Source organism: Hyalella azteca, unplaced genomic scaffold, assembly GCF_000764305.2.
Source record: "Hyalella azteca isolate HAZT.00-mixed unplaced genomic scaffold, Hazt_2.0.2 contig12241, whole genome shotgun sequence".
Lineage (NCBI taxonomy): Eukaryota > Metazoa > Arthropoda > Malacostraca > Amphipoda > Hyalellidae > Hyalella > Hyalella azteca.
The window spans coordinates 56,745-128,833 of NW_025942204.1; the positions used below are offsets into that span (position 1 = coordinate 56,745).

Sequence of the window (72,089 nt, forward strand, 5' to 3'; positions counted from 1 at the left end):
TAAACGCTGAAATAGTTTCAAGAGCAATTTTACGCAGATAGTCAATGCTTTCTCATAGACGATCATTCGTAAATTATGATATATGTAAAAGAATTGTTAGTGATCTTTTAGTTGAAATAATTTCAGGAGCTCGTCTCAGAAACACAATGCATGACACAAAGTCAAGGTTCCATTGCCCACCAATAGTCAAACGCGCATGCTGAACTATGCCCATTCATCACTATTACAAGGTGTGTGTTCTTGTACAAGTACAAGCACAGAATACCACGCCTGCTCTGGAGTATCATCACTATCAAATTCATCCCGGTAGTCTTCTGCAGATCTCCTGGTACGCGTGTATATGTAAGCTGAAGGTTAGGTTAGGTTGCTGAAGGGGGTAAGTTGTTGATAGTTGAGTTATTTGTTGTGTGTGTAGCTTCTGCGATGGTCGTTTGAATTGTTCGTAATGAAGTAGTGGAGGTAAGTTCTACGCACCTGGTATCCATCGCACTCCGGTTCTTGGTGCAAATGAACATTTTTAACGGAACGTAAAGACGAGAACAATGAAATTGGAGTTTCGACGGCAAGAGTAGCAGGATATACGTAATCATGTAAAATTATTCCATGCTTACATTATTGCTAAAAAAATAAGAGCGTGACAAAGCGTTTAAAATGCCATTAGTTTTAAAGTAACCAAACAGGTCGCGTGTGTTAAAAGGTCAGGCCGAGGGAAAGGAAAGGAGCGACTGGAGGATTAAACAGAGAGAAGCACGAGAGTGAGAGAGGCATATCTTTTTCTTCCCTCGCTCTCTCTACTCTCTTCCCCACACTCTCTCATCTCCGCTCTCTTTCGGTTCGATCAATGAGTTGTGCAGACATTACTTCAACCGTTGTGCAGCTGTACACCACCCTACAGCTGTACACCTCCCTACAGCTGTACACCTCCCTACAGCTGTACACATCCCTACAGCTGTACACCTCCCTACAGCTGTACACAGCTGTGCACCGTCCTGCCTGCAGCTGTGCACCGTCCTGCCTGCAGCTGTGCACCGTCCTGCCTACCTGCAGCTGTGCACCGTCCTGCTAGCCTGCAGCTCTGCTCTTCATTGTCTGAGTTCAAAGATTTAAATCCTGATCTCGATGTTTTGTTTTTTGATCATCCGCCAACGGTGATATTCTTAACGTCTCTGCATTACAGCCAAAGATCGCTATCACATTCGTGCTTGAATTACTCTTATAGTTAACATCTGTTATTTTCTGTACGAGTGTAGTTGAAAGCGATTCCATTCTCTTCATTTCTATGCGCATGCAAATTTGTGCCCGTGTCTTACTGTGGCAGGGTGGCGCAGAGAGCCGCGTGATGCGATGCAGCGGTAAGGTTCATTCAATGAATGTTACCTCTTTTTAAAGAGGCCTCGGCTTGAGAGCACAAGAGTTCTTTTTAAAGAGGCCTTGGTGTGAGAGGGCCACAGCTCTTTTTAAAGAGGCTTCGGCTTGAGAGCGCCACGGCTCAGCAGCTCCACATCGATGTGAGGAGAGTGCGTAAATCTCAGCTCTGTGAGTTCTCCCTGGGATTCGTTTTCTGATGCTGCGGGTGGAAGCAAAAAAAAAAAATTTTGAGGACAAACTCCTTCAAATTTACCCTGTATTGGGGCTGCTTATGCGACCTGATAATGTTATAAGCCACCGAATCTGTTACGATCTTAGTGTTAAAAAGTACGTAATGACGACTCGGAGGAGGATAGATTTTGGCTATAAGCACCTCTTGAAAGAAAACGAGCTCGATTCATCAACGGTTGATATGTTAAAGCTTTCTCTCAACCCTCATTAAGGTTTAAAGGCGGTGATGATCAGATTGTTACAACTTGGAACTTGCGTGCTGAATTACATTGTACATATAATCATTGAATATGTATTTTCCCCATTTCTGGGGTCGCGAGATTTAAGTTAAGCGAGTCATATCCCAATTATTTATTCTTTCCTTCAGGTTCTCCCACGCTTCCTCCTTTCGATATTTTTATAACCGCACAATATCGTCACCAATATACCATTTGTTCAAATATAATAATTTTGTAGGGATTTATGAATTTTATTTGCTTTGGCTGAGTCAGGCACAATTTCCGCACTATGAAATTGTAGTAAGAACAGTCGTTTAACAGTAATAGGGGAGCGGTGACCTAATAACTGTCTTTAAAAATATCGGCATTTTTAGGCGATATCAAGAACAGCAGGATGTTGTATACACAAATAACTGTTCAGTATTTTACGCTAACGAAAATTCCGGTGTGGGCAATGCGAGCTTGGAAATCAACCGCTATGCTTTGTTTTAGTTGCGGCGTAAAATGCAATTCTTCCAATAAGATTTCACGCGTCATCCATTGTCTAACGTCAAAAACACACAAGATACCAGTACATTTATGTCGCCAACTTTCGATAAAAACGTATTTTATTTGGTAATAATTTTCTACAAACTGCAATTTGATCAGTATGTATTATATTGTTTTTTGATCAGTATGTATTATACTGTTTTCATTGACGAGTGACCAGTTGCAGTATATGTTGTCTGGCGACACATATGTCATTGATGGTTGAAGGGTTTTTCGTATTTATATAATATAAAAGGTCACATTTTGTATTTGAAAGGGTAGTTAGTGCCTGAAGTTCAATTTATAATTTTATGGAATCTTTTTAGCGCATTTTCTCATTTATGGAAAAAATGCACTATTGTACTCGCCATGTCCGTCTGTCTGTCCGTCCGTCTGTCCTTCCGTCCGTGACCTCAAGTTTTCGTCGACGAGAAAATGCGCTCTCTGTCACTCACTGCAGTGAGTACTGAGTTATATTTTTTAAAAGTAAGCCAAATTAGGAATTTCTAAAAAATACAACGAAGGCTGAACAAAAATACGAGGTGTTGCAAAAAATACTCTATATGAATATTTCAAAAGACAGCCGTAATTTATCTAATCCGAGAAGAAAAAAACTAATTTTTAATTTCATGTATTTTCAATGAAGACCGCTGGCAACGTGACAAAAAATTCTACTCCTAATTTCCTAATTGTTTTATACTAAATAGCTTTCATCTTTTTATAACTTTTGAAATAATTTAAAACAATAATCGTTAAATTACTTACAGGATTTTGGAATATGTTTCTCCTATTGAATAAATAATTAGGTGTGGACGTAAATAATTAGGTACGGGTGATAATAATTAGGTTTGGGAGTAAATAATTAGGTTTAGGCGAAAAATATTATTTTCAGGCGTAAATAATTATGTTTAGGTGTAAATAATTATGTTTGGGCGTAATAATTATGTTTAGGTGTAAATAATTATTTATGTTTAGGTGTAAATAACTATGTTTAGGCGTAATAATTATGTTTGGGCATAAATAATTATGTTTGGGTGTAATAATTATGTTTGGGTGTAAATAATTATGTTCAGGTGTAAATAATTAGGTTAGGGCATAAATATTTAAGTTTAGACGTAAGGTTTGAGGAAGTTTAATTAGGAAGTTTCTAGGAAGTTTAATGTTGAAATTCATTAGTCAGGAAGGATGGTTTCCGACAATAATCTGGTTGGTTTTATGATAGTCATGGCTACCCTTTATCAACTGATCTTTATCATTTCATCTAAAGTTGAACTCAATTATTGGGGGCAATCACATGTTTACAGACCGCTTAAATTTCATGTAGGAATAATACGGTATTAGAATGAAGAGTTGCTAATCCTTGGCGACAAACTGAGAGTTTTTTGAACAGTAAGAGAACCGTTGAAGAATTTTTTCTGTGGTTCTGCCGAGGTACTTAAATCTCGATACCAACATCCGTAGATTTGTTTCATTCGTGAACGTGTTGCCAACACCTGAGCGCGACTATTACTTGCTTATTTTTTGACTTAGTTGTTGTCTTAGAAAGTCTTGTCACTGAATCGTTTGAATACTCGTGCATTCAATTCCTAACCTTCGTACGTTCAACGTATTACTTTCTTCCAGCATTGACCTCGTCCACGAAAAATAAGTTGATCCATGAGTAAACTTTCCCTTATTTAAGATTTATTAAGATTCTTTCTGATATACGGTGCATGAGGTTAAAGGTGTTAAGGCGCTTGATAAGGTACCTCAAAATGATTTTAATAGATAAACTGTGTTTCATGTTAGCGAAAATATGCGTACTCATTCTGTCTCTAGAGAAGTAGTGAATGGTTGAGCGATAACATTCGGTAAAGATGCTCTCAATTTGATTGCCATTCGTAGCGAGGCTCCAAATCCTGAATGCTTCAGGTTTGGCGACACTTTTATGTCTATTTTTTTATTTCATTGCTTCACTGCATCAAAGAACTTGGCAACTGAAGAGAATTATTAGTTTTCCAGCCTAGAAACTATTCCACTTTATTCCGCGCGGTACTAATAGTGCTTGAACTGGGATTTCCAATGACTGTTAATTACATTTGATGCAGCTCGGCATGCGGAGGACTGGCTGACTGGCTGTTGAGTGGTTGAGGTGGGGATATGTTGACCAAGATATAATTGTCTTATTTGATTTTTGTCAATGATCTATTACAATTTTACTGGGATACATGAAGGCTAGAATATTTCTCGCCAGCATTGATCAGTTTTCAGTGTTGGAGTTGTACTGAAATTGAATAATTATTGTGTTTCAATCAGGAATGCCCTTCCATGCCAGTGAGAAAGTGGCTGCGTGCTGCCACAGCTCGTATCAGTGGCTGGAAAGCCAGTGCTGCTCTCAGTGCGATTGTGTCAGTGGTTGCGGAAGGTGGTGTGCATGCAGTGCGCTCTTGTCCCCACAATACGCTCGCGCTATAGCCTCAAGTATGGGTGTCGCTCTGGCGTTCTGTCACACTCTCTTTATGGAGTTCTTCTTCGAACCTCTAATAGTGTTCATCGAAAAAATATTTTGGGTATATAATTATCCGTGGAAAAATTGTGTTAATATTGAGTGATTGTGTGTGATTTTGGTTATCGACTTGTAAGATTACCTAGCTTGGAGCCATCCCTGCTGGCAAAGTGGTGCGAATTTGAGGTTCCAGGTTGATGTCTCTGACACTTGCATCCTCGACTTGAGAAATTAGGAGCATTCTTACTTCCGGCACCCTCCGGAGAACAGGCGTGACAGTAAACTAGTGAGGTCTCTCTGCATTCAAAATCGGCGCTTGACGAATCTTCCATTCGATTTGTAGTGTATGAAATTCAAGGCGTGTATAAGACTTAACAGGCTACCATTCTAACAATTAACTCTGAAAACTGACAAAAACTGTAATTAATAAGAGAGAAACCGTGCGTGAAGTGCATAATTTCGTGAAATATTGTGCAGTTTAGGGACAGCCTTTAGTTGGCGACGCTAGAACTGTTACTCACCCTGCGCGTGTGTAGTTTTGTACTCAACTTTTTTATCATTATTAAGCTATTTTTATTATTTTCTATTCCCACTTCGGTTCGATAAAACTAGTTCTTAATGTTCAGTGTTTTCAAAGTTCGTGTGGTTTTAAAATTCATTTGTTAATTTCAACTCGTGCTTACTCGTTATAATTGCTGCGATTCTTGTCTTCAGGCTACTCGTAACGCTGCCCTTAATCTTTGTCAGCCGTAACGCTGCCCTTAATCTTTGTCAGCCGTAACGCTGCCCTAGGCTTAGCTTATTGCACGATACGGTAACATTCTAGCCTTAGGGTCCGCATGTGGTTGGTAGAACTATTAATATAAGGAGCTGGTCATCGAAACGTTTTCATTGATGATGTAGTAAATTTACTAGGCGTAAGTAACATATGCTATGTTGAGCGCAGCGACAGTATTAAATACCTTTCGCTCCAAACTAATCTAGGCAAACATTAGTGAAGCATTCAAACGCTAGCCTCGTGAACACATCCACTCCATCACCATCAAGACCTGCCATTGATTCCTACAATGAATATAATGTTTACAACTGAAACATACTCACGTACCGAAGAGACCTATCATCTATATCAGCTTGACACATGGAACAACTGTGGTCTCGAGTGTTTAATTGTTTAGATATTTTGATATACTGGTTAAAATTGACACTTTACCGAACTGTGATCATTCTGATCTCCTGATGACCTTTGTAAAAACGTAAAAAAAATAAATAAAAAATAATTGGCCTACCTGAACTTGACCTCAGTAGGATTGTCACAGTGATTGTGATGGAGAGGTTTATATATACACCCCTAACACTAACCTAACGGGATGGTCGTTTTTTGGAAGTAATGTAATGTCCAGTAATGATACTCATTTATATTCGCTGCCGGTTATTGAGCACAATCTCTTTACAGAAATAATAATCGGACGCAATTTTGTCCGGTTTTCTAACCCCTGTTCAGTACTGTTACCAATACTGTCCGGTTAATAGCGACGCTATCTAAGTATAAATAAAGAAATAAATATAAAATATCTATTACAAATAATAATTATCTATGTACAGTTTAACAGACCAATATTCTTGTCGTTCCTAATGCATCATCTTGAGAAACTAAATTCTCGCAGACCAGAAAAATATCGCTAAAAGACATATTGCCGCTCCTGCTATGGCTCACATTTTCTTTTCTCCTATGCCTTCAGATGACGAGCTAATTTTAGCCCACTGGTCGTGATAATCAGGAACGGTCAGCACTGATTAAACCCCGAATATCCTAACAATAAAACTTGCAATAATGTTAATGATGCTCACATTAGAAATTGAGAATGTTTCAAAGTAGAAAAGTGCGTGAAGAAAACCAATGCGCTGCTGGTGGCTACATTATACTCGTATACTGGTTACTATGCTTCTGCTCTATATACATCTACTGCTCTACTATACTACGACTATACGTACTAATATACCATAAATCACCAGCCATCACAATTTTTATACGTGTTCGTCTGAACGTTCGATGATTCCCTGCCATTTATATATCAATCAGAAAAACGAATCTGACTTCAAACAGCAATGCATATTTGTGTGGGTCATCCCAACCCAGTTGATCCGGCAACAGGGCCTTGGCGAACTACGTACAGAAAGTGTGTCACTATTTGAACAACATGACTCATTTATTATTATGAGTGTCGGTTGTCATGGCCAGGCTGCTGCCATCTAGTGCAGGACGCATGCCCCCCTCTCAGGAGGGTGGGGCAGCGCACCCCCACCCACCCCCCCCTTGTTCTGGTAAACTCAGTGTTGGACCTAACCATCGTCACTCAGGAAAATGAATAGGTATTAGTGTCCAGATATTGACGTACTTTCTTATCCACAGTGCAGGCAGAGAGCGGAGAGAGCATTGATACGCCTTGCATCGCTACGCCTTTGCGTCTGTGCAAACTGTTTAGCATGACACGTACACAAAGACAAAACGTGCGTCACTATTTAGACCGAGTATATAGAGCCATCTGGGTGGCTTAATGACGATAACTTATTCATACTATTGTCTGCGTTATAAACTATTTGCGCGGCTTGCAAACTGCTCTTCTAATTGCAAACATTTATGTGGTCTAAAACAACAATTATTTATGTGGCCTCCAGCAACCAATCATTTATGTGGCCTGCAGCAAGCAATTATTTATGTGGCTTTTTACAAGCGGCCATGAAGGTGGCCAGTCTAGACTCTATCAATGGCCACCATGGCGTATTACCGTCAACCGTTTAGGCGGTCTACTAACTGCCATTACCGTGGCTATAATAACGGTCCTTTTGTGTTCATCATTGATGTTCGCATTTTCTTGTCATTCCAATTAGTATTTTTATCGCGGTTAATTTCGTATCATAACTAGAATATTATTTTATTATAGTATATTACTGTAGCATATTTCCACTTAGAAGGGGCCGGTAGTTATTTGATGCCTTTTTTTGGTTCAGATTGCCTTTATAATTTTTTCAATATGATTTATTTACATTTGACGATAAACTTCGTCTCTGTTGCTAATAAACTTCAGAGCTCTGTTGTTTTAACTTATAACTTCATCATCTTATTTGCCTCTCGTCGATACTTTCATTTCATACACATGCAGAATTCGATGCTAAAAATTTCACTGTAATAAAAAAAAACTTTTTCTGTGGACTTAGAAAGCGTGCTGGGTTACATGGACCAAAATTTCGTAACCAAATCTAGAAGTTCGATTGTAGTTTAGTCCAGGCCACTCAATCAATTCGAACTTCTGTCAAGGAGGAAAAGGGAAATTGTTTTGACGACCACAGTGTCAGATATATTTTAGATAGGTATATAGAAAGTGTTTTACCCTGCCAATTTTTATAGAATATAACGCATTTACTGTAAGTTATACAGTTATCTGACACCGTGAGAAACTGATTAATGACTGGGTCATTGACGATGCGCGCGCACTGTTGAAGAGATACCGAGCTGTAGTGAGCGGTCACGTGCATGGACAGCTGTACGTAGCAGCTGCTACTAGCCTCCATGACCGACCTTCATTCATATATCTTCATTGATAATGCCGGTATAATTACATACGTGCGTGCATCACTTCCAACATCCGTGTATGCCTTTGATATCGTGGCGTGGCAGGAACTAGGCGTTTTTAACGCAGGAACTAGGTGTTTTTAACTAATTTATATGTCGTTGCATGCCAGATTGCTGAGTTTTTTTGTGTTATTTCAAGTTATTCGACCACTATGGCATACCTATGCCATCAGCGCTCACTTGCATCTTAATAGGCACAACATATTTAAAACTTCTTAATTTCTGCTCTCATCTGAATGTACAATACATTTTACTACTTACGGAAATGCACGAAAAACGATTATATTTGGCAAAAAAATCGTATCATTTAGCTATTCAATCATCGGACATTGAAGACACTTGAGAACTTGATTGATAACGCAGCAAAACATAATAAGTCACTGAATTACTATCATTAAACTAAGAAGGACACGTTGAGTAAGTTGCGTTGCTACCTTACGAGGCGGTGCCGAGATATCCATAAAGATAGCGGACTGCGGTGACGCCGGACTGTGACGTCAGGCGTGTGTTTGCCGCTCTCTTTCTCTCGTATTTGTGCAGCCGTTGCTCCGTTACTGGCCGCCGAAGCGCTTGGTTATTAGAACTGAATTATTTACTTTAGAGTTTGTAATTAGCAGGATAGTATAACACTGTTATGATTTCGCCTTGGTCAGGTCCAAATGAATAATTAAGCGCATCATTAGGGGCCTGTTCACTTGTACGCATCATTGATTTTCTGTGCAACAGCTGCCAGATTCAAACGTTATTTTTTACGGTGAATATGTTTGTAGAAAACTGTTGTTCATTCTGATAAAGGTAAATTGTTAAAATTGCCTCTAATGAAGTAGATGTTATTGTTTAATGACCATGCTAACCTCATTTTTTTCCTTAACAGAGTATACCATATGTTTATAAAGCCTTTTCTCGTGAGCGATTCGGAACTTGATATTTCAAATCATTGTTGCATATTACACGAGTGACAACATTCATTTATAAGTAATTGTAACTATATAGGTCTTCACGACGCCAGCAGTTACTCGCGCGAATCTCTTCAGCTGTTCTGATAATTTCTCGTAGTGTTTTAGTAGCTTAGAGATCTACTCGTGCCTTATTGCAAGAACATTTCAACCACACTTCTTAAAAAAAAAAAAACGCTATGTGAAGAAAAAATACGATACAGCTTCTCCGATGCCGAATGGGTATTGGAATCTAGTCAAGTCTATTAATTACGAATAGCATCTTCGCTAAGAATGAAATGATCATGTTGCGGTAGAAGAACAAAATTTTGTGTGTTTTTTACCTTGAAAAGTATTGAGGGTAGAAAGTGTTTGAACTACTATGGCTGAACACCCATTGCATATTTATGCATCGCTATGGGAAATTATTTATTTCTAGGTTCAAATACAGTGCTAATACTGACGAATTACGCTTGATCGCTACATATAAGAAGGCAAAGTTCGTACGTGTGATGTTTCCTGATAACAAGTAACGGAAGCGGGGGTGCGCTCAGTCAATGACCACTTACATGAGTGCGTAGGTTGCCTGGTTTTGTTTTATCAGTGATACGACGAAGTCGTGAGATCATGGACGTAAGTAGATTAGCTTTGTATGATTGTGAACTATTCTTCAAATTAATTATTAATGTTTTATCTAATTTATTGCATTTTCATCAAAATTTTCCGTAATACGTCGGTCCTGTCAAGATGGAAACCAAAAAATTTTACCGTTCTTCCGGAAAATTTGTGGTGGACACCAACTTCTTAGTTGGGGGTTAGTGAAGAGATTAGTGCAAAGATCATGAAAATGACATATAAATCTACGATTTGAGTAGCTTGAATTGACACACCTGGAAAAAATTCGGAGTGGAGGTTTGAATCTCTGGTTGTAAATGGCATGTCTCTTGTATAGCTAGTAGATTTACTCTGAAAAAGTACCGACTCTGAAAAAGTTTTGTGAGATCACGAATTGCTCTCACTATTCATAGAAGACATTATTTTGTTCTTGAAACGTATAACTAGTGTAGAACCAAGTCGGGGCTGATTCGTCGAACAAACTATATTTTATTCGATATATTTTCGATATTATTAAAAAAGCGACTTATGAAATTATGTAAACTTGAAATAAGTAAACGTTCAACTTTAGAGTATTACACAATTAGGCATGCAAAGTGCTGAGAGTGACCAATGGAGTTTGACGTTCGGCGTGGTAGAACAATTCTACCTCAGACTCACTCTGAGCAAATCCGGAAACTGACGACGCTTTATCCTGGAGCCGATAACGTGAACGTAGCGATGAGAAATCTGGTCTTCACGCAGCCGAGCGTGCTGCTGTGAACCTGTTTTTTTTTATGATTTGTAAGTATTAAAATGGACTCCATGACCTACGAAGAGCTATTTAACAGTGTCAATACTCGTTCAACCAGTGGAACAGTGAATGACTTGATTATATCGACGAGATTAATCGTGTGGTGTTCCACCAAATAACTCATTATCGATCATTCTTTCTTGCGTTTGGTGCTCCTCCGTATCTGGTGCTCGTGGTTCAGAAATTGCATCGTTATGACCTCAAGTTTGCGCAGTATGGAGCTGTCGTGCGATTAAAGCGCCTAATCCATGGCGCATTAGAAGCGTTGCCACCACACGTGTTGTTCCCGCCCCGCAATCGTGGCGTGTGCAGTCATCACCATGTCCTCCAGTGGCGCCCCTGGAAAATCTTCTTCAGGGCGGCTCTCGAGGTGGCGCAATATCGTCAACCGCTTGAGAAGAGGGTACGTCTCAAGACTCAGGGTACATGGGGCAAGATAGGGTTAGCGGTATTCAAGGTGTCTATTGTCTTTGTCAAGTCTTTTATTATTAACAGATCATGATCCCTCTTGAGAAGTTAGTACGTCTCAAGCTCCAGGGTACATAGCGCAAAATCCCACTCACGGTCTTCCAATTGTCTAGTCTTTTTCAAAGTGTCTTAATAGATGTCTAATGTTTTTCAAGTGTCTTAATGTTTTCCGATCAAAATCAGGAGCAGTGACATTGCCACTGTAATGTATGCAATCTTGGGTATTGAATGTGTACACTAAACTGACTCACAGATGTCCTTTCTAATTTACATGAAGATATTAACCGCTGGAGTCCATTATCCAGCCTACGGTTGTTTACGAACCGTCCCATGTGATGGTCTTCAGGTTTTCTATGGTTTTCACGGCCAATAAAACTTTGTAAACGGAAAACAGAAAATTTAATACCAGCCATCATGTAACAGAACAAAAGGTTCGCCAACATTTGACTAGTCTCACAGGCCACAGCAACAGTCATGGGCCTCAAGCCACAGGTTAAAATTAATTTGCAAATATGTCTGCAAAGTCAGGATAGACAAATACGTATGGTACTAACTCCTAGTACAAATTTAAATTGGCATTGTAGCCTATTACTATTAGAATATGTCCAATGTCTCCTCGCCGTACCGTAATGGACAGCGCCGAGATAATAAATGGCTCGTACTGACGGAGCGATAATGAAAACTAATCAAGTAAACCAGTGCTACACGCTATGCATAGAAGCTGCAGCTGCAAGGATGATAAGCCAACTGCTAGCATTTTGCCCTGACTTTCACTTGAATTTTCAGCAATAAATCTAGTATGATCTATAGAAACTCGACACAAATCCGAGGTATTCTTTAAATTTGTTAAAAGTTTACATGTATTAGTGCATTTGATGAGATGTGTCGAACTTTAATTTAAACTTCAACAAAGATGAGCTGATCTTTAATCTGAACTTCAACACAGATGAGATGCACTTTAAATTGAATACACTATTATTAATTTTGCAGGCGTCTGATTTGATTGGGGCGCTCTTGATATCTCATCGCTTTTTACGCAGAGCTCTTTAATGTCGATAACAATTTGTAAGATTGCTATTAGCATTTATCGGTGTTAGTGTCCGAGCGGGCTCCTTCAAGAAAGCCTGTAAAAGTTCTCTACGCTGTTCGAAATAACCGAGAAAAATGGTCTCAACGGCGTTCTAGCAACAGGCTGCTCGTGAAAATGAACCTTTTCGCCGTTTTTTAATATTTGTGACGAACTAATATTGAATAATAGCTAATTAATCGCGTCACCTCAAAGTTCGGATGGTCTAATTGTCACGTCCACCAATGACCGGAAATTAAATGCAACTTCCCTATTGGTTTTATCAGCAAGAGCTTGGACTGAGCGGATAGTTACTCGAACAAACGTTTTAAGTTTATTAGAGATGAACGGCAAATTAATATAAACAAATAACACTAATGATTTTACAGAGGTGCGGCATATGAAATGAACTAACAAATTAAATGCGGAGGAAGCTAAAGTGCGATGAGAGCAAAATGCGAGGAGAGAGCTAGAGCATTGAGATCTGAGAAAACGCACGATCCTACAACAGAAAACAGAGAGTAAATATATACGCATGACAAGTCGTATATACACAAAAATCACGATATTTCATCAAGTATTCCAAGCTATATTTCACCACCATAGCACGCAACTCACCCTGGCGTCTGAGTCAAAATCCTATAAGAGAGGAACCAGGACGCAAGTCGGGATCGGCATAGTATCTGACGGCTATACTGAACTTAACACCGACGTCAGAGTCGGTCCTACTTAAACTGCATAGTCTGACATACAGTAGTGGGAAATTTGCAGCAACACTTCATTACAATATTATACGGGTTTCTAGTGTAAAAGTGATAAATAACGGCGACATGGTGTTTTTTAGGTGCCGGCCGGTCACTGAAATGCCGGTTATAAAGTTTAACGGTGATTTTTCGAACAGCGTGTAATACAGTTACAATCCTTCATTAAATGAAAGTTTCGGAATTTAATATTGTGTTGAACTGTTTGATGCCTCAATCTTGATATTCACATATTAATTAAGAAAGGCTACAATGTCGATCGGCTTATATGAGCTGTTTTGAGAACTCGATATGTTCATTACTTCAGGCCATGTTTGTCGTCAATTGTTTCTGACAACTTTAGTTGTTTGTTGGATGTATGTCGTGCTTCAGACACAATTATTTACTAAATCTTAAACTTGCCTCTGAAACTCGTCAGAAATGCCCTGTAATCCACCTGCCATTCTTTGTAATTCTTCAGCTTTATTTTGTAATTCTCCAACCATACTCTGTAATTCTTCAGTATTGTTCCGTCATTTTTCAATATGACTCACTATTGCTTCAGAATTACTCTTTCTTACTTCGGGATTACTCTGTATGCCTTCAATATTGCTCAAGATCTCTTCAAAATGTCTTGCACTGACCGCTCACTCACCGTCCCCTCCCCTCCCCCCAGTGCGCGCCACCCCTCCTCCTCCGGCATGGGGCGGCCAGGCTTCTACATCAACGGCGACAGCGACCCACCGTGAGTAATAATATAAACAAATAACACTAATGATTTTACAGAGGTGCGGCATATGAAATGAACTAACAAATTAAATGCGGAGGAAGCTAAAGTGCGATGAGAGCAAAATGCGAGGAGAGAGCTAGAGCATTGAGATCTGAGAAAACGCACGATCCTACAACAGAAAACAGAGAGTAAATATATACGCATGACAAGTCGTATATACACAAAAATCACGATATTTCATCAAGTATTCCAAGCTATATTTCACCACCATAGCACGCAACTCACCTTGGCGTCTGAGTCAAAATCCTATAAGAGAGGAACCAGGACGCAAGTCGGGATCGGCATAGTATCTGACGGCTATACTGAACTTAACACCGACGTCAGAGTCGGTCCTACTTAAACTGCATAGTCTGACATACAGTAGTGGGAAATTTGCAGCAACACTTCATTACAATATTATACGGGTTTCTAGTGTAAAAGTGATAAATAACGGCGACATGGTGTTTTTTAGGTGCCGGCCGGTCACTGAAATGCCGGTTATAAAGTTTAACGGTGATTTTTCGAACAGCGTGTAATACAGTTACAATCCTTCATTAAATGAAAGTTTCGGAATTTAATATTGTGTTGAACTGTTTGATGCCTCAATCTTGATATTCACATATTAATTAAGAAAGGCTACAATGTTGATCGGCTTATATGAGCTGTTTTGAGAACTCGATATGTTCATTACTTCAGGCCATGTTTGTCGTCAATTGTTTCGGACAACTTTAGTTGTTTGTTGGATGTATGTCGTGCTTCAGACACAATTATTTACTAAATCTTAAACTTGCCTCTGAAACTCGTCAGAAATGCCCTGTAATCCACCTGCCATTCTTTGTAATTCTTCAGCTTTTTTTTGTAATTCTCCAACCATACTCTGTAATTCTTCAGTATTGTTCCGTCATTTTTCAATATGACTCACTATTGCTTCAGAATTACTCTTTCTTACTTCGGGATTACTCTGTATGCCTTCAATATTGCTCAAGATCTCTTCAAAATGTCTTGCACTAACCGCTCACTCACCGTCCCCTCCCCTCCCCCCAGTGCGCGCCACCCCTCCTCCTCCGGCATGGGGCGGCCAGGCTTCTACATCAACGGCGACAGCGACCCACCGTGAGTACTGCTCATCTTACCCCTCCAGGCAAATGACGTTGAAACAACATTCATTAAGAGTTAATTTCGTTGAAACAACATTTAATCCACGTTATTTCAACGTAAAAAGCCTGATGGAATCTTGCTATCATTGGTACTGTGTGAATATTGCGCTGCTACAGAGGCTCTGTGCTGCACGCGCTACCTCAGTTGCAGGCGTATGAATATCAGTCTTTGTGTTTAGAATAAAATGGCCATGTTTTGGCTGTAGGAGTACATCACATTATACAAGCGCTGGATAATATAATTCCTGTAGCATAATAGCGCCCAATTAGTGGACGCTGAAGGATAAATAATTATATAGTCACGCATTAATTTATGGGCTAAGCCACAAAGGAATTCAGTTTTGCTCTAACATAATTTTACGTTCGTTTTTAATAGAGCGATTTTTAACAGTTTATCATCTAATGGTAATTTTCGAATAAAATACTTTTTTCGAAACGATCGGTAACTTGAGGAAACAATTCATAGAAACTTTTGCAAGAGAATAACAAATACGTGTAAATGTGTAGGCTTATACACGAAACTCAACACCGGTCAGATTATCCTTTATTTTTATTTTATTGTAAAAGCCTGATAGATTGATTTGTTATTAGAATGTCACGAGTCCTTTGAAACTGGAAAATGTGGTCTTGTAATTAATCAAACTTATAATCGTACATAAAGTTGTCCACAAAGGCGCTGGAATTGCGTATATGTTTTAATTCCAACTAGTTTTTGCATCAGATTCTCACATAACTCAACATCTTATTTTGTTATTTTGATAAATTCCACCGTTTTGTGTCACATGTCACCTTTAAGATCTTTATTAAATTTTCGTGGGGCTGACAAATTATTGCAATTTTGGTTGTACTAGCTCGATTTTATGAGCGGGATTTGGACACCTTCAAGTTATACAATATCATGGGATTAAATACTCTACTTATTTGTGGTTTGAAGAAATCCTCGCTGGACAGATGTTTGTCGAATGTCGTTCGTTAAGCTTTGTTTTGAAGACGGATGGGATATGCAGTTAAATCCCACTACTTTTTTATGGAGCATTGTTTACCGAAAAGAAATGCCGTTTCTACAACGGCGCTATGATTATTTTAACAGACGCATCGCAATACTAAATTTTTTTATACATGAGGGTTGCAGATACGGACGTGGAAATGAGTTGCCAATATCAACCTCACTGGGTTTGAAAGTCAACCTCAGAAGGCATTTTAGTTTTTGTTAGAATGTTCATTTTGTGTTTTATGAGAAATGTATTATGTCAAAATGCAGCCCAGGAAGAGGAATTCAAATGCGCAAAAATTAAAGTGGAAATTTTATGAGAAGTTTACGACTTCCGCTGAGTCAGCTTCGTTTAATGACAGAGTGCACTTGATCAGGAGCTGCTGCATTTTGAAAATAATCGTCATAAGACTTCTTATCCAAAATTTCCTTACTTATTAAACCATTTTAAACTTTCACAGATCATAAAATACGTGTCATACGCTGAAAAAAATTCGAAAGAATAAAATATGTGGAACCTAAATCTGGAAACAGCCCTTTTATTTGCTGCATTTGCGAAAGATTCTTTAGTTGTTCTCGCGGTCGAATTAATTACGGGGCGGCAGTTGCGCAGTGGAGGAAATTTCTGGAATTTCAGGCCACTTGTCAGTCCTTGGAAATGACAGCGCGGCGTTTTTTCCCTCCAGCGACGAACAACTCGTTATTTTGCCCAAGATTTTTGTCTTGCATACCCTAATTCATTCATTTTGTGCATATAGAGAACTCAGCGTATGCCAACAGCTTCATTCTTTGTACATGTCACGAATTTATATCGGGCTAAAAAGTTCTGGGTCAATACACAAATAAACGCTTAGAAAGTAATTTTTTTAATTAATATTAGCGTAAAACGAAACGAATGATGTACTTAATTAAAATACAAGTTGAGATTTGATATCCGAAAAAATAGCATAATCAAAGAACCGAATAAAAAACACCAACAGTCGATCGATCAACGTGATATGGTTGATCGCATGAGTTACTATTTTGGTCACGCATGCTTTACTGTAGACGGGATGTTTTCGTTCATCATCCGAGTTTGATTTTCTGCAATTGCTGCGTCTTACGTATTACGTACGTGAGCATCTAGTATCTTACATACGTGAGCGTCTGGTATCTTACGTACGTGAGCATCTAGTACTCTACATACGTGAGCGTCTAGTATATCTAGTACCCTACATACGTGAGCGTCTACTACTTTACGTACGTGAGCGTCTAGTATCTTACGTACGTGAGCGTCTAGTATCTTACGTACGTGAGCATCTAGTATCTTACGTACTTGAGCGTCTAGTATCTTACATACGTGAGCGTCTATATAGTATCATACGCACGTGAGCGTCTAGTATCTTACGTACGTGAGCATCTATATAGTATCATACGCACGTGAGCGTCTAGTATCTTACGTACTTGAGCATCTACCTATATAGTATCTTACGTACGTGAGCGTCTAGTATCTTACGCACGTGAGCGTCTAGTATCTTACATACGTGAGCGTCTGGTATCTTACGTACGTTAGCGTCTAGTACCTTACGTACGTGAGCGTCTAGTATCTTACGTACGTGAGCGTCTAGCATATTACGTACTACGTGAGCTTCTAGTATCTTACGTACGTGAGCGTCTAGTATCTTACGCACGTGAGCGTCTAACCTGTTTTATTGCTTTCCGATATTATTGCTTCGATACCTGGACGAATTTGGCTGCGTTAGTTGTCATACATTTGATTCGTCAGAAATTTCGTCACTAAATGGATAAGAGTGACATGGCGATGGCTCCAGAAATTTATTTGGTTTCGCTCCTAAAGCAATTAATTGACTAGGAATCTTCCACTGATCCATTCCGCTACTTATTAAGAGCAAATTCGCGTTGTTCAAAATTTGTGTTGTTCAATTCCTTTTTACAACACTTCTCTTTAATTTCACTTCTTGTTTGTCTGTCTGCTACAAATCTTGGAATCGAAATTTAATACACTTCTACTTATCCTATCGATCTGAAATTTTGCACACTTGCGTAAAGTTGGAGGCAATGCATGAATCAAATGACAAAGTAAATAATTAAAATGTTTTCAATATTAAAAAAAATTAAAAAATAATTATGTCAGCTACAAATCTCATTGATATTTGACACACTTTTACCTGTCCAATTGATATGAAATTTTTGCACACTTGTGTGAAGTTGGAGGCAATGCATGAATCAATTGACAGAATAAATAATTTTGAAAAAATTATATATTAAAAAATTGAAAAATTAATTTTTTTAATATTCGAAAATAAAATTAGAAATTCATTGTACATCTGTAACATTGGAAACACTGGATTCTTTAGAAGAGTTGTCTTTAAAAAGTAATTTTTAAACGTATATTTTATTTCATTCTTAGTCACTGTAGAAATTTTTATAGCTGAAGCCTTGACCACTCTATTGGCCATTTTTCATGCGTGAGGGATACTATGTTGATAGGTGCTCTACACTCAGACAATTCAGTGGGGCTTCGTTCAAATAGCAATGCTTTTTTTGCCCTTAATGCTGGTCATCCTGAGCAAGTTTGATTATATCGGATAGGAGTTAGCAATGCTACGTACAGCAAGTGTCATTATTGGGGCAATATCACTATTTGGGCAGAATGACCCGTACATTGTTCTGACTGTACTTGCTCTGCTAATAACAACGTAAGCCTCGAGCCTTTGTGCTAATCCGAGTAATTCTCTCTCACTTACTTGTATAATCTTTATATACTTGTTGACCGACGCGGCTGCAAAGCGAGAGCCTGCACGTTGTCCGAAATGCCCAGGCTTTTGTCACCGATGAGATCAATTGTGGTAATCGTTGAGATGTTCACCAAATAAGCTTCCCGAAAGAAGATATCTCAACACAAGCGTGATTTTCTGTTCTTTTCGTTACCACGTGTTGACCTACAGACTCTCATACGCTATAGAATATATCCTCTAAATATTGCACGACCACGCAGTGCTCGATAGCCTCGAGCTGGACTCTGCAGCCTGTGAATTATTAAGTGCTGCTGCTCGCTGGAATGGAGACGGCGCTGATGAAGATGCCTGGCGCTCCATGAACGACCGGCGGCTGTGAATTTTGATAGCTCTCTGCTCCATGTCGTACGGCTTTTGCCGCCGCGAACTCCTCACATTCATCAGGCTTTAATAACACGTCAAGAATGCTTCGATGGCGGGATGAAGGCGGGATATTTAAGGTGAGCGTCGGTAATTGCCGCTCTGGAGCTGAGCTTTATATTCTGCGTCAGAATTGATATTTTGTTCATCGAGTTACGCGAAACACAAATTAATTAATTCGAGATGCACGAAAGCGAGCGCAGCCAACCGCTTTTGTTACTTTCGATTTTACTTTACATTGTCCTTGCTTCTAAGTTCTTGAATAACTTGCGATTTAAGCAGACAAGCGAAGTAAGTATTAAACCAAGATGTAGTGTAGTATTGAATCAGCGGGATTCAGGAGACCTTGAAATTTGCTGCCTTACGATTAGGAATAGCTGCTAGTTACCTTCTTAGTTAGATAATGCATCTATTGAAAACATGTATTCTATTCATCAATGAAAATTAACATACTGGCTATGTTAATTTAATTTTCATGCGATTAAAATAAAGAGATGATTCGATATTGATGTATTAAATTTGTAATGACGCATTTCCAAAGAATACACTTCTCATTGTTTCTACACGGTTAATTTTCAACTTTCAGACATGAAAATGTACCTATCCATATTGTATCAATCCCACACTGCTTTGTTTTATGTCGGGGCCTTTATATGAACATGCTAATATGATATCCCGCCACATTATTTTAACTGACGATGTTTTTTTGCTATGCCAACAATATCTTTGCATTGTATTCAGTGACTGACACAAACTCTGAGTGACTGACACAAACTCTGAGTGACTGACACAAACTCTGAGTGACTGACACAAGGCTTATTTACATGCGGTCTCGCGCGCCGACGGTTCGACGAAATCTTGGCAGAACTGCGCTGTAAATATCCGCTGCCGACTTTCGGCCGCCGCCTCTTTCTTCGTGAATATTTCATGTTTTGGCTCTGAAATTCACCTTGGCCTTTTGAATCATGGAATCAAATGTTGTTCGTTGCTTCATGAAGTCACTGATAAGAAAGGAGTTACTTTTTTACAGGGAGAGCACGTTGCGTAGGTCATACATGCTCGAGAATGTTGAGGCTTCGGTTTTTTTGAGTGAGTATTGACTTATGGGACGCATTCCATGCGAAAGAATTTGTAATTAAATGATGATAATTAAGTGATATTTTTCTTTTCCAACAGCCCGTCGTTGGAGGAGATCAGAGCGTGGAGTGAATCATTCGATCGACTCATGCGCAACTCAAGTAAGTCCGCTGCACACCTGTTCTATAATTAAACTGATTCTCAACCAGTATGGAAATCCTGATTTCATTGCTGGTTGAATAATTTATTCAATTCTTTTAACACTAATGATTTATTGTTTTTTTAACACAAAATTCGATTCTTTCGGTTGTTAAAAATGTTCCTAATTTAAATGGCGATTTGTTTATAAAGTTCTATATTTTTTCGCAAAACCAAAACAGTAATTACATTTAAGTAAAAATCATATTCTTCCTCAATTCTGTTGAAACATTCATATCATTCAACTAATTTGAACTAATTATATTATTATTTATAGTTGCTGTAAATAATAATAATTATATTATTATTAGTTTTATGGCAACTAATTTGTCGTACAAGCGTACCCAATATTTATTGTCATTCAAACTGTCGCTTATTTCCATGCCATATTTTGCTAAGGGTTCGGATGCATTAATTGGAAGCCTATTTATTTATGTGCCCGCGTATGGAAATAACTCCTCAGATCTGATCAAATGCTTAGTGCCCTCGGATTTGCAATTAGTTGAAGTTCCGGAAGGATTATAGCGATGCTTCAATGTTTTACGGAAGATATTTGAAGCTAACTTAATCAGAATAATGTGAGTCTGCAGTGCCTTAATCGACATTAAAGTAGGCTTTCTGTTCCCACTATATTTTTTGACTTTTACAGCTCCGATATTGATCAAACTTGGCCATACTTCGAAAAGTTTTGAGTTCATGGTTGTGCAAAACTATGCTCATCTAGTAATTTAATCACCCGCGTATGGAAATAACTCCTCAGATCTGATTAAATGATTAGTGCCCTCGGATTTGCAATTAATTCAAGTTCTGAAAGGATTAGCGATGCTTCAATGTTTTACGGAAGATATTTGAAGCTAACTTAATCATAATAATGTGAGTCTGCAGTGCCTTTATCGACATTAAAGTATGCTTTCTGTTCCCACTATATTTCTTTTACTTTTACAGCTCCGATATTGATCAAACTTGGCCATACTTCGAAAAGTTTTGAGTTCATGGTTGTGCAAAACTATGCTCATCTAGTAATTTAATCGTTTGAACTGCAAAAAGCTTGGAAATTTCTGCCTAAAATTTATTATATCTCGGTTCAGCAAATATCTTAGGTAATATATTTTCTTCGCCGTTTTCTTCTTTTTTTCTCATGTGTCTTCGCCGTTTACAATAGCTGTACATGTAATTGTCTTCTCGACGTCGTTTTAATACACATTGGTAAAACCTTTCTTTTATTCAGAATTACAATGAATTGACTTCAGAGATCAATTGAGCTGAGATGACCAAGAGTCTCACTGAACCACACTCAAGGGCTCCCTTCGGCTTGGATGTGCGGTGGTGTGAGAGGCTCTTCCTTATTAATTACCGTCAAGTGGTCTCGGCCGAATTGGCATCGTCATTCTAGGATATTTCTTGCCTCAATTAATTTCATTACTGTTACTGAACAAGAGTATTGTTTCAATAACATAATTTGAGTTGACAGGATAACGCATTTATATTGGATTTATTTACCATCTATCTCCTAGATTTGTATTTATAGTTTATAGCTGTGTTCCTTTCCTATTACTCCCGCTGTTTGCAATCTTGAAGTGAATATTTTCAAAAATGTCTTCTCTAGCTTAATTTTCACGCTATTATGGAGAGGCTGATATAGGAGAGGTCCACAGAGCTCCGTTCACCCTGCCTTTCTCGACAAAAATAATAAATTTCTATAATTTATAAAACCGCGAGTTACATCATACATGTGAATCAAATAACGTGTGTCAGGCCTGTTTAAGTTTCCTGACAATGCCAGCGCTGATCAGGAAAGTTACCCCGCAAAGTCCCTCGCGCGGGATATTCAATAAATCGACCTAAAGGTTACCCGCTGACGTCGTCTGCATATTACAGTCGCGTCCTCGCCCGTGGTCGATGGTAGCTTCTTCGTGTCTTAAATGCCAGCGCCGCAGCCTCGCTGCACTTTACCTTGCTGTGTACGAGCAGCCATCCTCTGCGCATTTATTTGCATTGCGGTTCTTGCTTCTCAGTGAACTTTTCATTGGTGCAATTTGTTTTATATATATGAGGCAATCAACTTTTAGAGCCCGCGTATTCTCACTTTTTCGGTCGAAAATAAACAATGTGTACTTTTAATAGAAGTGTCAAATATTTCTATAGTTACATGACAATTAATTCGAATTGCTAATAGCCTAAAATAAATAGGTCTTTTCAGTGTACTTAGTTACTTTATCAGGTGCACTTTTTTTCTTTGTAAATTATATTTTTGGGTTTTTGAAATGCAATTAAAATCTTACGTTATAATGTGAAAATGATCTTTGACAGTACATTGCAAGTTAATTTAAAAAGTGTACTCTCAGCCTATAACCGCGAATTAGATAAGTATTCAATAGCCTAATCCGGCCGCCATCCATCATCCGTTCCAAACGAATTCTGCCTGTTTCTAAGGGGAAAATCGCTTTGATTGGCTTATTAAGGAGATTTAAAATCGTTACCCCCGATGAAGTGGTTCAGCCAGAGCCATAACGAGCGCTGCTGGTCGAGGACATAAAAATGCTACAAAAAACCGGCAGAGGCGAATCGGCGCTGGACAATTTCAATTGCGTTCTAGGGCCGGGGTTATACAAATGTAAGGAGTTGAATGCAGAGGACATTGCAGAGCTTCGAGTGAGTTTGCCGCGGATATGTAGCGACGTCTCCAATATTGTTGTGACCATTTGTGTGCACCTGAATATGCTCTCTGTGAAGCGTCGGTGGTCTGCTGGTCTTACGGCCTCGAGAATATTTTTTTGCCACTTGTAAATTGTGTGCTTTACTATGTTCGGCTTAAGTCTCAAACTGGTAGTATCTCGATGCCATGTAATTTGATGCAACTGCCACGATCAAGTGCTATATATTGAATTTGCGATTTTCTGCTAGTAAATGTGTCGTTCCCTTGAATGTTATAGATAAACACCTGAAATTAATTAACCCCACAAGTGGCACGTTTTATTCATTCAGTTCATTTTGTTCAGTTCATTTTTTACGTTCACTGATTATAATTTTTGAAGTTCGGTCGTGTGACATCAATTTTGAAGTTCGGTCGTGTGACTACGTGTGACATCAAAATAATTGTTGTCTTCAGCTCTCATAATATTGTGAGTGCCGTAACTCCACGCGTGACTGGAAATATTCTCGAGGGAAGACTTGCTGTCAAAACACCTGGCTTGTTCACAGCAGTGGAAGATTTTGTGCAGAGGCGGCCGTAGGTTTTCTCAGCTTGTTCCTTGCACACACACACGCAAGTCGATGGCAAGCAAAGCCTGACACAATATCGTATATCGGCAAACACAAGCGTTAAAGCTTAAATCCCCTGCTGCCCTTCCTGAGCTGCAGCAAGACGTCGGCGTAGCTCTCCTTGAAGGTTCCAGTTTAAATTTTAGGTGCGACTGCATCTTCGTGTTAGTGTGATACTTATGCTTCAATTTAATTACTTACTTCAAATGTGTTGCGAGCGTATATAAAATTATATAAAATTATTAAAGCCGGAAGCATTTTTAAATCGCTGACATACTTATGCCTCCATCGAAAATAGGTATTTCAGCAAATGACGATTTGTTGGCCAATCACCATCGGTTAAAGCATTCACGCAAAACATATAGTTGCTGTAGAGTCAATTGTGTCAAGTAACAATTAAGTAGCATTTCTTCAGCTGAAAGGCCGGTCTTCTGTTGAAAACAATATGGTTTGATTGGTTTCATTTCAATTGTTCTTCGTCATCGTTCCAAGGGAGTTGACCTTCAAAGTTTTAGATATCATCATCGTTTGCCACTACCCTGGAGTTGGTACGTATCAGACTGGGTATGATTTATGTGGACTATCCTGGAGCTATAGTCGCTAGTTTGCTGCAAACTTCTGGGCATCGTTAGCTCGGTGCTCTGCCTTATGGCGGGTATGGCGAAGCATTGTTCGCGACGTCTAAACTTCCTATCGCTCGCGTTGGGTGCCCACAAATGTCGCAGGCTTTAATCAACCGCTCTTTTCATGTCTAAAAGTAAAATTATTCTGTATGAATGTTATCGCGTTTATGTTCGCTATGACTTGGTCGTCGAGAAAACAATCTAGAATGAAGGCAGCTGAAGAAAGAAAACTCTTCCATGGAAGTGTGATGACCACCACAACTCCAGTAATGCGTGGTGCCACATTCCATTGGTGGTGTTTGTATCACCGGCCGAGCGATGCTGATATCAGGTACGGGGCGTCAGGACGGTGTCAGCTGAGGTAATTAAGTGCGACTCTCGTGATAGAACATCGCTGTGCTGCTACTGAATCCTCCGTCACCTGAACGCTTGACTCAGCTGAATGTCGACCAATTTTCAGCAATAATGAACTTGCTAAACAGTGGCACGAAGAAGTAGAGTATCCTGGATACTCCGAAGTTACATCACGAAGTATCTCTGAGGCTTAGTTTGCTTAGGAACAATAGCCTGGTAAACTATTTGCGTATCTTTAGTCAGTTTTCACTAAAATGAGCTCGAGTGCTTGCCTCAAATACTAATAATATTCCAGGCGATGCCATTGAGACTTGCATTTCTCATGCAATGAACCTTTATAGTCATAGAGCGTCTTGCTTAGAAGAGTTTTTATGAGCGCGACGAGTGCTCCTCGTCTACTGATGAGCTTATAGAAGCAATAAAAATGCCATCTGTCAACGATATCTGCCTTAGGGAATTCTTATATTTAACTTCGTCAATTGGCTTTCAGCGTGTGAAAGATCATTTGAACACCAAAGGAACTAGTATTTTATGTATATTTTCTATAATACTTCCATTAGGGGATAAATTCGTTTTCAAATACCTATGAGGTAAAATTTTATCTGAAATTAAATTTATTCTGTGTTGGATGCAAATATGTCGGGAAAAATCTTGCGCCAACGCGTGTGTTATCGTTGATTTCCGAGGCCAAGAGACGTAGGTTTACTTTTTGTTTCAGTGCTGATAGAAACTTGCGCTGGATCTGAACGATAATTTCATTTCGTTTTTATGCTATTTTGATTCTAGTAGGTTATTTATCGACCTAAACTGTTCATACCTCACGTCTGCTACATCACTGTCATGCAGAAAAGCTATGCAATATTAAAATTCAATTTCAAACTCAAACGAATTAAGTTCCGTAATAATGCAGCTGTCTGTTCCCTTGGGTGCACCTCGATAGCCCATAAGACTAGTTCAATATAATTTCAAATACCAAACGCTCTGAACTGACATAATTATATGAGCTATCAAGCTTACCAAGTGGTCCAACTAACGCCAAGCCACAAAGGAGATCCGATGGATAGACCTCAAAATTGCATACAGACCCGTGAAGTGATCTTCACCTCACAGGTGATCAAGGCTTTTGAGGAAGTAGTGGCCAGGAGGCTTGTCCAGTATATGGAAGCAGCTGAACTCTATGATAATGAACACCATGGTTTCCGGCGAAATCGTTCCTGTTTGTCACAGTTATTGGAACACCATCAGATACCGGCACATATAGCGGTAGGAGGATGCGGGTAGAGAAGGCTTAGAATTCAAGAATGGAGGAGGCTTAAAGAGCGGGACGATTTTATGAGCTAAGAAGAAAAGATACAGACTCAGCACTGAGACATACGCAAACTCTGGACTGAGATATCTGCAGACTCGGTACTGAGACATCTACAGACTCAGCACTGGGACATATGCAGACGCAGCACGTATGACCTTATTATGAGTTTCGGAGTCAGTTCACTTCAAGTCTTCGATGGGCAGGTCGCCCCACCCGCGGGTCGCGGATGTAACGTTGGACGTGTTCCCTCTACCTGACTCCTTTGGGACAGCTGATAAAAGATGCTATTGCTTGTCACTTGCTGAGGATAGTTTCCCATAAATGGTCGATCCAAGACTTATAACTTGTTCAGTCGTCTCTCGAATGTCGCAAAACCTAACGCCAAGCCACAAAGGAAATCCAATGGACAGACCTCAAAATTGCATACAGACCCGTGAAGTGATCTTCACCTCACAGGTGATCAAGGCTTATGAGGAAGTAGTGGCCAGGAGGCTTGTCCAGTACATGGAAGCAGCTGAACTGTGTGATAATGAACACCATGGTTTCCGGCGAAATCGTTCCTGTTTGTCTCAGTTATTGGAACACCATTATAGATACCGGCACATACAGCGGTAGGAGGATACGGGTAGAGAAGGCTTAGAATTCTAGAATGGAGGAGGCTTAAAGAGCGGGACGATTTTATGAGCTAAGAAGAAAAGATACAGACTCAGCACTGAGACATACGCAATATCTGGGCTGAGACATCTGCAGACTCGGCACTGAGACATCTACAGACTCAGCACTGAGACATCTACAGACTCAGCACTGAGACATCTACACACTCAGCACTGGGACATATGCAGACACAGCACGTATGACCTTATGATGAGTTTAGGAGTCAGTTCACGGTCACGCTGATGCGCAGCGTTCGTAGACCTCCGTCTTCAAGTCTTCGATGGGCAGGTCGCCCCGCCCGCGGGTCGCGGATGTAACGTTGGCCGTATTCCCTCTACCTGACTCCTTTGGGACAGCTGATGAAAGATGCTATTGCTTGTCACTTGCTGAGGATAGTTTCCCATAAATGGTCGATTCAAGACTTATAACTTGTTCAGTCGTCTCTCGAATGTCGCAAAGGTGAACTCCCCTCCTCTCAGCATCTTTAGCAAGGCATTTAACAGCCTCCGTCCTACCACGGACAGTGATCACCCACGAAGGGTCTGTACTCTGGCCGCAGCTCGGTTATTAAATGGAGGAATCCTGCAGTCTCCTCCTTTCGTTGTAATGTCACTATTTTGGAGGTCTTACTTACATAGTTGGGAGCCAGTCCGGTTATCATCTTTCAAGTGTATAGTGTAATATATCTCTCTCTTCTTCTCTCCAATGAGTACAGTCCCCGGTGTTTCAACCTGCTCCAGTAGTTCAGCTCCAGCTTCCTAAAACCGCTGATCCTGGACGTGAAGGTACGCTGGACTGACTCCAGTTAGGCACCGCGCCCGCCTTGAGCGGCGCCAAAGCTGGCGGCAGTACTTAAGATTGGGGAAAATGAGGCTCTGAAGAGTGTAATCATTGGCGCTGCTTCTATCGTTCGAACTTTCCGCTGGATTCACTCCATCCGTTATCTGCCTCGCGCAACTATTTCGTTGATGTGGTCAACGAATGTGGCTTCGGCATTCATCGACACTCCGAGATCTCGAAAAAGTTGCTTCTCCTTAATTTCTGTGCCATCCGATGCCAAGTAGCGTTGTAGCATCCCGGTCTCTGTGCCGACTCACATGATGGTGCTCCATGCATATAGTGTCACTCCATGTTTTGGTCTCATCTCATGTGTGCATTTTCATCATCCAAATCCAATGTCTCTTATATCCAACTGCTACTCCTCCGTCTCATTTTCACATGTTTTCTCAGAAGACGTTATCCTTACCCTCCCATTGTACTACCGCTTCATTCGTTTCTTCCCCTAATCCCTTCCTCCCTCAAGGGAAGACCGGCACAGAACCCGCGTCGGCAAAGAGGAGATTCTCTTTATATTTGCGTGAGCTCACGAATGCACCGCCTTAAACGGATCAAGTGCGCGGATCAATCCGCTGGATCGGTGTGATTGCCGCTTGCAAAAATTACTTTGCGTTTCACCCGTGCTCAAATGGCGGATCAGAGGTGAGCGTCTGCAGAGTCCGCTGAAATGCTTTTATGTGCGAATTGGATCCGACGTGAGCTCAGAATTTGCAGGAAGCAACATGAAGAGGAGAAGCGTTTTAATTCAATAAATAAGTATTTTAATGTAACTAAAATGAGTTTTTTAATTCGAAATTTTCATGGAGCGGAATATTTCAGGTTGTAAATGTTGGAATATTAATGGTTACAAGGTTTGTCAAAATTTATTGTGGTGAAGGTGGTCACAACCTAAATATATGGGTTAGCTATTCTTTCGAATGCGCTTTAAAAATTGCACCTTATTATATGTATGTAATAATTATAGAAAATGCCCCGAAAGTGTTTAAAAGAAGTGAACTATTATAATCTCAACGCGATGAAATTTAATGTTGTGATTAAAGACGTGAACGTGAGATGTTAATTAAATGTTTTAGGAACTATGTTAAAATATTTCTATTCAAGTACGGTTGCTCCCTATCCATTTTTACCTAAAGATTCGATGCAGTCAGACTTTGTAGCTTATTGCGTTATTACACTCCAGCAATGTTCCAAATCTTTCATTGATATTTATAGTGTTTGAACCAAATTTTTGTTAAAAAAAAGCAGGTTAAGCAACCAAAGAGCAGGTTGCTTTAATAATGTTAATAGCGGGGAGGTTAATAATAATATTGTGAAAAATATCTTAATAAAAATAATTTTATGAAGAGTTAGTTATAATAATATTATTAATTGAATACTATTATTATGAATAATAATAATAATAATGGTATGAAGAAAATTGTTTCAACTAAAAAATCGTGCTATTAAGTTGCAATGGAATAAATAAAAAAAATTATAAACGAATTACATGGAAAATTTCGTTATTTTCAATAATACTGTCGATATCTATATGTTCACCCCTAGAGATTTAACCCATGAAATTTAATGCTTTAGCAATAAAAGTACATTTTGTGTTCCCATGACACCTTAAAAACATCGATATTTCTCAGAACTTGGTCAAAAAACTATTGATCATGGAAGGATGGCGGTGAAACCACGAGATATTTTACATTATTGAGATTGAGTCGCAAGCTACTGTCTTGATATAATCGGTTTGGCATCGTCTTCACATCAAGAACCATTACATTAATCTACCATCAATTGTTAAATTTCAACGAAGTTTCTTCGCAATTTTTTATTTCTCGTTGTCATTAAAATAGATTTAATTAGTTTTTCATAGTTTGTGTGGATCAATTTTATCACTCTTTGCTCCTATGAGTGTTGTCTTGTCGGTTGTTTTATTCTGCACGCTGCATCACCGCAGTCAAATGAGCGGCCGTGTTGTGCTGTGGGCGGATGGCTTCCTGTTCACCACAAAGTGTCGGCGTCTGTTGTCATCAGTTTGCCCTCTGCGTTCTCTGTAATTAGCGTGCCCTCACGTTTGCTATAAGATGTGAATGAGACCTGAACGATTTTGTACATTAACGGTATTTTATTAGTTTTGACCATGTGACCTCGTAAGAAAAACTCAAGTTTCTCATTACCTTTGCTTCGTGTGCTGCAGTTAAACACTCGCTTGCCATCTTGAAACTAAAACCTCTTCTGATTATTTCAATTCTCAACATTTCAGTGTTTTTCTTTTATTTTTAGCTGTCAGAGATGTTAGCTTTCAACCCTTCAGTGATTTTGGTTTTCAGCTTATGTGCTATGCTGGTTTTCAGATATTCAGTCATATTGTATTTCAGCTCTTTCGTGATGCTTGTTTTCAGCTGTTCAGCGATGTTGGTTTTCAGCTCTTGAGAGCAGTTCAGAGTACATGTACTTCACTCTCTTATGTTCAAGTCTCATGCGTATGCAATAGCTTAAGGCTATTAACAACAACTCGATAAGAATGTGTAGCGCCTGCGCACGTCGTGTGTTCAGGGCGTCGTGTTTACTTTGGCGTAAACTTTGCACTCGGCACACGGTAGCTCATCAAAGGCTTATGCTTGCCTCCTGCCTGCTATTGTTTGTTGCTGCAGGAATATTGAGATACGGGGAAAATGGTGCACTTTTTAGGGCTTGATCCGCGAATCATAAAAATAATTCATAAAAAACATAGTGTGTAATGTACAAAATTTGTCCCGAATTTTTATTGCTAAATCTGCATGAGCGCATGAGTCTAAGTGTAATTACTTCTTGTATAAATACGTTTAATCTCTAAGAATATCCTCATTCATGTGAATAGTCATGTGAAATGTATTTGTGTATTTATCTGAAATTTCTTATTGCACTACATTTAACATTCATTGCGATAAATGTGTTGGGAGCTTGAGATGCCATGCAGTGTTAAATAACCAACTCAATAACTTAGCCTCTGGCTTGCATTGTTTCCAAGCAATGGCAATAATAGTTGTAATTAACATTATAAATATATTAAAATATATAGGTATATAATATAGGATTATAGCTCGGAAAATTTACAGTGAAAATGTGCAAAAGGAATATAGAAATATTACAGCCGTTTGCTGCAAAATAAGGAACGTGAGAAGACTGCTAGTGCAGAGCAGACCACGCTGCAGACTGCTAGTGCAGAGCAGACCACGCTGAAGACTGCTAGTGCAGAGCAGACCAAGATGAGGGCTGCGCCTGCAGAGCAGACCACGCTGAAGACTGCCCCTGCAGAGCAGACCACGCTGAGGGCTGCCGTTGCAGAGCAGACCACGCTGAGGGCTGCCCCTGCACGGCAGACCGGTCAAAGCCCGCCTTGCCCCGTGGTCTGCTTATACTTGCTCATGTGCAATTGTGCCTATAAAGCCAAATACTGATCACTTTATACTGCATGACTCTTCTCTCGTTTCGTTAATTGGTTGCTAGCATTTGTTTTTATGCACTCGAAGGCAAACTCGGACTTCTTTACAACTCTTTTATCATATTCAGTAGTTAATGATCAACCGTTGGTAGAGAATGTGACGAAAAGCTCCTGGAGCTACCGTTATTTATTACATTAAAAGGTCACGAAACATTTCTAAGTTGAGCGCTACCAGCAGCTCACTTTTTTCTCTGTTTCGTTGCTACTGCGCAGCGCACGTTGCTGAGGCGTGCGCAGCGCACGTTGCTGAGGCGTGCGCAGCGCACGTTGCTGAGGCGTGCGCATCACACGTTGCTGAGGCGTGCGCAGCATAGAAATATTACAGCCGTTTGCTGCAAAATAAGGAACGTGAGAAGAAAGTTGACGACATGGCTGCTGATATGAGGAGACGACAGAGCAGACCACACTGAAGACTGCTAGTGCAGAGCAGACCCCGCTGAGGGTTGCCTCTGCAGAGCAGACCACGCTGAGGGCTGCCCCTGCAGAGCAGACCACGCTGAGGACTGCCCCTGCAGAGCAGACCACGATAAGGGCTGCCCCTGAGGCGCGCGCAACACACGTTGCTGAGGCGCGCGCATCACGCGTTGCTGAGGCGTGCACATCACGCGTTGCTGAGGCGTGCGCATCACACGTTGCTGAGGCGTGCGCAGCGCACGTTGCTGAGGCGTGCGCATCACGCGTTGCTGAGGCGTGCACATCACGCGTTGCTGAGGCGTGCGCATCACGCGTGGCTGACGCATGTTTACGCTGCGCTGTCGTGTACGTGGGCAGCGAGAGCGGCGCTAGCTGTGTTCCGTGGCGCTCGTGTAGCCGTCAAAGACATCCGTCAATAATCGTCTGCAAAACAGACACATCCGCAGACTGTCTACACGCCTTGCCAACTCGCCCTGAACTGTCTTGTCGCTGTTAGACTAGTTCCTTATTTCTTCCCTTGTTCGGTCGCCATGAGGTGAGAAAATATTATAAATTATTGTATTTATTATTTTATAATTATTGAAATTGAATAATAACTGATCTGTGTAGAAAGAGTGGTTCAAAGCTTGATTAGTTCAGAAGTTTGACTGGGTATTAAAATATGCTTCAATATGAATTTAAGTGAACTTTTGATTGGTTTCATTAATAAGACTTCATTTTGATTATATTATAGATGATGGGAGTTCTTTATTTCTCTGATACCTTCGTCGTAATTCTGAGGAACAGATATCCTTCATTACGAGCTTTCGAATAAAAACGGGACCCCGCTCATAAAAAAATTACTTCCCAAAATTATCGGCTAAACCTTTAACGCGTTGTTAACCTGCTCCGCTAAGTTAATCTGTTACTCTTAGTTAACCGGCTAAGCCGGCTTATAAATACGTATATGCCACGTATATAACAACCTCCCGAAGTGTTAACAATTGGTATTAAGTAAGCATGATTCGTAAATTGAACTGTTTGGGCCCAACTCCGCAGATTAATTGCGTTCATCAGAGTTTTGATTATTATGGATCTGAATTATTTCTTCAGAGAATGAAACGAATTAAGTTTACATACATTATCATATCATTTATAACGAATTCATTTTACATACATTATCATATCATTTATATTTTAATGAACTTAGTATTAATTTTCATTATTGATCTCACCCCGTGGACAGCCAACCTAGCTTTCCCTGCTCGCAATTTCGCCATCACGTTCATAATCTGATGACTTAGCCTCGCAAATTGCCATTTTAGATGCACATTGCCTCGTTAGTGGTCGCGATCAACGGCTGATGGAACTGCATCGTTTCTTGGTGCTTCTGCTGCCCCATTTTCTAGACATCGTTGCCATGTTTCTGCTCACATGTTTAATTGTCGCTTCAGTTTTTGAGTTTTTTGCTTCAGAATGAGTATGGTGATCCTATTACAAATCTTCAACATGAAATTTACTCCCGTCCGTATCGCATCTGATAAACGTTCAAGATTTAGAATATTTTTTTTATTTCACGGACATTCTTCTTATCAGAATACGACTTTCCATATTTTTTAATGCAGATTTCGCATTAGAATACTTTTACGCATTTTTCTTTTGACTAAGCGTCATTTTTAATCAAATTTAATGGTAATTTTGACTGGAATTCAACGCTGCACTCAAATGTTTTTGGAACCCAAAACGTTTCGTGTTTATACTGCAAGAATATACGACCTTAATTTCATTTTGTATGACTGGTTCAATTAACGTATTTTCTTAGAGATGAAAGTTTCAGACTAGAATTTTGTGCGCGTGAAATGTATCCACAAAAATATCCTTAACGCTGCCATGCTAATTGTGTGTGATTAACTAGTTATCGCAATTTTGAATGCGGTATCATAATAGTCTGGACTTGAAGTACCGGAAGTGGAAGCTAACACCTTAAAGTCACTGTCAGAGACCAGTTGCTTTCGTATGTGTTATACATACCATGCTATGCGTGCTGAATTTAAGTTTTTGCGCACAAGTTTATCGCTTTATAGTTAATTTCCGGCAAGTTTGGTGTTTACCCAAATCAAGAAATTCATGTCGAAGCGATACAGTGAGGTTGCTCCCTAGCGCGATAGTAGGAACGTAGAATATTGCTCTTTTCCATACTTTGGCCCTGTGTCCGAAGCTATATCGAGGAATCGAAAGTCTTGTACAATAAATACTCCCCAAATGTCAATCTTCAAGTTGGGTTGGTAAACAATTCAAAATCGGTTCTTTCTTTAGATACAAAGATATGCTCACTGTTAAAATGCGATCGTCCCTAGTTTATCAATATTGTTGTGCACGATGTGCATCTGCGTACGTCGGGATGACGTCACGCAATCTTTATTCTAGGGTCGCTGAACATAAGGGCAGAAGTTGTAGGACTGGGCATTTACTATTGCGCCCTCCTCATTCGGCTGTGCACACTCACGCCGAACAGCGTAATGATTAAGTATCTGACAGTGACTTTCAGGTGTTAGCTTCCACTTCCGGTACTTCAGATCTGCGTATTTTAGAACCTTGTAAATTTCTAAACTTATGCCCGGTTTTATTTCAGCCTTCAGCTCATATCCCTTTGAGATTGTTAATAGATAGCTTTTGCTGTTATTTCTCATGTGTGCTTTGTCTAAATTGTTTCAAATTTGCAAATTTAAATTTAAATTTCGGTGCCGTGACTTTCAACTGGACTAACTTGTGATTTTATGTGCATTCTATAATCTTTGAACTGACGATGGAGCTGGACTCCCAAACGTTTTCTGAAAAATATGATGCACTTCTGTGGATTTCTTTTGCTTTTAAATTTCTAGTGAATTTGCGATTCAAGCAAACAAGTGACATCGATAATGAGGACTTGTGTGGTATCTTCATGCATATGTGGTATCTTCATGCATATGTGATGTCATCATGCGTATGTGGTGTCATCATGCATATGTGATGTCATCATGCATATGTGGTGTCATCATGCATATGTGATGTCATCATGCATATGTGATGTCATCTTAACAATTGTTGAGCCAATACAAAATTCCACTATATATAGTTAACCTGCCTCAATCATATCCTATTGTAAAATTAGTATTTTTAATTTTTGCAGCTCATGACCTTCAGCAATTTACTTCGCTATTTACTACTAATAGTAATTAGTAGGTTCATCCCTATCACATAAACTTAACTTCACTCTACCTATTTCATTTGTTCCTAAGAAATGCTTTATATTTTTCCCAGGTGGTCGCAGTAATTAATAAGTTCGTCCCTATCACATATACATAATTTCACCCCACCTATTGAATTTGTTTTTAAGAAATGCTTTATATTTTCTTACGCAGGCGGTCGCAGTAATTAATAAGTTCGTCCCTATCACATAAACGTAATTTCACTCCGCCTATAGCATTTATTCTCAAGAAATGCTTTTTTTCCGCAGGCAGTCGCAGTAATTATTAAGTTTATCCCTATCGCATAAACGTAATTTCACTCCACCTATCGCATTTGTTCTCAATAAATGCTTTATATTTTGCGCAGGCGGTCGCAGAGCGTTCAGCGAGTTCCTGAAGTGCGAGTACTCGGAAGAGAACATCCTCTTCTGGCAGGCCTGCGAGGACCTCAAACTCGAGACCAACCCTGCCGTCGTCGAGGAGAAGGCCCGCCTCATATATGAGGATTATATTAGTATATTGTCACCTAAGGAGGTGAGGATTATATTAGTATATTGTCGCCTAAGGAGGTGAGGATTATATTATTATATTGTCGCCTAAGGAGGTGAGGATTATATTAGTATATTGTCTCCTAAGGAGGTGAGGATTATATTAGTATATTGTCTCCTAAGGAGGTGAGGATTATATTAGTATATTGTCTCCAAAGGAGGTGAGGATATGTACTCTTGCTCTGTACGTAATAGCTATAGAATGTCATCTATTTACCCTGATATATATTAACAATTTTTCTTCTTGGTCATTTTCTGAGTTATTATTTGCTTCGTAACTTTTGTTTGTCCAAAAGTTGAAAATGTTGAACGTTACGTAAGGTGACACCCTTTTAATTATAACTTTCAATATGAAGTATGTTTTGCGACTTCGAGCATATCCAGGAATACATTATACAGAAATACATTTAATGGTTTCGAGGATATCCTGAAATTTTCCGAACGATTTGGTAGTCGCGGTGAGAGACAACCTGGTCGTTCTTCAGGGCGTCAAATGGTCGGTTGCGGCGGTTTTGTAGGCGTGTGAAGGACGTGTTTAGGATGGAACATTGACGGGATTTGAACGTGTTCAGAACGTGATTTGGACGTATAGTGAGGAAATTTGGTAGACGTACTTGTGACGTGTTAGAGACGTGTTGTGGACGTACTTGTGACGTGCTAGAGAGAGACGTGTTGCGGCCGTACTTGTGACGTGTTGTGGACAAGATTAAATATTATGAAGCTACCATGCCTCTGTTATCGACGGCTGCATGGAGACCTCATTGAAGTATACAAGTATACTCATGGTATATACAAGGTCTCAGAAGGATTACTAGAATTTGAAACAAGAACCAACACCAGGGGTAACGGCTATAAACTAAAAACACGGCGCTGCAACTTGTCCACGCGACAACATTTCTTCTCGCTTCGTGTCACCGACATGTGGAACAGCCTCCCCGATGACATCGTTGGCGCTCCGAGTATAAACTATAAACGTGTTCAAGAACAGAGTAGTTAAAGCTATGGAAAAATATATGTTCAGACTTTGAATGCCTAGCATCATATCGAACCCGGCGGAAGTATAGTAGCTATTTCAAACTATCGTCAGTTTGAAAAGATCTGGTCGAAGGACCTGTTTTTAGATCTCCTGTGCACAAGTCCAGAAAAGTACAAGAATCGACCACAGTCCACATCGAGCCTATTCTTCAGCGCAGACATCACTATGATATGATATGATTCCAAACATCACAATGCTCACTCAGATAACAATACGGCAAGCAGCGGTAGCGACAGACGTTTAGATGTACTCGTGCATTCAATTTTTATTAAAACAAATCGTAAAGCAATCTGATCAAAGTCTAACCAATACAAACGGCTCGTGTATGTGGTGTATTTTTGCGCATGGCTAAAAACCTACAAGCCAATGAATATCACGAGTGTCCTTCACCGCATACCTTCGACGGACGATACTTCAGCTCGCGCCATCACCAGCAACTTCCATTTCCGTAAAGCAATCGGTATTTCGTCGGCGTATTCGTTGCATTTGCATTTTTCTCGCTCGATGGAGGCTCGATTTCCTGTCGCTGAGCAGCGAGCGACTCTCTTCACAGGCGTCCGAGAGACCGAGCTCTCTTCGAGCCCTCGACCTACTTCCTTGCTAGCGTCCATTTACTGCCACCTCGCCATTGTTATTTAGGCTATTGCTTTTATTAGGTTGTTTCTTCCATTTTTGGCTACATATTTTTGGATTCTGGTTGGTATTTTTTGCGATGTACGAAATTTGGTCTTGGCGTTTGCATTACTGTATAATCGATTTCACATTTTAATTAACAAGCATTCATTCTATCAGTGGTTACACTTGAACTTAACCTGCATCTTCAATTTTTCGGATATCTCACCGCCGTGATCGAATTTTCACTAAAAAACTGGATCATCTTATTATTGTTTTATTTCTGAGAGACTTGTGCACAACCAAGCCATTGTAGTACTCCACTGCAGATCTCATTGGTCAGGGATTGGTTGATTTTAGTTGCACTGGCATCGCTCGTACAGTATGAGTGACCGACCACTGGTGTACGTATTTCTGTTCAGGATCTCCCGTGCATTGCACTTTTTGAACCATTTCACTTTTCAGATCCACATTTTCTTTCATATTTTTCAATCACAATGAAAGGCGACTGGTGCTTCTTTTTCACCAGCAAAGTCCACAGCTGTTGGCGATTTGGCGCAACATGTTTGATTTTTTTTTTTTGCTTTTAGACCGCGATGAAACCCAGGAGTGCAATACATAGCGAAATTAAATATTTGATATAAAAAAGAAAATGCCATTAAAGTTCATCATGTTTTTGAAAATGTTCCGCATTGCGCTCCATCACAAGTTCCATACTACAACGAAATTTACGAGTACACTAAATTATTAATTTGTAAGTTTATCAAAATGGTGTCTTCCGATTTCCTGAAATTATTGTGAATCAGATCTCCAAAGCTTCTAAGTTAAAACTTTTTGAATTTTTGTCAGTGGACATTGTCTTTATTATTACAATTTAGATTAGTTCCTCTTTAAGCAATCAAGTTTTGTTGATTCTAATTACTATGTTGTTATTTATTTTTCGTTCCAGTTGCTTTTTAAAATATCACCTCTCATTTGTACTATTTCGTGCATGTAGTTTTTTCTCTTAATACTTGTATTCTTTCTGAATTTATTTTTTCTCGCCATTTTACTCCACGTGCATTTCATTTCGTTGGCTATTTGTGGTTCGTTTGTCATTTTTAAAAACACGTTTGTCGCCTCAGAGTGCAAGAGATTTTTCGAGTTGCGTGCCTTTTTACTGCATCAAAGTTACTTAGCACTCGAGGTCTTGACTCTCACAAAGGAGATAATTAAAGCATAAAAGACGCGTAATTAGGTGAGGACGGTGACAGCGCTGGCCCTGCAACGTCTCGTCATCACGTGCACCCGCGTGGGCGGAAGAGGGAAGTGCAGCGTAGGGACAGAAAAGTTCGGGGATAAGAAGGGAAGGTAGGGTGAGGAAAAGAAAGGGTGGTAGGAAATGGCGGTAGTGGAAGGGAAGAGCGCTGGTGGTGACGCTGCTCCCAAACTTTTAAAGTTGAGGCCCCCAAACACTCAGGGGCGCCGACGCCAGACTCGCCCGCCTACTCAAAACCAGCGGTCAGCGCGCCCCAAAATTTAACCTCCCGCCATGTCGTGGACTCGGTAGCTACCGAACACTCGTCTTGCCGAGAACTTTTTATCATGACTTCCATGGTGGAATTTATTTATGTGTATAATATTTTATCGCTTTATTAAATGTTGTCCAAAGCTTTTTTCCGCCAAAATACAAAATGTTGAAGAATTCGAAGATGCATTGCGAAATTTTGTAATGGTAGAATTTTCTGTTGTGACTGAAGTTCTTTATACGTATAGAGTTTTGTAAAGTGCATTTTAATTCCCAATGCAGATCCACCTGATTTTTTTGTGAGTTTTTTATGTCAAGAGATAACACAATAATGTTTTCCTACCTAAGAGAATAATTTATTTCGTCTGACTCAATGAACTTTTCACTCTTTGTATAGGCTTCTGGTTAGCAGATGAATTAGTTGAAGAGTGAAATATTGATACGTGAACGATGCGGATCTACCTTTCGACTTCATGCTTTCCGAATTTCTTTTAGTTGAAGTTAGCTGTTCTATTTACAATCATGCGAGCATAAATGTAGTGTCACATAAACAACTTTATTATCTGCAGAATTTAATTTGAACCACTCTTGTTCTTTTGACGAACGCTCGTTAGGCAGCCGTGCAGTGCGTTTGTGGATGTGCCGAAATTTGTACTCCCAAGACGCAGGAAATGTGAGTGAGCAATGAGCGTGGGAGTGAGCAATGAGCGTGGGAGTGAGCAATGAGCGTGGGAGTGAGCAATGAGCGTAGGAGTGAGCAATGAGCGCGTGGGCGTGCTCGCTCGGAGAGTAATTTCTTCCACGAAGCTTCCGCCTTCGGACTCATTCTTTCCCTGAATGCCATGCTAATGGGTCTCATTCATTGCCCTCATTCATAGCCGTCATTCATAGCTCTCTTGAATCATCGTGAGTGGGAGGCAATCTTGGCGGTGATCTTGCCATGGATTCTTTTGACATGTGTTACCTCAGGCAGCGAAGTCCTTTTGTATATTGACCGGCCTCTTTTGTTGCCGCACGCGACGAGTCTCAGTATGGTAATTTTCCTCTGCAGGATCTTTCACTTCATCCTCTGGTGTTATTGACTGCGCAGTTATGGCTATGATGTATTCTGTGATGCAACCGTGCATTTTGTAGGTTCATGCCACACACGTGTCAGTTGCGTGCGGCTTGATCAAGATGTTTGTGGGCGGAATTGAGTTCTAAAAATGAATCTGTTTTACCTACTTCTGAAATTGAATTTGTATTTTGCCTACTTCTCAAAGTCAATACCAATATCCTGAAAAGCTACGATTAAAAGAAATCCTACAGGAATCGTGCTCGTGTTGGAAGATAGTTAAGTTGGGTCAATTAATAATTTTTTTGAAAAAAGACAAATATATTATTTTAATTTTGTTATATATTTAATGTTATGACAAGCTCATTGAACTGAGGCCTAACAGAACTTAGGTAAATTTCAAGTACCGTGTCTAGAAGAAATATTTTCATGAATTAGAAGTGCGCAAAATGAACATTGTCTCGAAATCGAACAGAAAAGCATTTTCTATTCATTCTTAAAACTTCAAGAAGCCAATTATTTCCGAACGCTCGTCCATACCATGCTTCATGTTTGTTCCTTTTATACGCATAGCGTCAATATGAGCTGGAGGAAAGTCTCGATATCTGCGATGATGTTACCGCGTTTGGCTGGTAACCTGAGATGCATGGCGCCGGGTGCCTGCAATCCTTTGTCTTGCTGGGCGCTGAAAGTAGTTTTGGTTGTCTGGCGATCGGGTCTGTGTGATCTCTTCAGCTCGCTGCACTGTTAGAAAAATTAACGTTAACGATATTGCCGGCATTTCAGTGGCCGGTCGGCACGTGAAAAGAAAAACCGTGTCGCCGTTTTTATTCTAATTTAAGACAAGAAATCCGTAAAACATCTGATAAAAACGGAGAAACAGTTTATTTTCACGGAGCGACCGCGGCCGCTAGAATGCCAGTGGGACCGTTTCTCACCGTTTTTTCTAACAGTGTGAATTCAAGCTTTGGGTTGAGGCCGACCTCAACCTACAGAGGTCCACCTCAACCTCCCTGGCGTTTTCAGCCAATTATTATTTCAGTTTGCCGACCAAGTATTCATGAGTACATGTAGTAAATAAATATATCATTCATCTATACATCTGTTATTGTAAAGACCTAATTCATAATGTAGTGATGTAGTTCGTGGCAATTAAGTAAATTGATTACTTGATAACTAGCCCTACATTCGTAGATAATATTTTTGATTCCTTTTTATTCGCAATTTTTTATTCGCAATTTTGCAGGCTTATAATAGTCATTTAAGTATGTATACGTGGTTTTTGTTCAGTGCTGGCAACTCGTGAAATGAAAAGGACAATAATTTTTCGTTGCGACGTTATCGAATTGCGCAACAATACGCTGGGAGCTTAGCAATTCTTATCGCGAGTGTGAACCTGAGCTAGCGTTGCAAAACACCCTCACGCCTCCGTTGAATTAATTACTTGTTTTTTAAAGAAATAACTGCAAGTTCTTCTTGGATTAGATTTTTTTATTGTAATTGAAAATGCATCTTCATAGTTTTTCCCTCCCTAAAAGTTTGTTTCCAATTATTAGGATAACAAAATCCTGCGCTAGTCTAATGAATATAATTGCTGGATTAGAAATTTCTGGAAACAAAATTATTTTTAGTCATTGTAATTTATGAACTCCAGTTTCAAAACACTATTGACATTAATACAGAAACGGTTTAGGAATTCCTATCCAGATTGTTGTTGCTCTAATCCTTCCACTTTTCCTCGTGTTTGAAGAAACAATTCGTCTTGCAAGCCCTGTTCCTGTACTCAGAGAAATTAATGAGATTTGTCCAAATAATGATGAACTTTTTGAATTTATTTGGATCATTCTCATCAAGTTGACCCCAACGTAATGGCACAGCAGTGCTACATGATCAGTGCTGCCCGAAGAAAGTGTCACCATTTGGACAATTTGACTCGATATTTTTATTTGTGTGGACCGCCGCTGGTCATGACGCACTCCATTTCCATTCATCGAAGCCCAAGATTTTTTCGTTAGTTTTGCATAACTTTTCTTAGCGAGCCGGCGCATTGTGTTACCTCCGATCTGTTTGGTTAGTTTTATCCATTAACCTCGAGTTGTTAGTGTGTGATCCGGCTCGCTATTTGTTCATTTTTTTTCATTCTATTGAAATTCAGCGCAAGTGTAAATTAAAGAAGTTAATGAAAACTATAGAACGCCAAACGATGTAGTTGAACAGCAGCCAGTTAATTAAAGAACAGTAACCGTAGTTGTGGTTCGCACTGCAGGGAAAATTGGCTGTTGTCAGAAAAAGTACAGAAATCAAAGAGTGAATATGAATATAACAGTATTTAATTCATAGGAATAAGTCACACTAACGCAAAAAATCGCGGGTTACAGAATAAAATAATGTAGTGGCAGGTGACAAATGATGAAGCAAGCTGATCGACAGGTTTGCTGGTCAAGCTGCACGTTACGGAGATGGGGAGGATTCTTATCTGGATAAAGTACCTAGATGAGAAGTTAGAACCTATCTTCAAAGTCAATTCAAGATGTAAGACAGTCTGTTTCAGTAAGAAGAACAAATAAATTACGAATACCAATTGCGAAATTATCAAAATAACTAACCTATTTGTTTCCGTTGAGGAACCCTAGACAAGAGTTCTCATGTAGAGAACTATAAGAAAGAAAATAAAGAAAACAGTAATAGGAGTGTTCGCTCCGTGTTTCTTTAACACTAGTCCGTGTTACCTTGATTGAATGAGGGTTCTTCTAGCCCTCATTCGTGTTATTGAACGATCGTTCTTTTTCCCAAGTTTCATGTGAATTTTTTAACCCTCATTTTTACCATTCCTTCGATCCTCATTGATATAACATACTCATATTTGTTACCACATTAATAGTTTTGGTTATCACAATCTCATGTTTGAGGCTGCATTCTGAGTTATAAGTTTCCAACGCAGGTATGCCGCATTCTGAGTTAGTAGTTTCCAACGTAGGTATCACTGAACTCACGACCTCGTACACCTGTAAATGCCAGCACTCACGCCTCATTGCTGCCATACCCATTTGTGGTGTTACGGTGTAATGCTCCTTTATTAAAGGAGTGTAGTGCTAAACCTCTTTAAATGAAAGTGTTTAACGTTGGTTATGTTGCAGGTGTCGCTGGACTCGCGTGTGCGCGACATCGTACACCGGAACATGCGAGCGCCCACGCCCCACACCTTCGACGAGGCGCAGTCTCAGATCTACACTTTGATGCACCGCGACTCGTATCCTCGCTTCATCAATTCTTCCAGTTATAAAGAACTTGCTCAGTTGACCAGTAATTGCAGTAGCGCAGGCAGAAAAGAAAGCACCTCCAGAAAGGATAGTGCAACATAGCTTACCCATTTTACATCTTGTTTGATATCAGCTGACCTAACTTAAGATAACAGATGGTCTACATTGGCTCAGATGGAGCCGCTGGTCGTGGTCACGGCCATCAATGGACGCGTGCTTTATGAATTTCGAGGACGTCTGCATCGACGTCTTGCTTCTGTCAAATTTTTCTTCATTTGTCATTTAGTCGCTTCATTTTGTGCTAGTTTTGCCATTATTTGAGATGTTCAGAAATTGCCGTAGTGCTCTTTGAAAACTTGTGTTGAACGATTTTAACAATCGTTAGGCTCTTTTTGATAGTGAATTTTTCCCGGCTACTGCTTATTTATAAGCCATCAAGTAGACAAGCAAATGATATTACGATTGTTTATTCGAATTGTTAATGATTCAGATGAATTCGAAAATACTAATTGAGTCAAGGATACCAACATTCCAAACCAGTTGTCTTTTCGGTCATTATTCCGTCACCGTTAATGCCATTAATATCGTGATGGTTAATATTATTTACTTCAATGCCGTGACCATTGATGTCGTGACCATGAATTACCATGAGATGCACTGCCGACAGTTTGTCCACGCACTGCGAGAGTGTAACGAGTTGCTCGTGACGTACAGCTTTCGACAAAAAAAATACCCTCAACAAACTAATTGTTTCCCATACTTGTAAATACTCATCAAAATATTAGCCAAATTTATTAACCTGAATGTAAATTCTGGTAATATTACAAATTTCGAATTCGGTCGACATTTATAACAAGTTTTTATGTTGAAATTTCGAATTTTATTGAGTGATTTAAGAAGCTGTTTACAATTAATAAATTGATGGCCCAATAGCCTCGAAGTTTCCCAGTAAAAACGAGCAAATTTTCTTGAAAATCAGATCAAGTGACCTGAAGTGAGGCACATTTTTTTCCGCGCTCCTGCCGACTTATTCCTGTAGTCTAATAGTCCACTTAATGTCGTTCTCAAAAGACATACTAAAAAAAGTTATTTTCTAACACCCTCTCACTACTTATAAACTTTAAAATCCTGTCAAAGAAGCTGTACGTTACCAGCAAATCAGGTCAACTCTTGAGTTTGTGACAGCCTCGATCTTTCGATATCTCCATTTCTCTTGACGTCTTTATATTGTAATTATTGCAATGATTGTCTCAATGGTTGTTAAGTGATAGATGAGACGACATCTGCTAACGTTAGGCTCGTAAAAGTTCTGTTTACATCAATAAATTCGTAGCAAGTAGCACCCCGATGTTCTCCCTCATCACGTCTGTATTTATTACAACCCTCATTCCTATATACACTCAGAAAAATGAGTGAGACGTTGTCCAAACAGCGATGCACTCTCTGTTTATGTGCGGGTCATCCTCATACAGTTTGGTCCGGCATATAAGTGCGGTGTTTCAGTGCTACGTACCTGCAGAGAGTGTGTCACTTATTGAACAACATAACTCGTTCATTTATGTTATTATCCTACTTCAGCCTCCGAGACGAGACTGGTGATGTTCGGTCTCTTCATAATATCACTGAACACTCCTTCGCTTTATGCCTTTTTGCCTTCATGAACAGTTGCTTCACTTTATTTTCAGACGAATCTTCCTTCAAACCGAGCTTATGTGATGAACGAATTACTCGGTGAATCAATTTCTTTAATTAAATAATTTGCTAGAATGATTCTGGTTTCATGATAAATTTATGTATGATCTGTACAATATTTTTTTATTTCGTTGTAGTATTCAGTTATTAAATTATTCTCGTCGTTATTTAATGCTCTTCATTTATTTTTTCTCGTGCCCAAAGACGTCTAGGTTATTTTATAATTAATACTTTTCACGAGAAAGTAAATGAGAACTTTTAGATTTAAACCAGTCAGTTAGTTTTTTTTATAGTTCATTTACCTGACACATGATTCTATTTTATTGTTATGTCAATAGCTTCACTTATTTCCATGTACCCTCATTTATCTCAGACATTGCATCTCTACATCGACGCCATGCATCGTCTGAAAGAAGTCACGAGTCTCATGTGTGCTCCCATTGATGTTTACCAGCATTTCTTCAACATTTATTCCTACTCTCTCCCTTTGATGTTGACTAATCTTAGGCAAGCTAGAGTTTAACACACATTGAGATATTTACTGCATCATTGCCATGTCGCTGAGAGGTGCCAGCGTCTCAGCTCTAGTCACATTAGAAAAATAAAAGAAAACCCAATAAGTGTATTTTTGTAGAGAAGTTTCTATTACCAGTCACGTGTCGCCAGTCCTCTGGAACGGCTTGCCAGTTTTACAGGACGCTCTTCTCTTCTTTCATCAAGTGCAATACGTAAAATTTCGTTGCAATCATTCATTATTTTGATCACGTCACGAGAATTATTTTGGTCACGTTATTGCACAGAATTACGTATATTTTTGTTACATAACTGCTCGTATATATTCTATTCTGTTGACTGAGAATTATTCTGTGTATCATGAATTTTTTATCGGAATATTATTGTTTAGATGTACAAAGATGGCTGTTTTAATCTATCTTAGCGTTTATGACGACTAGCATTGAAATGTAATGACTTTATTAGATCATTAGTGACCACTTGCTGCTGTGTGGCTGTCAAAATTATTTCGTGAAGTTATAATTGCTTGTATTGCCATTAATTTGGTTAACATTCATTGTACAATGTACATTCACATATAATATTAACATGCACGTCTGAGGTTGTTTTATCATCGTTGTTTGGTTAAGGTAGAAATGAACTCGGTTATTGGAATACAATACCAGATGCAAAAGTTTTCTCATGTCATCACATTTCATTATTTTCGTCAATATGAAGCAAAACGACATTTACTTCCTCCAGATCCTCCAGAAACTTTTCCTGTATTTTTTTTAAACTCTACAGCCAAAAAACTGTCGCTTTATGAATTTTTTTCCACTTAACTGCATTGTTATACATTGTGGTAATGTGTGGTATTACTTGCATTTATATAATCTATGTCAAACCTAACTAAGTTTTGATAGTTTAAACTGGTGTGTATTTTTTCTCACCATCACGCTTGCGTTTTGATCTCTCCACATCTGAACACAATGCTGAGGTTTAGCGCAACAACTCTAAATTTAAATTTCTTTCTATGGGAACTTTTTTACGATGGTTTAAATGAAATGCGATGTTAAGTTAATGGTTTTATACATTAGTGTTGAGCGCAAGCTTGATGTGAGAGGGTAAGGTTGTCAGACTCTGGTATGGAGATAATACTTTTACTATTAATTTCATTGTTAATATTTCTGTAACCATAAGCGTGTTATGGAACAATTCCCTTAATTAAGCAACATTCAAAGTTTACTTAACACGCAATAATTTATTTTTATACGAAATTGCACGAAACTCCTTAAATCTTTTTCGAAAGCCTCTAATTTTTGGTCAGATTTTGGATTAAAATTTATAAGGTTTTGTGAAAAGATGTAGCTCAAATTATAGTTATTTTTTCACGGAACTCTTTCAAATTTTTTAGCATTTTAGTTTAGTTCGTTGCTTGAATTTTTTTGTGTGCTCATTTACTCATTTTGAAATGCCGCATAAATGTTCAATTTCGAATTTATCACACTTATTCATGTTACTTTCTAGTCAGGATTAATTCATTTTAATTTGATTTATTCATTTTAGTCGTGATTTATTCATTTCAGCCATGATATCGCGTGCCAACACGGCGAAGAGCCAGACTATGTAATGCGTTCCAAAGCTACGCTATAAATATGAACTAGTCAAGAAGGTAACTTTCTTGGACGAGCCAGTGACTGTCCAAAGTGTGATGCACTTCAGTGTATCTTATTTTTCTCGACGACTCAATTAACTTCAGCAAATTATTATTGAATCTCTATTATTCTATTCTTGAATCTTGAATTATAATCGAAGATGTTAAAGAGCCCCATAAATGCACATCGTTTAATGTGTGCGCTTGAATTTGCTTAATACGTATGTCTCACTGTCACTCGTGCTATTATTCCAATATTATTATGTTATATAATAAATATTAGTTATTCCTACAACCAAGTACCTCAGAGCTGAGTACTCCATAATCTCTAGGCCTTCAAGAACAAAACTTGCCGCAGTTCTCATAACTACAGTTCATGTGTACGTCTGCGTGGGGACCTCATTGAAGTATACAAGTATACTCATGGTCTATACAAGGTCCCTGAAGGGTTACTAGAATTTGAAACAAGAACCAACAATGTGTCGCATCGCTGTCGAGGCACGAGGCTTCTTCTTGTTCATCTCAGTTTGCTTTTTGGTAACAATTTGCTGCCAGTTAGTGCAACTTTAATTTGTTTTTCGACGGACGAATAATTAATGACGTACGATTAATTAAAATTATTTACATGGTTTTATGCTCGTTTTTCTGACAGGTGACTGTGTGTCTCCTTATGTATAAAATTGATGCTGAATTTATCACTAAAAATTATTCACAAAAGACAGAATCCTTACAATAACTGCCATATATCTTCGTGATAACTTTCATCCATCGATTTTAGTTTTAAACATAAGTTTATTGAATCTTTTGTTCTGGTTGTTGAGAGCTCGCCCTCTACTAGAAATTTCACTCAGCAGCTGGGACCGTGCGATCAAAGTCGTTCAAGTACACGTAGCGGCCGATGTCTCCTCTGTTATTTGTTAGTTTCGATTGAATTCTTTCATTCATTGGCTGATGCCTCAGCTACAAAATATTACATAGTATGGCCCTTGAAGTCGACGAGTTCTCAGTACGCTTAGATTCGTGTCATGTACGGCCTCCAGCAACGTTCTGATCTCAATGTATTATAATGATCTGGCACATGTTTTGCTCTGAACATTTTATCCATGAGGATTTTTAACGTTGAAAGTATGCCTGTCTTGCATATTTAACCTCGCACCACAAAAATCGAAAGAAAATCTGCGCCTCGTGGCGTCTGTGGGCGGTTGTTTTGCACATGATTTGTATTGTTCTGAAGCAGAAAATTGTGCCGGAAATATGTACGGAAAAACATAGGAAGATTTGACGCTAAACTTCTTTGTTGAGATATATCATGTTGCTGTTACCACAGGAATTTCAGATTTCAGAAAAGTTTTTTTCAAATATTTAAATAATTATGAACACTTGGCAATTTGAAATAATCGATCTTAGCATTAATTTTGTAGCCTTGATATTAATGGAGTTCCAGTTAATATTTTATGATCTACGATAAATGTGTTTTGGTTGGGTACGTGTTCATTAACAGGAATTGTTACCAGTTAATCATCATTTGCTTGTGATTGCTAATATCTCCAGTAATAATGTCAGTTATGGGCGCTCCATCATAATTTTTTTCTTTTTCGCCTTTGTAAGTCATACAAGTTCACAGCAGCTTGTGATCTTATGTTGGATGTAGTAATTTCATGATGCTATCGAGGACCCAACCTTGCGTGTGTTGTGCGATCGTTCGCTCAGTGGTTATTACGTATAGCGCCTCGTTTCACTGGTGAATTAAGTGCTAATCTCAAGTCAAATCCGACCGAGAATTAATATGCTTTATTAAACATCAAATTTCGAACGCCCAACCCCATGGCTTGGATATACATCTGCTATAGCAACGAAGTAATATTCCAGATATAGGAAATGAACTTAATGATCGGGTTCTGGCTTTCAGATTACTTGTTTTGCAATCATAAAGATAGCTAGCAACGATGGATGTATTGGTGCTTGGCTGAATCGGAACTTGATAGTAGTGTTTTTCATCATTCCAGAGTAAACCGCACTCTAAATCGTGGTTACGATTAAGATCTCTTCTTGAATGATTGTAAGAATCGTCATTTTCTGTTCCAATTTGTTTTGTTATTGAAAAAAATGATATTGTTTGTTATGTCCAAACGGCATGTGCTACAAGAAAGATGTTCATGTGTCCAATGAAACAGAATAAACGGGCATTTATCCATTATAACGGGGGGACATTTTATTTCAAAATGTGAACTTTGTTTCAGGATTTCATTTTTTAGATTCACTATGTATTGTCTTGAGTTTAATTTTTATTTAAGTGGCGTCGACTAGTCTCTGATATGCAAGTCAAATGTCTACATTTGAAAGTATCAGGTAATTTAAGTCGCCACCTTCATACTCCCCGAGACTGCCATCGTTCTATGAGGCTTCGTACTTGAACGCTTCGCGTGGGAGCTGCCTGAGCTCCGCGACTTTACACCACATGAAGTCAGTGTAAATAACTAACGGCCCATATGCCGTATCTCTCCTTTAGCTACCTGTACATAAATGTGAATAGTAAATATCTCAAGGTTAATTTTCGTAACCTCTTGGTTAGTGTTCCACCGATGAGCGAATGCTCATCCTCTTCCACACTCATGCGTGTAGTTCTGGTCGTAACTGTGACGTGTGAGAGTGTGCTCGGATTTATAGTTATTGACCTCTAGGGAAATGTCGCGTTAAGCGTGAGTGATTAGTTATAATCTTAGATAAAAAGTAACGAGTGTCGTTGAGTCAGTCTTTGTTATATTTTTGACGCGTTCTCTTCACGCGTCAAAATTTTGTGTGGTCGAAACCTTCCTCGTTTTTGGTGACGATTGTTATTTAGTCGGAGAACTTTTTTGAAATGAAACTTCAGTCCACTCGTCAAAAAATTCAATTTGTTCATGTATTTGCTGTGTATTTAGATCCTCATGGGCGGCGTGTGTGTGCTTGACGATGAAGCTTGTTTAATGAACACAGCGGCGCAGACCAAGGTCCGAAATTTAAGGAATATCAATTCCAAGGATGATCGAATATTTTTGACAACCATACGCGCTTGTCAAATTTAACTTATGTTTTATTTTTATGATGAATGATTGCTCGATTGATGAGGTGTTAGTATATCAGTTCTCACGTATCAAAGTTTTGTCCCATGGCTATAGATGTGATTCGTTTGTTTAGTATTGAATGAGTTCTTGAAATTGATGGTATTTACTCTGATCTTTGCAACGTTATGCCTATCTTCTATTGCATGCATGGACCCAAAGGTGTATTGGCAGCCATTTTATATGTAACTGTGATCCCTAAGGAAGCTTTACTTATTTTGAGGTATATAAAAGAGCTTCATTTATTTTGTGTCTGCCAGAATAAACTTAAATATTTGCCAATTTTTGAAATCCATAGGTGTATCTTTTTATTGTTGATAGCTGGCTGCTGTAAATTCAATGCATTGATGACGAAGTAAAGAATGCATCGCATTGTAACTGGCCCAATCGAGAGTCGTGCGTCAGTAAATGGTTTAGTTTCTGTGTAGGGAGTGTTGTGCTGTACTTTTATTACATGGAATCCTAACCTAAGTCGTTATTTTGTACATTTGCCACCTACCCACGTCATGTTCTTCGTGTACGATGAAGGGGCTCCGTCTGTTGGACGCTTATTTTTGTGTTCAAATCTAACGAATAATTGCTAATTCGCTAGTTTGTTTCTAATTAATTATAGAAGCTCCTATGAAGTTGACTTATCCATTTTATAGGGAATATTATACGTGTACACAAGTAAGTTGTTGGTAGTATATGTGATTTTCATTACGTGAGTTCCATTTTGTGATGGATGCGTCTGAAAAATGATAGCTTCATTGGTCATTCGTTGATCCCTTTACAGATTTCTATCGTTTTTGCCAATGATTATCTTAAGAGAGTAGACAATTGTTGTACTTCATCATAAACCACAAAGTCTTCGAAAGTAAACCATATTAAACTGCATTTTACTGATTTATTCTTATTCCTATTGAGATAGTGTAAACTAATGCATAAAATATTTGGAATAATGGTTGAAAGCATCAAGAAATTGCATTTTAACATCTCAGCCTTTGCACCTTGTAACACTTTATACGGTGAGCACTGCGCAGTATAGTATTAGCATTTCGTTCAGCCCATTTAATAAATTTCCTGGTAAACACCAAGTTTTGGTGTTTCCAGGTAAATACCAAAACAATAAACACATAATTGTTGTAAAAATTAGAGTCTTATAACTTTTTTCAAATATTTTAGCTGGAAGACAATATAGTTTTCAGTGCTTCTTGAGACAAATTGTGGAGTTTCCGTGTATGATAGAGGTTTTTCTGATATTTCAAAAAATGATTCAACGTGGAAGTGTATAGTCGTAAATTATAGGTAGAAATTTTGATAGAAGTATTATATATTAAAATTTTTTGAACGTTTACAAATAAAACAACTCACTCAACCATTATTTCCAATGGAGTTTATCACTAAAAGTTGCAATCTCCCAATAACTTTCAATATTTTGACTGTAAAATTATTGGCTTATTGACAATACACGGCTTGGTATTCAAACAAATCTCAGATGTAAATATTTGGATCTGCGGATGGTTCCGCTGTTTCTTCTACAAATTATATGTTTTCTCAATATTTCTACCTAAATGTTTTTGAATGACTTCAGCTGATGTGAGTAATAAAGTTTTTAAATATAATTAATTATTTTATAACATACTACTCCAATTTTCCCTAATATACTACTGTAAGTTGGCTACAACATGCCCCTAAAGTTCGTACTTACCCATTTGGCTCGGTGCCTAAATGCATGGGATGTGTTTTCAAGTCTAATGTTTTTTTCTGTGGTCTCTCTGACGTGAGCAAGAGGGACACGGCTCTCAGGAGTCTGGCACTTTGCCCTGTTATAGCTAGGGTCCAGAAGGTGCTCTATGTCTTGCTGCTTTAGTCTTGCAATGGCCCTTCTCACTGCTCTGTGGCCTCTGTCCTTCGGCAGTTAGGCTTAGCTCAAAAATTTCTGTCCATACAGCTTAGTGATAGTGTCAAAGCAGAGACTTGTTTAGACTCATCCCAAGTTTATTTATTAAATTCTATAAATCATAGTATAATTGAAGACAAGAGAAATTGTTTTATTGACAATGTTCTTGTTAGTTTATTTAACATGTCAAACAATAAAAAATCAGGGTACCAATCCAATGGACTGAATCTGAATGGAGTGAACGGACATCAAAATATCCATTGGTACCCTGATTTTTTATTTACCAGTGCAAAGCAAAAAGTGTTATTTAATATGTTGAAAAAACTAGAAAGTAAATTGTCAATAAAACAAATTCTCTGGTCTTTGATGAAACCTGCTCAAGTTAAAGAAACAAATTGAAATTCTGTCAACCTATACTAGTTATAGTATAAGTAGACCAGTAAGGTATCATGGATACCAGCATTATCACACATAAGATATTTGTTTACATTTTGAGTAGATAAGGAAATTAATAGGGAACTGATTCTAATAATTCTGTGTTTTGACACTATGCCATAAAGTCATTTACAGTGTTTTTTTTGTAGTTTTCTATAATAATATAATAAGTTATTAACATGTAGTCTTATGTACTTGTTTCAAAATGTATATGCTTATGTTATACATGCATTTCTACAAAATTATTATTTCATACTAAGCAGTGAGCAGGATGGAATTCTAAAAATAGTGGTTCATAAATATGTTTGATCCATGTTGATTGAAGGTCAGTGTTACAATCCAAAAACTTTAGTTTTAAAAATTGAAAGGCTATGTTCAATCATTTGAGAAATAGTCACACTCACTCCTTAAGTGCCATATAATGTAATCACTTTAAACTCTGAAAGTTGAAACAGAGGTTCAAAAAATGTAATTAGACTGATAAGATTTATTAGTTCTTTAACAACAATTGAAGACTAAACTAATACTAAACTTAGATCAATAGATGGAATAATAACGTCTCACGCTGCAAAGCAGAGTTTAGTGTTTAACATGATGCACTACAGAGATCATTTGGGATAGAAAATTGATATACATACACACACAACACAAGAATACCTACATGCATCTCGCTGATTGGTCCAGAGTTTGCTTGGCAGCTTCTGATTCTTAATGGCATTTCAGTTGGCAGTTGCAAAATGAGTAAGGGGTCATTTTTATCACAGAAGATGTGAGCATTTATTTTCAATTAAAACAGTCTATCTTTTATATACCTACATCAATATTATTTTCTTGTAAGCCATACAATGATCTCACTCCTTTATCTAAAAGCTTAAAATTGACTACCTATTTGGTAATTTCAAGAGCTCCATTCACTACAAAAGTTTTGTTTTCACAAACATCTTCATTCGTAAAACCTTTCTGAAATAATAAGAAAATTTTCATTACCAAATATAGGTATATAGGTAATAGGGATTTATGAATTACCTACCAAATACATTTATTCTCATTTAATTTGGAATCAATAAATGACAATGGAATTGTTCTATGAATGATTGATTGATCTAACCACATCAAACATTGGGCATTTAAATTACAATTACCTTGTGTCATGTTTAATTGTATAGGTGCTATTTCTATAAATTATGAATCATTTTTCATTTAGGTTCTTGATATTCATAACTGGTCAATAATTGTTGAACGTATTTATTAAAATTATCAATATTATTTATCTATCAAATTATGATTTATAATACTTCTATACTAGTTTATTTTTAAAAATTCTAAAAGCATCACCACTAGTAAATTTTAATAACATCTAATTTTTATTAATGGTACAGCCCAATCTCTCAAAATCTTGCCTCTCTGATTTATCAAAATGCTGTAATTCTTGCTTATAAACAACACATTTTCTGAAAGATACATGACTTCAAAAACTCACAATGGGAGATATCATTCAGGATGTAAAGTGAAGTTAGTAAGACAATATTGACAAAATCAGGCAAAAACATGTAAAAGATTATATCTGTATGCGTAGAAAGGGTTGTTAAAATTTCACACAGGTTTCCAGCATTTAGATATCTGTGTGGAACAAATCTATTTATTGTGAAATTTAATTTGACACTACCCAACCAGAGTGTGGGACATCTCCACTCTTCACTTGTTCAATGCCATTATGATGTGCCACATGCCATAATAGAATCCAAGATTATATTGTCATTTGGTGTGGTTCTGAAAACTTTTTTGGTATTATTAAAGTTGTGAGACTTTTCTGCAATGGTTGATATAATTTTTTTTTTTTATTTTGGAACATACCGGTATTCATTGCAAAAATTGCTCACTTTATAATAATGACTAGTGAAGATAATTGAGAATGGCCTCACAGAGATCCACAAGCAGTCAGTAAATTGAGCAATGTCAGAATAGCGGCAGCCTCTTATGAGCTCAGTGTGCACCTTGGCATAGCAGTGGGAGGTGTAAATATCCATTTTGCTGTATAAATGTGAGAATATATTGCCTATCCTGAATTCCATACGGATGTTAAGATTAGCATATCAGATGGAAAGAGGATGAATGAATTTGAATCATTTACCACATGCTATTTGTCTGTGAATTAGTGACTTTTTGCATAGAAATAGATAGCTTTTTATCCTTATTTGTCATATTACCTACATATTTGTAGGAATTCTTATTTATATTAAACTGCTTAGTCTTCGTTGTAGGTAAATGATATTCATTTAACATGGTAGAATTTACAAATGCTGGGGTGCGCAGAAGTGAGCTAGTAACTAAAGATTTTTTGCCGCTCATTAGCATCAAAATCTATGTCTTCAGGAGATCTGGCCAATACATTCTCTTTTAATACCTCTTAACATTCATTCAATATTATTACAACACTTCTCTTTAACTTCACTTCTTGTTGTACCTATGTTTGTTTGTCTGCTACAAATCTTATGATCAATATTCAACACGCTTCTACTGGTCCAATCAATCTAAAATTTTGCACACTTGCATAAAGTCTGAGACAATGCTTGAATCAATTGACAGTATAAATAATTTAGAAAATTTGAAAAAAATTATATGTATATTAAAAAATTGTTAAAAATATTTTTTAAATATTTGAAAATAAAGTAAGAAATTTATTGTGCATGTGTAACATCAGAAACACTGGCCTCTTAAGAAGTGTTATCTTTAAAAAAGTAATTTTTAAAAGCATATTATTTACAATAAATTGTGAAGGTTATGTAGTTCTGGCAGCATATTCTAAAGTAGGTATATAGTCATTAACAATATATTATTATATATGGTAGTTATTAAGAATATATTATTAGGAATAAATATATTTTCTATTAAAATATATAAATATATTGTACAATTTTAGACAGGTATGTGCAAAATCCTCTCACAGAGTACAGGTACTACAAACATTGAAATGGTGGATAGCAGATATTGTCTTGGACACATTGTAGACATTTTGAGCTGAAATCCAGACATATGTATATATATACCTGATTTAATTTATTTAGTAAATCTTTTTTGTAAACAAACTAAGGAATTGTAATTTATAAAAGTTCTATGTCATCTCATTTATTGAGAAGTTTCTTTTAAGTTCTTATGGAGCTACATTTCATAAATGGTGCCACAAGCACAAAGTGAATTAAAAAATTTATTCAGCCTATGAGATAACTGTCAAAACATAATTGCCTCATTTGCCTAATAAGACAATAGTTTTCAGAGCATTTTCTCTAAATTTTAGAGCTCTGTAAGACTGTAAGATGTCATAGTCACTCCTCCATTTAAAGTCTTTCATTTGTTTTGTTGTTATTCAAAGATTTAACTATAGGCACCAAATTTATTTGGATATTCAAACAGCTATACAAAAATAAAAGCTTGCATCTGTGTAGATTAAATTGAACTTGTTTGAGACATCTTTCATGANTACAAAAAATAAAAGCTAGCATCTGTGTAGATTAAATTGAACTTGTTTGAGACATCTTTCATGAAGAAACTAAGAGCTCAAGTGCTCAGGAGAAATAATATGCTTTTAAAAATTGCATTTTTAAAGACAACACTTCTTCAGAGGCCAGTGTCTCTGATGTTACACATGCACAATAAATTTTCTTACTTTATTTTCAAATATTTGAAAAATATTTTCAAAATTTTTTTCAATATATAGGTAGGGTACTTATGTATAATTTTTTCAAAATTTTGAAATTATTTATACTGTCAATTGATTCAAGCATTGTCTCAGACTTTATGCAAGTGTGCAAAATTTTAGATTGATTGGACCAGTAGAAGCGTGTTGAATATTGATTATAAGATTTATAGCAGACAAACAAACATACAACAAGATGTGAAGTTAAAGAGAAGTGTTGTAAAAAAAAAAGAGCTTGTAGAGTAAGGGAGTATGGACATATTCATTTTAAAATGTATAATGTAGTAGATGAGCAATGGTTCAATATGCAGGAATATTATTTGGGGTATCATGTCTGTTAGCGAGTCATTATTATGATATATGTAATGAGCAGAATAGGATGTCTGTTAGCAAGGCATTATTATGATATATGTAATGAGCAGAGTAGGATGTCTGTTAGCAAGTCATTATTATGATATATGTAATGAGCAGAGTAGGATGTCTGTTAGCAAGTCATTATGATAGGTAACTATATGTAACGAGCTGAGTTGGGATATACCTATGCTCAAATTGATGCAAAGATCAGAAGTGATTCAGTGATTCATTAATAGTGATTCATGTGAAAGTATTACTAAAGCATCAGGTGCTTAAATAAATAGTTTACAAAAATATCATTTGACAGATGTAGTAGTCCTTATTTTCTTGAATAAATTTATTTAATTGATCAGAATAAGTTATTATTTTTTCAGTTTGCCCTCTACTTAATTAACTGTATAATTTATACCTGTATTTCATCACCAAACAGTTTTATTAAATCTTTGAAATTAGGGTAAAAGGATTTGAGAGGGTAATTTTATTTATTTTAATTGTTTCTTGAAAATGTTAGAATAATTGTCTGAAAAAATGTATATTTATACATTCCTATAATGAAACATGCAAACAACAAAAAGTGTTTTATACTGAAGCAGTGATTGTGAATTAATATTATTGTTTGAACCTAAGTTGCGTCTTCTTATACTGAGCTAAGCATACTGAAAATGTGTTTGTTCCTGACTATGTTGAACTGGTCACAATTTTAATGCCAAGGTCTAAGTTCAAACTTTTATGATATGTGAAAAAATTTAGTTAGTGCATTAATTTTGTGAATAGTGCCAATTGATATACTTAGTGTCTGACATTTAGGATGAGTGTCACGATGCGTTCCAAGCGTAACTCTTTGCCCTCTTTGGGCTTGGGCATTAACAAATTCTTTGTGAGCAAACGTGCTTCCATGTTTGAAAACCAAGAAGAAACACCACAGGAAAAAAGAGACAGAAGTCCTTGTGGCTTACTTGAAGTATCTGAAAGAAAATTGCAAGGTATGCAAGAACAGGTCTTTATTAATTTTTTGATGCTATTTTGTTTACTGCTTTTTAATGTTTGACAATGCACCTTGTGCACACTCTTGCCCTAGAATGTAATATAACATTTCGGCTAAGTTGATCCTTAACTAACAAATCTGAGTGTTCTGCTTTTAAAGCTTCTTAATACCAAAGACATAACAGCATTTCTCTGTTGAGATCTTATTCAAAGATTTGTAACTACTTTGAAATTATCAGTAGTGTCATCATTGTCATGGAAATGACGCAAAAACTTTAGTCGCTCGTTTTTTTACTGCTATTTTCCTTCCTAATAAAAAGTTGCAAAGTTTCTGATTTGTGACTCTATAGCTATTTATAGGTATGGGCTCTACCATACATTAGGAATGAATCCTGAGGAAGGCAGGAGGCTTTCTCTTGTGCTTTCAAATGAACAGCTCACAGCTTTTTCTTAATAACTGATTGTCTAGGTTCGCGTCTGAAAATAATAAATACAAATTTCAACATTTAGTTGCATTTTGTCATCAAAGTTCAAAAAGATTTCATTTCTTTCTAATTATGAGTGATTTTGAAAACCATGTGTTTATGCATCGCCTAGACTAATATTCAAATATTTATATCATAATTTTTGGCTTCCGTTTTCATGATTTTAGCTCATGACATTTTTAACTTTGAAGAATGTGCTACAAATGTTTAATTTCAGTTTACTTTAGATCACTGACTTTGAGTCCCTTTGTTTGCAGTCACTTTCAAATTTACACTCAACAGAGCTCTGATGAATTATAAGGGTCTCCTGAATTAAATGTCTGATTCAATCGAAATTTAGGATATGATTAAACGCTAATTCAATAAATATTTGAACAAAGTCTTTCGTTAAATTCAGCTAATTTGGCAGCTGATCATTTCTTTTTTCTGTGTGGTGGGTGCAGCGAGCATCTCGACCGGTACACGTGTTAACGAAAATGTTTTAGTGAGCGATGTTTTCATATTGTGCATTAAGCTGTTGCTTTATCTGTTTAAGCGTGCATGTAACCGATTGCTGCTTGTCAAAATCGTCTGTGACAGGACTGGCGCCATACGGTGCTTATGAGAGATATCATTAGACGTGTTCGCCTGGACAACATCGTGATTTTAGTGTGACTATATACTGTGCATATCAAGTATGATACGTCGTATTTAGAATCGATTAGATTCAGGTGTCATCATTTTATTGTGAGTCTCTTAAATTTGCTAATGTGCGCAATCCATCGTGCTCGACAATATCGTGTGCTTCTAGTTACATATAAGCGCGCTTCTATGACATTTGTCATGAAATTATTTACATACGTGACGTTTTGAATGGTCGCTTTCAGAGTGTCTGCACTGCTTTACTCGTTATCTGTACCTGTATGTAGATATATTGCATTGCAAAGACAATGAACCTATTTACACTGCGTATAAAACAGACAGTACGTGTATTTTACAGGTGTTCACAGGAAGTGCACTGCATCATGTTCATTAAGTACAGTACCGTAAAGTAGCCTCTACGTAGACTGCGTTATGTGTGCCAAGGTTGTTGCTCGTGTCTGTTGAGAGCCAAGCTTCGGGCAGCTCGCTCTGCACGAGATCCATCATCACAATGCTCATCTGTTGCGTTACTTCAGATATATTTCACCTTGGAATTTTTCCTCTTCTTCGTTTATTGTTTATAATATGATTTTATTGTTTAACTGTCCCCATTTTATACCGTTGGTTGTATTTTGCCATCTAGATCAGATGGGATTTTTGAGGTGTACATTTTTAGTGCATTTTCTCATTTATGGAAAAAATGCGCTATTGTGTTTGACATTGCTACGTTCAAGACCAGAATGGCATTTTTTCTTGATGAAAACGAATACCTTTTAAGTGTCACTAAGTTTGTTTATTATTTCAGAATAGCTGTTTTCCATTAACTAGACATTTAAAATGAACCAAACGACTATGATTAAGCAGTACAGTGAACCAGGATCGATGGCACTGATCCGATGCAAATTCTGTAAATAAATGTTAATTCATTTGGTAAAAACTTTTCAAAGACCGAGGCTTCTAGATGGAAACTGTTTGTAACGCGTACGTGTAGTTTTCTTATTTACTTCTAAAGCTTGAAATGAAACTTATTTCTATTCAATATATGAATGACGGATAAGCTTCGTTTGTGAAACCGATCTGGTTTGAGTTGGTTACTAATTAGCTTGGTTCCTTGCCACTCTCGAGTGAGATGTCACCTTTTAATTTTCGATGTGTTATAACTATTGTTAGCAGATGAGGCATTGAGACAGACGTCAGGCACCTGACTGCATATGCAAATTATTTCTCGGCGACCCAATAGATGACATGCACAGTATCGTTAGCACGACTGTCATGTGACACATGGGCTACTGAGGGCACGAATATCAGCCTGATACATCGGAAGCTAGGAGCTGGGCTCAGGCTGTCACCACAAGTAAGCGTTGCATTACTGACACATACCAAGCCGAAAATATAACTCCGTTCACGCTGCCTTGGTTGATTTGCACCTATGATGTACGCAATAGTCGCATCCATCCTATATACAAGAGCTGATGGACATATCTTGACATAAAATATAATCCGATCAAGCTTACGTGACTTCTTGCAGCGATTTTAGCTTTAATTTCCTGACGTTATTTGTCAAAATAATTTTCAATCTTTGCAGCATGTAATTGTTATTTTAAAATATTCATCTACTTCCTTCTGTTGTTGCTTGTATTCACTTTTATGTATGCTCTCAACCACAGCACATTTCTTTCGACCCACTGCTGCTGCTGCTGCTGCCGCCGCTGCGTTCTAGTCCCAGTCAATGAATGGTCCCGCCTACGCCGCTGTGTTCTTAGCCTTGGCATGTCAGGCTTAATTAATTGCTATGGTCGGTAGCTCACGGTAATGCCGTCTCTCGATCTTCGGAGCTTCCGAGAGTTTCTTCCTGTGCATTCCTCAGCAATTTAGAGCTATCGTCGTAAAAAATACTCAGCAAATTAGACGTTTTATGGCTCATTATGAAATGGTACATTAAATGAGTGGTGAAGTTATGCTGGAGAGCGTTGGTGTAAGAGAATAGTGACCATATTTTTTTCTTTTAAGAGCTAAACTCCAAAATGTTTTATATTGGCTACCTTAAATAAAATTCTGCGTACAAGGAATTCACAGGCAATTTTGCAAGGGACAAAGTTTCATGGAAATTTTTTGTTATAATTTCCCATGAGCCATTTCCAGGAAATTCCTAGTATTTTACACGTGATCTTGACATGTGCTTTTGATGAAATTCACGAGATTGTGAACGGGACTAGCATGTGCCGCGTCCATTTTCACAGGCTATCAGCGCTCAGCTATATTTGACTCATCCAGAGTCGAATAAACTTAATCACAAAATCATCGAAATTTTTTGTATAATTATTTTATATCCTTATATGTTAGCATACATGAATCGAATATTATTCAGACGTAGTTTCATACTCGCAGTGATCCCCACTTACGCGTGACATAGCCTCACACGACGCTGCGGTCACTCGCTATCTCTGGGCCTATTTTAGGGGGCGGCGGTTGGCAGGTGAACGTGCGTGCTTGCAGCCCCTGCAATGCTGCAGCTTCAAGCCACAGCTCTCAAGTGCATTATAATGCATCGCAGCTTGCAGCCCCTGCAATGCTGCAGCTTCAAGCCACAGCTCTCAAGTGCATTATACTGCATCACAGCTTGCAGCCCCTGCAATGCTGCAGCTTCAAGCCACAGCTCTCAAGTGCATTATACTGCATCGCAGCTTGCAGCCCCTGCAATGCTGTAGCTTCAAGCCACAGCTCTCAAGTGCATTATAATGCATCGCCGCTCGGTACAACAAGGCTCCTTCGCCTGGTTCTGTCTGGGAAATCCATGCTTATAGCAGCATTAAAAATCGCTATTGTACCCTTAGACGAATTGTGGATTTTTTATCTTCTGAAGGTACTTCTAGTTACTGGGCCTTTAGATACCGCAATTATTGATAATGGTTAATGTATCCATAATAATATCCAAAATTATATAATATCTATAAGATCCAGAAGTCTCCTCGATTGAACGTGACCGTTTGTAATTGAACTTTGTGTTGCATTGCTCTTTTATTTTTAATTAAATATTATCTTAACGTGTGTGTTGAGTCTGCTCGAATTCTTTACAATGGTGGTAATATGTGATAAAAACAGAGATATTTCTAGCTCGTAATGTTTACGTTTGTTCACGTCAGACCGCAAGAACTTGGAGCGCAAGAAGGCAGCGATGGCGCGACGCAAGAGACGCGCTGACCCCTACGCTGATCAGTCCAGCGCCGCCGAGGAGGATCCTGTCTCCAGTCTCATTGGTCAGCCTTACGCCTTTATTATATTCTTTTGCTAGTTAATGTCGTTTATATTATTATATTAACAAGGACCACACTTTTTATTCGCATCTGAATGGCTCACATTCAGTTACAATGGTTCTGAACGCTAGCATGCCAAAAATTGAATTTTTGCTAACGCTAGTACTAAGTTTGCATCGATATTTCTGATACGATCATTCCACATTTCTTCGTGAATTCGAAGTACACCATTTAAAAAGTATTATTATTCAATCGTATAGTAAATGTTATTATTATTCAATTTTAATTCAAAAGATACCGCTATGTGAGTATTCCTCTCGTATGAATATTTTTCGAGTGTGTGTGCAATTTTCGCTGTCGGCCTTTCATTTTGCTCCTCCGTTATCTTCTGGCACGGTGAGATTTTCGTTGATTGTTTGCACTTTTAATTCGTTTTGTTACTTTAATTTTTTTTTTCAACTTTTCTGCTTTTAACGGAAGATAATTTGCTAGCTTAACGATGTAGAGAAGCAATATAAACGCACAAAATTAAAGCTGGGAGCCAAGTTTAAATTCCCCCTTTTCAACAGACCTCATTTGCACATTGGTCGTTCAGAATATCTTCACTTTATATGCTCATTGAGAATACGCCGTGAACTTGAGTTTATGTTAACTTTTTATGAGCAACTAACTTATTCCGAATTCTTTCTAGAGCCACGTTTTTTTACCTTCATTTCTTTGGCTTGTTCTTGCTCATCGATGATCAATCATCTGAGTTTCTTTTCTCTTTTTACAACACTTCTCTTTAACTTCACTTTAACTTCACTGTTTGTTTGTTTGTTTGTTTGCTACAAATCTTATAATCGATATTTGACACACTTCTACCTGTCCATTCGATCTGAAATTTTGCACACTTGTATAAAGTTGGAGACAGTGCATGAATCAAATGTCAAAATAAACGATTTTAAAAAATAAAATATTTTTTTTTCAATATTAAAAAAATTGAAAAAATAATATTGTCAGCTACAAATCTTATAACTGATATTTGACACACTTTTACCTGTCTAATTGATCTGAAATTTTGCACACTTGTGTGAAGTCAGAGGCAATGCATGAATCAATTAATAGAATAAATAATTGTAAAAAAATGTTATAGATTAAAAAAATTTTATATATTGAAAAAATTGAAAAATTAATTTTTTTAGTAGGTATTCGAAAATTAAATGAGAAATTCATTGTCCATCTGTAAGATTGGAGACACTAGATTCTTTGGAAGTGTTGTCTTTAAAAAGTAATTTTTAAACGTATATTATTTACAATACTTTTCTTTTACTTCACTTCTTGTTTGTCTGTCTGTCTGCTACAAATCTTATAATCGAAATTTAACACACTTCTACTTATCCTATCGATCTGAAAATTTGCACACTTGCATAAAGTTAGAGACAATGCAAGAAACAAATGACAAAATAAATGATTTGAAAAACAAAAGAAATTGAAGAAATTGGAAAAACAAAAGAAAAGAACAAAGTTAAAAAATTGGAAAAAAATTGTCAGCTACAAATCTTATAACTGATATTTGACACACTTTTAGCTGTCCAATTGATCTGAAATTTTGCACACTTGTGTGAAGTCGTAGGCAATGCATGAATCAATTAACATAAATAATTTTAAAAACAAATTATATATTTAAAAAATTGAAAAAATAATTTCTTTAATATTCAAAAATAAAATGAGAAATTTATTGTACAGTGGTACATCTTTAACATTGGAGACACTGGATTCTTTAGAAGTGTTGTCTTTAAAAAGTATTTTTTAAACGTATATTATTTTGCTCCAAGTTAACGAAACTCGTACATCATTTTCTTTATACTTTTATGTTGAATCCGGGTTAGCATTAAGTGTGTCGAATTTATTGATATATTTAATCTTAGAATTGGCTTTCGGAATCAAAAAGAAGTTGTCGATGAATACTGTGTGTTTATTATCCGAAGATTTTACTCCGTTATTATATCGACATGGATCAACTACAAGAATGCTTATTTTGTCGTGATGTACGGTCTTGCTGTCTAACGTTGTTGCAGTAATAATCGCTTTCGTGATGAATCCAATGCGATGGTGCAGGCCTTTTTTTGTCCCTATAACTTCGACCACACATCAACAGAAAGACGCCTATCCAAGATGAAGTTCTTGTACGTAATACTATCCAGAGTGCTCCACTTTAGTCAGGAATATTGTGATTTGTTGCCTTATTATAGCTGTGCTTGTTCCAAGTTGCCGCTAAGCTACTACCATAGATGTTTAACTTGTCTGTTCTTGTACCGAAAACGCGTTAGTAACTTGTTTGATGTTTGTTGTTGTCCAAACCGTAGACGTGTTACTAACTTGTCTATTCTTGTCACTGCAGATCGAAACGCCGACGGCACTGATGCGAAAGGTGAGACGTTTTACGTATAATTGCACTCTTAATTTCTCATCTTAGCTATACCGGACTTCTCTTGCGGAGGTTTCACTTGCTTTTTCTCGGGTTTTGTTCCGAGTTGTTCTTTCAGTTTTTTAACCTTCTCTAATCGCAGATATTCTTCTCCAGACTTGCGTTCGCTGGCAGCTTCCATTTTTACCGTTTTTTTACAAAACATTACTAAATGTTTCATTTTTCCTTCAATTTTGTTAAGTGCGCTCGATAAAATTTTTGTATTAATTATTTCTAAGGCTCTCTAATCTACATTACTTACTATACGTGAGCGTTGGTTCCAGTACGTTTTATCCTATTCAGGTAGACTTGCATTTGAAAAGGCTGATGAAAATAAAGCTCTTACGGAATTATTCAGTTTGATGTTGTTACAGTTATTATAAGAAGGTGTGAAAGAATGAGAGGTTTTTGCTCGGTTGATGAGCTCCGGCGTCACGTGTCTGAGCTGCACAGCTTCGTGAAGCCTTATACTTCAGCTGCAGATTGCGCACCGAACAAATTTGAAACTTATTTGTTGTGTACTGTATCTTATTGTACCATGTCTTCCAGCCTTGGATTTGTTATTATTTATGAAGAATTCATCCGTTCAATCTGAAGGTTTGCTAGTTATCTCCATGTTCGCTAGTTATCTCCATTCAGCATAAAAAAATATTAAAAAAGTATATTTTAACGTCGTCAAGCGAAACTCTGTTGGACAAAACGTCTTTTAACTTCGGGATTTACGTTCGTTCTATCCAATGTAGCAAAGACTGAATGTTCACATTAATGTGAAGGTGTACGGTACTGAGCATGTGAATAAATTCAGGTTAATGAATTGTTCGTCATGCACTGGCTTTTAAAGTATTGGAGAAATTCTTGTTATTTTAGTTGTGCCTTACATTGTTCCTGCGATAAAAAGCCCCTTGCGATAAAAAGCGCTGTACACAGAATACTCTTTTATCGATTTGTGTGATTGGAACTTGGATCGTTGCCTGGGTAATGTTGGCAAATATTGTCTTCATACGAGCGGCTTTACCTCCGTTGACACAAATGTGGGAAGTTGAGTGCGAGTCTTTTGGGAGCTGACGGATTGGGAATAGAAACAACCCAAGCTTTGTAGTTTTTAGAAGTAAGTTTAGCCTATTTCCAAGCACGTGGTGTGGTCACGTGGACCGCGCTGCTTCTCTGGTGTTTCTGTGATCATTTACTAAGCCGGTACCGCAGAGTTGCTGATGGCTCCTCAGTGAGTGCTGCTGTGTTGTTCAGCTACACATGCAACCACTCGTTATAACTGTCTACCATTTGCAACCTATCCCTATAAATGTGAAAGAAATGAAACTGGAACTAGTTTTCAAAGCCAAAAGTAAATGTTTTATATTTCTTATTAAATCTGTTTTTTCAGCCTTATATAATGTTGTGGTATTAACGTTGTGATGTTGTATACGATCTAGCTGCCTTATTACTGATGGCTGACGTCAGCCTTAAAAAGTTGCAGACTTGTATTGGGAACCGCTGCAGCAGAGGCGCCTAACGTGGACCACCAAAATTCTGATTCTTCTTATGTGTCTTATTGAATCGATCATTCATCGACATGCATTTTCTACTTTCCTTCATTAATATTATAATGAAAAAAACGATGTCTCATAAGGGGAGCTTCTTAGCGTTGACGTTCATGTGCTACTAAGCATTAGGATACGTTTAGTTGTCGGCATCAGTCGTCATGGTGTGCTGGACTTGGACCAACCCTGGTGAGATCACCCTTCTAACTTTAGTAATTAATACCAATTATTAAGATAACTTATGTAGTATCTACACCCTGACAATAACCGAATCATGTAGACATAAGAGATTAGTTAACATGTGTCTATACGAGGTTTGGTTACTCAGCGATCACTGCAACAGCTGAATGAACTGACTATTTGAACCATGTTTAATTGCTTAAGTTATGGTCTGCTCACTTTTTCAGTCCATTATGTTTCACTTAATCTTTCAACCTTATGAAACGTGTAAAATGGAAGCTAACTGGATTGTGAAAAGTAATTTCCTGTCGGCACGCCCGGTGTTAAAACACTGTCCATAGTGACGGAATTGAACTTTTTTTGTGTTATGTTAAGTTCATTGATAGGAATGGTTTCATTGCCCACCGTCAAGAAATGATCTTGCTTTATGTGCAAATGGGGTAAGAATTCTACTAAAAAATCCAATTGCATGAAAATGTAAGTGAGGAAGACACGAGTATCCCAATACCTACCTCATTATTGATGGCTTATATCGGACGGGTAATGCCATGTCATATTAGAATATCAGATTTCATCATTTTGTCTGAATACTGAAAAAAATGTGTAGCCTTATTTCAAGTGTGTTGAGATACGCCTGTAGACCGTATTTCAAACTAGTATCGAGCTAATATCAACTATGGTATTGCTATGATATGACCTTGAATATGAGCTGTCAAATACTAGTTGATGTTGTTATGCATGGCAGCTCAAGATTGTTTTCCTTGGATTAAGTGTAGATAATGATGACGTAAGCAGTAGGTAGGTCTGAGTGTTTGCCTATTGCCCATCGAACTCTTATTTTCTTGGCAGACATAAAGCAGCGATGTATGACTGGCAAGGTCTCAGGTTGTGGACATTTGCATTCACATGCAGGGTCTTCTTTGAGTCGCTATTACCGACCAGCGAATTCTCATGACCGCTTCTGGGACGAAACTTGAGTTAAAACGTACAAAGTTTTTGATCATACATTAATAATTTTGGGATTTGAAAATCTTTATTCGCAATGTGTTGTAGTTTGTTAATCGGCAAGAAGGGGAAGGTCGTAACTGGCGGGATTCAAATAAGTTATCGATGATTTACATGCTCGTCTGAATAGGAGCCTGATGTAAACGTGTCTATAATAGTTGGTCGATGCTGCATTTAATTCGGTCGCAATATTCACTGTGTCGCTGCACATGTGAGTGAACACGGGCAGTTCAATTCATTAAAGGCTCCTAATAGCATTTGTGTTTGCTTCGTCTTGGCGCAATCCCAACCTGTGAGGAGGCCAGGAAAAGAGAGGGGGGCAATCACGCCGGGAGGAGGCACCTAGTCGGGGTTAATAACACGACTTTTATTGTCTCTTGATGTGCCATCAAAACAAAACCTTAGACGAGCGTCAGGCTCACGATGGGTGGCTGCGGCTCAGATGAGATCAGGAGCGTAATCGTAAACCTGCAGACTCTTCATTTACAAATAATTTCTTCTCAACGTTTGTGTACATTGTTACACTCATTAATTATAAAGTTTATTTTAACTCATACATTTACCTGGCTTGTGGTACATTCTCTGCGTAAATTCAAAATGGATTTGCCGCAGTATTTACTAGTTATGCTGCATGGGTACAACTGAATTAAATATAATTTATCTGTTAAATTGTTAAATATGTACCCTTGGACTGTTTGTATTGGTTGAACGAATATATTCATTGATAGATTATAATTAATGGAATGTTACTCCTGATATTAAAGTACCTGAAAATTCATGCGCTACGCTAAAATTTGCATGTGCGTTCAAACTTTTCTGATAGAAAAACAGTGATATCTGTTCATGCCATTGACTAATTCAGTCATATTCACTTGAGTTTAAATTGTTTGAAAAAAGTTCCTACTAATTGTACATACAAGCACATGATCTTGTCAAGAGTTGCACGTGTAGGGGTTTTTTGACCTTGTGTATGAGTGTTTTGTTGGTGCCAAAAAATATGGCAATAAGAGCGGACTTTATGGCTCGTGACTCACATTAAAGCTTCATGTTGAGCCATTTGGTGGATGGAAGTGAACGCATATATTGTGGCTCGCGTTACACTAGCCGCGTCTTGAAGCGATAACGAATGAATTAATTCTCGCTTACGATGTCGTTACGAAGGCCTGTTGGCGCGGCGTTCATTAGGGCTAAGCTTCGTTCTTGCTGAAACTTAATACTTTTGTCTAAATTGAGCTAAAAGTGGCTTGGATCTGCATGGTCATTGTTATTGATCAAGATTTATTAAATCGTTTTTAATTTGAATGCGCGTGGTCTTCTTCGTACTTTTTCCAACCGATGAACAAAGAAAGTTTTCAGACCTAAATATAAATTTGTTAATACAAATCTGAATGATTACGGATTGTTTGCTCTTATCAGTAAAAGAGACTGGTCTTTGGGAGATATCGTTTGAAATAAGTAATGGATTTTCGGAAAGTTCACTCGAATCCATAACGTTGGTCGCAGCATTGTCTGTTTACAAAATCATAACAAAATTTCCATTCCATTCAGCAATTGAAAAATTCTCGACCAATCGATTCGAAGTTGGTTTAAAATTTTTTTCACTTCTGAATTTGTCAAACTCTTTGTTTATGGCGTGTTCTTGACGTGCTAGTGAGCTGCTAGTTCATGACGTGTTCTTGACGTGCTAGTGAGCTGCTAGTTTATGACGTGTTCTTGACGTGCTAGTGATGTTCTTGACGTGCTTGTGAGCTGCTAGTTTATGACGTGTTCTTGACGTGCTTGTGAGCATTAGCAAGCCCTCGAGAAATGTTGCGCCAAGTCGTAAGTACACGTGAGATTTTTCCGTTTATCGACAGTAAACCGTGAGTTAATATTGCTGTTGAATGCTATTAAATTCATAAACTAATTCCATGCATTAATTTCGAAAGAATTGCCTGAGTAAATTACTTTTATTCATCTGCAAATAAAATATATTTTATAAAAATCTTGATGAACCACGTACTTTGTGAATGAGTTGGTCAATGATCTACCGATTTGGTTCAATATGATAATGCTCCCTAATTCTTGAAATACCAACTCCTTTGGGGTCGCATTATGCTTTGTTTGTTGGAGAACATTCATCATACATTCACATTGCGTTGCATACATTCTCTATATAGTCACCATATTCCCCAAGTGCCGTGTCGTGTCATCTTGCGTTTCACACTTTCACCATATTCCCCAAGTGCCGTGTCGTGTCCCCTTGCGTTTCACACGTTCACCATAAACGTTGAGAATGTGGCGACATGCGAGTGTGGCAGCAAACGTTACACTCCTGACCTCAAAGTATGAAGGAATGCGGGCGAAATCGCGTGTACGGGAGCTTGCCAAGAATTCTAGTCGACCGTGGCACGGCGGAAGTGTTGCACGAGTTTCATCCTCTCATCAATCTTCGGTTTTCTAACTTAAACTTTCGGTTAAATATTATGAATAAATAATAATTCACATGTGCAGTAATTAAAAAAAATGCAGTATGTTTGAATAGCAATATAACGTACACAATGCGTTCTCAGACCAGTCCGAGCGACAGCGCTTATGTTAGCAATGACCGCATTCTCGTGTCACCAAGTATACAGCGGCACCAGATGACGTGGGCTGGCGTGCTTTCCTTCATCAACACATCTCCTCCTACTCAATATTTCTTACTGTTAGCTTCGTAGATACGCTGATAATTTAACCGACTATTTGTTACTGTATACGTGAGCATTGTACTCTCTAAAGCAATTCATCAGCGTGAATAAACAGCATTTTTGGGTATGACCCGTTTTAGTATTTTATAAGTATATTTCCGTAACACTTCGTACTTGATATCTCTCGTACAGCACTCAATATTTCTTTGATAAATTTTTCAAGTTAATTTTATATTATAATACCACAAGTTTATTCATAATGCCACAACCGCTGCTTTCTTCTCAATTAATACTAGATCTACCAAAAGTACATTGTACTCTTAACTCTACATCTCTGCTCCGTAGATGAGATCGCAACTAGTAAGAAAACGCCTCTTATATTTATACACAAGCTGACATTATAACTTCCCACAAGTAGGTGCAACGTGGTGTAGCTGCCGCCGCCAGACAGCTTTTCCACCGGCCGGCTAAAGTATGAGATGTCGTCATAAATACTCTCATAAATAGCATGGTCCTTGCGACACGATGTGCGTCAGCGGGCAACCTCATTGCATTTGGTTGCGTGCGTGCGGCTCTATCAACATCTTCTTTATTAATTGTCCTAGTTAAGCCATATCTCGATATAACTCATCAGCATCATCTGATTAATTGTCCTAGTTAAGCCATCTTTGTGTAACTCCTCATAAGCATCTTTTTTAATAATTGTTCTAGCTAAGCCATCTCTCGTTATAACTCCTTATCAGCAGCATCCTCTTTATTAACTGTCCTAGTTAAGCCATCTCTCAATATAACTTCTCTGCGATGAGAATGTGATGGCTATAGCCGCTCACGTTTGCAACTTGCTCTTATACTTTGCAGCTGGCGCTCATCGATGAGTTCATTTTTAATTATACTCTGCTGAATAAATATCAGAAAATTGTTTGCCTTCGATCATCAATGTTTACCGGAAGTTGATTCGTATGCAACATTGATAATGCAACTGTTGCCATTATAATGCGCTGTAACGTTTAAACGGGATGATAATTTTGTAAGTTTCAGTATTATGAAATGTTTCTTTGAAGCCATCTGTTAGAAATTTTCTACATTTCACCTAAATTAGGGTTACAGAGTATGTTTTCTTGAATAAGCTTCGCTTGACCAAAGCAAAATTGCTTTTATGATATCGAACAATTTACCTAAATGAGATTTAAATTTTATTGTTTTAAGCTCATATATGTTACATATGATTTGAATTATTGGGACAATTTTTGCGCTAGAATATTGCATAAAATTGGTTATTAATGAAGCGTTCGTTAGTCGCCCTTTCTGAGGAAGGAAATGTTTTTTTTAATCAATTGTAAGCAATTATTGTGTACTTGACTGAGCCTATATACCGAAGGGGTTTTTCGTTTCTAATTTCTAGCGTCGCATTCTTCCTTGAACTATGTATACTCTAGGAATGCTGTACTACAGTATATACTGTGGGAACGAGAATTCCCTAAATCTTCAACAGACATAGACTGGCCGCTGCGATCAGGACGTTGCATGGTTGGTATTGGATATGTACTAATGTATTATGTTTAGATAGACAATCTATACACCGGTGTTACCTTTTAATTAAGATTTTTGTGCGTCTGTTGATCTACTGCTTCACCTGGCGCTGTTCTTCACCGCTCATCAACTCATCTTACGGTATATCAAGTTGCTTTTTATTCATTATCAAAAATTATCATGTGCTATTATTAGGCTTTTTATGCCCTACCTGTTTTATCTTAATTAGGATAATTGTACGCCTGAAAGACTTATCTTCATAACTTATTACGTAGGGATTTTCTCGGTACAGAGTGCAGGCCGTGTAAGCACGCTAACGCGGCCGTCAACTCGTCACTCGTGCGCAAGAACACAAAGCCTCCCGTGCGCATCGGCGAGTGCTCGGCCTGTGCCAAGGCCTTGCGACTCCAGCAGAACGACGATAAACTATCTACTGATGTCGTAAGTTGCAAGGAGTCGTAAATTGTAAATAACCGCAAGTTGTAAAGAATCAGAGTTGTAATAAATTTAAAGTTGAAATCAATCGTATCATAAGATATAAGGACTCATAAGTCATACAGAAGCATAAGTTGTAAGAAATCTCTAGATGAAAAAATCGTATCGTATGTTGTGATGATTCATAAGTTGTAATGAAACGAAAGGAATGTGGCTCAGAAAATACAAGACATACCAGTGCACTAATCAGTACTTCGCGTTCGGATAATTGCAATAATTATATAATCAGTACTTCACGTTCGATTCATTTTTTACGTCATAACAAATAATTATTCTCAATGTGGCTCAGAAAATACAAGACATACCAGTGCAATAATCAGTACTTCACGTTCGGTTCATTTTTTAAGTCATAACAAACAATTATTCTCTATTAATTGGTTCTTGCCAAATAGACAACAGAGAAGAAAGAGTGCGTGGTATGGATGTGCCTGTTCTGCGCGCACCAAGGCTGTGACCGCGACACTGAGGGGCACGCACTGCAGCACTACCGCACCCCGCGCTCTGACAAGCACTGCTTGGTGCTGTCCACACGACACTGGACTGTCTGGTGGGTCACCGCTCTCATCTCTCGTACTTTCCTCATCATCGTGCAACATATTATCATTTATCAGCGTTAAATGCTCATTTATCATGAGCATTTAGCGCTGTTCCTATAAATATTTTACTGTGATTGCTTTGCAATGAGAATGTTTTCATCAGCGTAAAAGACGATGTATCAGGATTTAGCGTTCATTTTCGCTAAATTTATCTCATCAGTACCAAGCCAAACTTTTTATGAATGCTTTGTCTGCCGATACGTGAATCATCGTCTTTGTTGTTCATATATGATACTAGTAGACAAAAGATTACGCATACCCTGCATTGGTTACGGAGTTTCATGTTTTTGTTCATTGGTTTTTCGGCTCAAATTATTTGTATAAAATATAATTTAGTGCGGCTGATATTTCCCACCCACTCAGAGTTATACAGGGTGGGGCAGAACCGATTGAGCAGTTTTGAGGCG

General features: G+C 38.0%; 2 protein-coding genes across 3 annotated transcripts in view; both read left to right on the plus strand.

The window, feature by feature from the left end:
• Positions 1 to 9,334: 9,334 nt before the first annotated feature.
• On the plus strand, positions 9,335 to 44,349 carry LOC108682673 (regulator of G-protein signaling 20-like). Of its 2 annotated transcripts, XM_047883209.1 has the most exons (5): positions 9,335 to 11,207; positions 13,755 to 13,823; positions 20,330 to 20,391; positions 34,923 to 35,089; positions 42,450 to 44,349. In XM_047883209.1, the coding sequence occupies exons 1-5, from the start codon at positions 11,125 to 11,127 to the stop codon at positions 42,672 to 42,674; spliced, it is 606 nt and encodes a 201-aa protein (XP_047739165.1). In that variant the 5' UTR covers positions 9,335 to 11,124; the 3' UTR covers positions 42,675 to 44,349. The 2 variants fall into 2 exon arrangements, with proteins under 2 accessions (XP_047739165.1, XP_018027375.1); XM_018171886.2 differs by lacking the exons at positions 9,335 to 11,207; positions 13,755 to 13,823 and adding an exon at positions 14,904 to 14,960.
• Positions 44,350 to 56,377: 12,028 nt separating this feature from the next.
• The window catches only part of LOC108682675 (ubiquitin carboxyl-terminal hydrolase 16), a 28,646-nt gene continuing 12,934 nt past the window's right edge, over positions 56,378 to 72,089 (plus strand). The window contains exons 1-5 of the mRNA XM_018171888.2: positions 56,378 to 56,859; positions 61,110 to 61,223; positions 63,604 to 63,633; positions 70,884 to 71,032; positions 71,479 to 71,633. Coding sequence (XP_018027377.1) covers positions 56,685 to 56,859; positions 61,110 to 61,223; positions 63,604 to 63,633; positions 70,884 to 71,032; positions 71,479 to 71,633 — 623 coding nt within the window. The 5' untranslated portion in view covers positions 56,378 to 56,684. The remainder of the gene's footprint in view (positions 56,860 to 61,109; positions 61,224 to 63,603; positions 63,634 to 70,883; positions 71,033 to 71,478; positions 71,634 to 72,089) is intronic.

What these genes read in the sequence shown, in the direction of transcription:
- LOC108682673 (XM_047883209.1), top strand. Translation starts at nt 11,125, where the DNA reads ATGTCCTCCAGTGGCGCCCCTGGAAAATCTTCTTCAGGGCGGCTCTCG. An exon ending in AACGGCGACAGCGACCCACC is followed by an intron (nt 13,824 to 20,329) that starts GTGAGTAATAAT and finishes CTTTTCCAACAG; the next exon opens with CCCGTCGTTGGAGGAGATCA. An exon ending in TCGACTCATGCGCAACTCAA is followed by an intron (nt 20,392 to 34,922) that starts GTAAGTCCGCTG and finishes TATTTTGCGCAG; the next exon opens with GCGGTCGCAGAGCGTTCAGC.